At 38.2% G+C, this 60,187-nt stretch overlaps 1 protein-coding gene across 1 annotated transcript; it reads left to right on the top strand.

Moving 5' to 3' along the window:
* Positions 1–4,182: 4,182 nt before the first annotated feature.
* LOC308686386 (fibroblast growth factor receptor-like 1) lies at positions 4,183–47,150 on the top strand (the record flags this gene model as incomplete). Its single annotated transcript, XM_081394808.1, has 5 exons — positions 4,183–4,455; positions 32,343–32,420; positions 42,091–42,375; positions 43,088–43,441; positions 44,957–47,150. Coding segments are annotated over 5 exons (1,397 nt in total), but the record flags the coding sequence as incomplete, so codon positions are not given.
* Between the last annotated feature and the right edge of the window lie 13,037 nt (positions 47,151–60,187).

The raw sequence follows: 60,187 nt of genomic DNA, 5'->3' as shown, positions 1-60,187 counted from the left end.
AATGTAGATGGTGATGGTTTATGGTGCAGAGCTTCAAATAAGGGCATAAAATAGTGCACTTGTGCTCTATATTCCAAGCAGTACTGATAATCTTCACCACTGCCAGAGCTCTAAAATCTCAATATAGAATAAAGATAAAAAGGCATTGCTAAAAATAAAAAAGGTAATTCTTTTGTGGAATACAGAAACACACTTGAAGAACATTAAGTTCTTGCAATACTGAAATGTAATTATTTTGATTATTTCAATTTTAGTTGCTTAATATCTGGTCTCTCCTAGTTTTTGTAAATTTAAAAAAGCAATATACTATCAAATATTATTATTATTATTTTAATGCATTGCTAAATGCAGAAGAAGAAAAAAAATCCCTACTACCCTCCTTACTGTATGTCCTGAGCGGTTCTCAACCAGGAGGCCTCAAGATGTCTGAAAATGATTAAAAATAAGACAAAGAAGTTATAAACTAAGCTACAACAACTACAATTAAATTCTTTAAAAAAAGAAGGTATTTCAAATTTTTTTAATTCATCTCCTCAGAAACTTTTTTTAGTTTTTGAAAGATTATTTTTTTTGTAGAGATTTTTGTAATGAATATACTTTTTCTAGGTATGCTAAGGGCTGCTTATTTTATGGGCTAGTTTCTACATATTAAAAAACGTTGGAAATTACAGCAGATACACAAATTCCATTTATTAGCCTACATTTTACATAACTTTACATAAAAGTATTGCATCATTACAAAAACTTTTGTAAAATTTGGTATAAAAATAACTAATACAGTAATACTTTACAAATATGATCATCTCAGCCATGTTTGAGGCCGTTATAAAATAGCAGATATACACAGCTTTGTGTGACCACTTGAGTTATTAATACGGCAAGTTGCGACCTTAACCTTCAGTTACATCATGTTTACACCATACCCTCATATTAACCTGACATATGGCTTCAGATGACTTTATGATGGGTTTTACAGACTCATCCTCTGTCATTCAGATGATATCTTTCATCAGATTGCGGATTTAATTTGTCGAGACGGATTTGGAAATTATTATGTGTTGGATGAACGTCTGATAAAATACTCCTACCTCTTAATTTATCCAAGTGATGGCTACAATTACGGGCGTACAAAACGTTGTATCCTTTCGTGCGTATGACTGCATGTGGAAATCTGTTTCTCAATTTTTTTCACCACAAGATCTTCTTAAGCCCAGTTTTGTGGCAGCTAAATGGATCCAATCTGGCATTAGCCTTATGTAAACAGCTATTAGAGTGACTCACACAGCCTTGAGAGGAACGAGTGCGGACAGTATTTGCAGACTCTGACCTTTCTAACCCTTCTCGGAGCCACCAACTGAGGAGCGCACAAACAATGCAGGCCAGTAGCGGAGTACGCCAGCGAGACATGGCTGGCTGACACGGGGCTGCGGTTACAATTTCCCCACAGACATAAACAGTGACAATATCAATTTCCTGCATTCGGTTTTTTAACAGGAGCAAGCAACATGTGCGTGGGCAGGGGGAAGCCTCTGCTCTGCTCTGCTAGGCCAAGACTCTCTAAACCTCCAACTGATCTCTAAAGCTTTCACTTTACCTTAGTCCAACAGCCGGTATACAAGAATACTGAATAGTGAACTGCTAAGAAACCATTGAGGATTTTCAGGACAGACAATTCAGCATGATGAACAGAAATTGCGACCAACTTGTGTTCCCTATTTTGACGCATTTGTTTGAGTGCAACGGTTTCATGAATAAGAAACAAGTAAGATGGCACTTGGTTTGTTAATCGGGAGTTTATTCGATTGTAGAAAGCTGTTGTTTGCTAATTGCTTGATCGTTTCATGTGAGTGACAGTATGGGTAGGGATTGAAACTCGTCTGGCCATTGGACAATCTTATTGCGCTGGTCAAGTCAAGTCACCTTTATTTATATAGCGCTTTTTACAATACAGATTGTTTCAAAGCAGCTTTACAGTGATAACATGAAAATAATACAACAAAGTTTGTTTCTAGAAGAAAATAGCGTCATAGTCCAGCTTAAGTAAGTTCAGTGATGGTTCATTTTTGTTGTAAAAAGTTATTAATTTAGTTCATTATATATATATATATATATATATATATATATATATATAGGCGCTCTGGAGAAAACAGTGATGTCATTCATTTGTGTTCAGAAGAAGAAAGAAATGCATACAGGTTTGAAACAACTTGAGGGAGAGTAAATAATGACAGAATTTTCATTTTTGGGTCAACTGTCCCTTTAATGACAGATGCAGCTCAGCTTCAGGGGATGTCCCCGTCCCCACCAATTTCAAAATCAAACCTACGCCCTTGTGTCATTGTCCAGCTCAGTTCAGTTCTCTTATAATGGTGTCAATGCAGGCAGATCAATATTATTGTTGAATATTAAATTAAATGTCCCCAACTAAGCAAGCCAAAGGCAACAGTGGCTGGTGTACAGGTCATCAGAAAAGAGATGCCATGGTGAGCACTGCAGGCATGTGAATGTTTCTGATTAAAGATTATGAAGGGCACACAACAGGTTTTGATAAGCATTTGTTTAGAATTCGGGTGCGGAGGAACCACTCGATTCCCTTTAAAAAGTCTAAAGTTTTGGTTCATGTGAGCATAATCTAACAGTGAACTTTTTGAACAATGAACATTTGATTTTGTGAGGTAAATTCCGGTCTCTTTGACGTTCATAACAACACAAAGTGGGAACATGTAACGTGCAAAAAAGCTCATACATCACCACAGGTAATGTTTTGAGCCCAGTGGCTCTTCATCAGCCTGAAAATGTCACCTGGGGTCAGACTGATGAAGAGCCACTGGGCTCAAACATGAAATAAATGCGTTTCTATTTGTTGCTGGGGTGTGACAACTTTTCCTTCCTTTTTACTCTTAGTTTTGTACTCTTTCATGTCATTTCAAAATGTGGCCCAGTTTGATTTCAGGTAGATTGGGAATATTTTATGTATATTTTGTGTCAGTAAATACTTCTGGTGGTACTCATGTTGATGACGAAAGGATTGTTACGTGATAACTAAAGAAAACTAGGTGAGAACTCAACTGCAAAAGAATAGTGATTTATTTAATAAAAAAAACATGAAGTAAAACAAGGGGGAAAAATATAATATAAAACAAAACAACAACTTCAAAAACAAACATACCGGAGGGTCACGGGAAAACAGGAGACGTATACAAGACAACGATCTGACACATACTGCAAACACAAAGGAACTTATAAAAGGGACAAATCAGGCAGGTGATGAGGGAACAACAGGTGGGACAAATGAAACCAATGATGAGATAACAAGGAGGGTTGGGATCAAGACAGAGACAGGAACACAAAACACCACATGTGCTACACGAGACAGGACAGGCATGTGACAAGGATTTTGCAACTAACTTATCACATTATAGAACTCATAGTTTTTGTCGTTTGACAAAATGTCTTTTCATTGTAGTTAATATTTGTCATGTGTCATTTTTTTTTCTTTTCTTTTTTTTCTTTTTACTCTTATGGAATGGAATTTAAATTGTATGACAAAAATAATAGTCACAGACCAAACATTACATTAATAATTAATGCATTAATATTGTAATAAAGTATGAAATACTTGTTTTGAAGTCCATAAAAGTGCATCTATCCATCATAAAAGTGCTCCACACAGCTCCGGGGGGTTAATAAAGGCCTTCTGAAGCGAAGCCATGCGTTTGTGTAAGAAAAATATCCATATTTAAAACTTTTTACAAAGAAAAATAACTAGCTTCCGGGCAAATGAACATTTGATTCCATTTAAGTTTAAGCCATTCACTGCCATAATAAAGCTTGGAAGAGCCAGGACATTTTTTATATAACTCTGAATGTATTCTTCTGAAAGAAGAATGTCATGTACGCCTAGGATGACTTGAGGGTGAGTAAATCATGGGCTAATTTTCATTTTTGGGTGAACTATCCCTTTAATTAATTGATTTGTAATCAATGAATTAATTGTTGAGCTAATTAACCCGCTAGCAAAGCTCTTTGTTTTACCAGTGCAAAATACTTTTTCAACTTATCATTTTGTTTCTCCTGCTTTTTCATCAGTAAGTTAATAGGGAGAAGGGTTTGAATTTGTGGCATGTATATTAAGACATCGCTCTACAATGAGAGGAATTACCATCATCTTGTTCTCTGTAGGTCCTCCACGTGTAGCAGAGAAGATCGCCCACCGGCAGACCGTCAGAATCGGACGCACCATGAAACTTCAGTGTCCTGTGGAGGGCGATCCGCCACCCCTCATCATGTGGACTAAAGACGGGCGAAACATCCACAGCGGTTGGATGCGCTTCAGGGTCCTTCAGCAAGCCCTGCGCATCAAAGAGGTGGAGGCAGAGGATGCTGGGACCTTCATTTGTAAAGCCACCAATGGCTTTGGCAGCGTCAACATTAACTACACCCTCATCGTCATCGGTAAGCATGTTTAGCCTCTTTTTCACGAAACCTCCCAAAATAGCAGTTTATCTTGAGAACAATGGGTCTCATACAGTGATATTTGTGTGTATTATTTCATATTTGTACTCTCCGGAGAAATTCGGATGAAAAATTCCACCTTAATGTGTACACAATATGATTTTTTCTTAACCTTGTTCTTATGTTAAAGGAGAACTCCGGTCAATTTTAACATTGAGCTAATTTTTTTTGTAAATTTGGAGTGCTGTCAGTACAGAGAACAACGACAAAAATCGGTGTTGCCTACACCGTGTTATCCTCTTTTTCAAATTTGCACCCTGTTGACTTCAATGGGGCAAGTTTTAAACATGCATAGGTTATCACGCGCATGAACTCGACAACCGACTACTGTGGACTTCGACCGAAAACAGGAAGAAAATGCAGGTATGAGCGCTGGCTGAATTAACATCATTTTTATTCATATCTTTCGAATCTACTGCAGTCAGATTCACTCGTGTTAAAGGAATCACTCACATGGCTGTGCACTTGTAATGACACATCAAGGATGTTAAGAGGCTAAAAGCAGGTTTAAAACTTGCCCCATTGAAGCCAACAGGGTGCAAATTTTAAAAAGAGGATAACACGGTGTAGGCAACACCGATTTTTGTCGTTGTTCTCTGTACTGACAGCACTCCAAATTTACAAAAAAATGAGCTCAATTTTAAAATTGACCGGAGTTCTCCTTTAATGCATTTGGAGTATTTTAAAGGAGTGACTGTGTGCCCGAGGTTAGTTATTTGCATAAACGTAAATGTAATAAAACATCCCAAACAATCTCCATATAAGGGCTTTCTGCACAGCCTTTCCTTTATAGTCTTTCGTCACTCTCAGCAAACATGAGACTTTCTAAAGATGAGCTTTCACTTGAGGGCAGCAAGGTCCTCAAAATCAGTTCAAACACAGTTCAAAGCGTTTTTAGCCGTTTTTGCAGATCCGTGTGAACGGGGTTGTTTTGAAAATGTTGCGGGGAAAAAAAAGGAAAAACTTTTCCGTTTTTAGTACATCGTTGTAGTGTAAATGAACCCTTAGTTTGGTTTTGTTCTTTTCTTGTGTGCCTGTGTTCTCAATAATTTTTTGTTTCTGTAGTTTCTGATCATGGTCTATTTTTTTCCATAGTTACTGATTAGTTTAAACTGCATTTCATTTAGCTCCCTTTGTTTGCCCTGTGTATTTATACCCTTACATTTACTGTATATGATGAAATATATTTTAGGATGTACACATGAGGATGAAGTACTTCAAGGATGAAGTATCCATGTATACAATTTCATCTTAACATGATTATAAGGCCACCCAGAGTATGTGATTGTTCGTGATTTCAATTTTTTCAGTAAAGTTATTTGTAAATTTAGAATTCATTTATTAAAGTTATTAGTGAATCATGATTTGTTCGTGAAAACGTTTGAATGCAGATTTCCCAAAGACCCATTATCTCCTAATCTGAACTTTTTCAATATATTGTAGGCCTACCTGGCTGAGGCATTGACAGAGAAAACAACCAGAAATGGCCTAAAAATGCATAATGATGTTTAAATAGTTGATCCAGTTTTTTTATTATTCCTTCCCCACAAAATAAAATAGGATGTCTGTAGCCATGAACAGCAACTTTATTTCTTCAGTCAACCAGAAATGGGCATATAAAAATGAGCACAAGGAACCGTAAAATACTTAATCCTCAACTCTCTGATCATTCTGGGTTTTCGATGGCCTTTTCTCAGACCTGTCATCCAGTAGATGGACCTTTGTTCTGCTGTGTGTAAAGTTTAGAGGGCTGAATGAGCACGCTGGCCACTCGCCAAGTTAATCAGGGCTTAATTTGGCCGCGTTCCACATGGTGATCCGTCCACTTACGTGAGGAGGGGCTCTGGGTCGGTCTTGTGATCTCACCAACCCCTTACTGACTTTCTGAGGACATGAACCCTGCTCCAAGTACATTCATCAGAGATGGTACACTGTCGGAAAGGCAAATCACCAGGACCTTCTGCATGTAGTCACCTTTAACTTGAAGGATGATAATGTTAACCAGTGGGGTAATTTGGGACTGCAAAAGCATCCATCTAAAGCAATGCCAAGTCTAAATGGAGGCCCTGGTGGAGTGCCTCTTTCAGTTGGGAGTTTTATATTAGCTGGACAAAGTTAATGATCCTTTTATTTGCCTCTTAGATGAGCCCTATGTAATGCAAGACAATGGAGCTTGATTACAGGAATTGAGAACATCCCCAGCAGTGAATGGGCTGTTTGTTTTGTAGCATACAGTGGATCATTCGTAATCTTGACCCCTGCATGTACATCTTTTAGAGTAACGGCTTCATAAACCTGCTGTATCCCCTGGTCGCCTTACTGATAACTGGGCGTAGAAAATCATTTTCCTTTGCCCTGTTAATTATTGCATTTTCCTGTTAAAGGGCGTTGTATAATGTGTGTCAAAGTGTGCGTGCTAATTTATAATCTCCTGTGATTTAATATCTGACTGATATATAAAAAACAGACAAAGCGAAGCTGATTCTAAATCAAGTCAAGAGACATTTTCACAATGAGTGACACAACAAAATGACGACAAAAACAAACAAAATACAAATTGTTTGTAAGCCTTGTCAATGAAAGTAAAATTTACTTTGGGCATCCATATAATTATATCCATAAAATATATTGGATATATTGCTACTGTCCTGACAATTAAACAGTGGAAATTATAGTAGTGTGATAGGAATGCATCATAGAATAATTATAGTAATAATTTCTTGTTTTTAACTAAATTTAAATAATATTAAAGGTGCACTATGTAATTTTTCACCACTAGAGGTCATTTATTCAAAACAATGGCGTAGCTTGATGACGGCTTGATTTCGCGGAATCATGGGATCGTTGTCTTCACCTTTACAGCCGGTGGAGAATACGACGTGACTCGGGCAGAAACCATATTCATGGATGACCGGTAATGTATTAAAGATTTATTAATTTTACTAAAGCTGTTGGAGCGTAACAAGGCCACTGGAGCGATTGCTAATAAGAGACGAGCGCGAGTAGTGGAGCTTTTATTATACCGCAGAACGCTTCCGCTTCTTCCGGTATGCGTATGTGGGGAAACGCAGCGCTGTTTTATCATATTAGATACTTTTGAGTGTGTTGAAAGTTATTATAATGCTACTCTGTGCGTTCACTCGGCAGACACTTTTTGCACACTGCAGTGAGCTAGAACGATATTAGGCATGGTAAAACATGGTACTCGCGGTAAATCAAGAAAACGTGATTTAGACAAAAAGGCTAACTGTGTTGAGCTGTATAACAAAATGATTAGTTTTTTGTCGATGAAGGTATCCAAATAGTTGCTCACCTGTTTAATAGAGCAACTAATATATTAAAGACTCTTTGGTGTTTCCATGGTTTCTACAAAATAAAAAAATCCATGGTATCGCGGATATGATGTCATTGATAGGCGACCCATGGACCGTGTCCTGGTTAAAACTGCTTATTTCTCTGGATTTAAACATTCTTAGAAACATTTGGGATAATGTAAGTACACAAATCAACCAAATATATAACATTGTTCTAGTGGTTTTTGGATATTTTGATCCAAAAATCTTACATAGTGTGCCTTTAATTACATAGTGTGTTCTTCATATTAGAAGTAGCGCAAGGACTTGAAGTACGTCAGGTATAGAATGGGGCATCAGTTTACTGTCAAGGATTTGTCGTAGTTGTGTTGTGTTGTGTTACTCCGCATCCAGTGTAGACAGCATCACTGATTATAATGGGTTTTATTCGCTTTTGTTACATCACATCGTTCAGCTCGCATCTGGTGTAGACACGTGTTAGGGTCCAACTGGGGTCATTTCAACAGCTTTATATCTATCGAAATGCTGCAATCGTGTGAAATAAGATTCATTAATTAAAAATGTTTGTACTCTAATTAAAAAATTTTCATAAATACTTTAAAAAAGTAATTTATTATTGTTAATAATAAATTAACAATAATACAATAATAATAAATTACACTCAATTTCTTTGACAGATTTAACCATAAAAGTTTTTTTTGTGTTGTTGTTGTTTTAATTTAAGCATGTCTAAGATTTACACTCAGTCTCTCTGAGGGATTTCACTACAAGATGTCTATAATCATTAAAAAAAAACTGCAAAATGTCAAAAATTCACACTCTCTCACTGCAAGCTGACAAACCAATTAAATCTGCAAATGTAAAAGGTTGGCTGGTTATCAAAGCTATTTTAGAAAAAAACGAGTATGAAACGGCATGAAACATGCGAGGAGAATCGAAGCAGGCAATATGAGAATAAGAAAACAAGCGTGTATAAAAAAGTCTTCTCATAATTAAGCATGAATGAGAAGTTTCTTTGCAGCTGAAGGCAATAAGCGAACCCCTGAACTTGGGGTGGGTAGGGAGGGGGGAGGCAGGGGCAGCTGCCAAGATGACCTCAGTTGAGCAGCTGCACCCACTGTGCTGGGACGTCCAAGATGTGCCAGGACGGCTTTGATGCACCGCAACCGTCTCCGCCATGCTGTTTAGTCAGGGCCCTTGAACTTGGACTTGTTTGTTAATCCTTCTGCTGGCACATCCCACCCTCAACGTAACTCAAGTCGTGCCAGTGGAGGTTTTCGTGCAGTTTGATAGGTGTTACGTTGTTTACTAGTGCTTCGGAAAGCCAAGATTTTACAAATAAAGATATTAAATATTGAAAACATCTTTGTCATGATTCTATGAAATTCCAACACTATGTGAAGTTTTACCGACATCTCTGGGCTGGTATTATATTTAGAATAAAGCATTTTTATATTTGTAGATGTCAGATTGTTACATGATTTGCTTTGGCTTTTAGAGGAAATTCCCCTTGTGGAATAGTTTTATGAGATGTCATAACATCCATGTTATGCTCTTTATATGGTGTTCCATGTGGTAAAATAAAGCCACGTCCTTGTTTCCTTCAGTGGAGTGAGAACCATGAATGTGAGGATTTAAAGTAATCTATTCATTTCCCAAGATGTGGTTTCAATAATTAGTCCAGGCCATCTGAACTCTTGTTTATTATTCTATATGCACTTTTGAATTCAGTGAAGAATATTGACACCTTTTTCTTATTATGGCTGCTTCTTCACACCCCGCCAACTCTTCTATCGCTGACCATGTTTCATTTGTATAAATATTTTCACAGTTTTCCTTTCCATCTTTGTTATATTTCATGAAACTAAAACACATGTCTGCACAGAAGCCAGAACTGCATTATACCACGATCTGTAAGAAAAAAAGAAGACCTTCCTGATGTTTTTCTTGCGCTCTTAAAATGAATTTGTTTTTTTACATTTGCTTGGTTTGGTTTCCTCTGCCCCTTTTTCACTCCATTTGAAACCTCGATTTCAGGACAACAATTTCTGAAACCACTAATTAATCCTCCACTTCCAAATCCTGTTCTGTTAGTTAATGGATCTAATCCTTCAAATACCCATGTGGCATGTGTACGCAAAGCATGTCAGCATCAGATCATCCCATGTGTAAAATGCATTTCCACTTTGCATCAAAACCAATAGTTTTGGAGTTGGACCTGTGATGTATTGGTTACATGTTGAGTCATGGTGCTCATTTGGAATACTGAGGTTCAAATCCAGCTTGCAACATTTCAGATCCCATTTCCTTCATCTGCCCATCAATGTCCTACTGTATCTGTCCTGTGCCAAAAGAAGTAGAAAAATTATTCAATTATTTTGCAGTTGTTAAGGTTTAAAATGATTTTTAAAAAGCACATGATTTCAGAGAACCATTTTAGGTTCCCCAAAAAACCTTTCAGTGATCAGTTCTTGAAAGAACATTATAATAATTTATTACACGGCTATGTGGAATACTTGATTCTGATTGGTCAGTCGCACCATCCAGCAGTATGTTATCCCCTGATTATCCCCTAAATTTTGCATTTGGTGAGCTAATAAAATATTAACTCAAAATCAATATTTTTTTGTACAGTTATTTAATTATGTCATCCGGGTATTGCGGACTCACTCTCTTGTTTCAAACAAACAATATATGTTATACCCATAATTATTTATGTGGTGAAATACCACCACTTGCCAGCAACTGGTCTCTCCGCGGAAGCTTTGCGTTTAAAGAGCTAATAAAATATTTCGACTCAGATCAATATTTCATATCAAATTATTTACTTATCTGGCAAGTAGCTGTGTAATAAGCGGAATAATGTACATCCAGCCGGTTGTTATCGCAGAATAAACCCCTTCAGGCTGATGCAAGACCACCCTGTCGGGGTTTATTATGCGATAATAACCGGCTTGGATGTACATTATCCCTTATCTAACCTTTTCCACTATGAAGAACCTGTTGTCAGTGGAAAGGTTTCATGGATGCTAATGGGTCTTCATGATCTTTATATCTCGCAATTCTGACAAAAAAAAGTCAGAATTGCGAGGTAAAATAAAACATTTTAAAAGATAATTATGACACTTTATCTCACAATTGCGAGTTTACCTCGCAATTCTGACTTTTTTATTAAAAATGTGTGGAAAGCCCTTATATGGAGATGTTTTGGGGATGTTTTATGCAAATATCTAACCTAGTGCGCTCGGCCACTCATTTAGAATACTTCAAATTCACTAACATCAGAACGATGTCTTAACATTGTTAAGTTGTTCTTAAACAAATTCATGTGCCTATGTGAATTAGGCTGAGATTTTTCGTGAGTAGTTCTCCTGTGCGTACAAATACAAAATAATCCACACAATTATTAGTGAATGAGACCCATTGTGCTGCTATTCTAACATCTAACATCTTCATCTCAGCCCTTGTATCCTAACATCAGGTCGAGTCATTAGTTTATCTGGGAGCTTTTGCGTAGTAGAACAGCATGTGTAGTCTGATTCTGTCCTGTGTGGCTCAGTGATCAAATGTCTCTGTGAGGACAGAAGAGCTGTGTTGATAGGGCTCATTAGTGGCTTTGCCCTTCCTCAAACCAGATGGCAAAGACATTACTGTCCATCTATCATGGGCCGCTTTGGCTTTAAGCAGCTCTCTCTTCTTACCAACTCCAAGCATGTCCCCAGTCCGCTAGGCCTGCTATGTTTCTTTTTACTCCCTGTATGCCTACGCCTATTCATTCACTGCCATCTCCTCTCCTTATTTATTAGCTTTTTTGTTTACATTTGTATTGTTGCACCAGATGCATCCTTGGCAAATCCATCCTTGGATTATGATAAGACAGGTGGCTTTCAGAGCATCCAGCGGAAGCAAGGAGTGATGGAGGGGAAAAAGACAGATTGAAACAGCAGATTTCATATTTTGATTCAGTTCTCTGTTCCCGGTTGTTGTGTTTGTTGGCCCTCACCTGCATAAACTGACTATTGCTAGAAAAGCAAGATCAAGATTAGATTTACCGTCCCTTTGTGATGACAGTGCAGACATGATTGTGGAATTGAGATATGTAGGAAGCTGCTAGGAAGTGCCTGGTGATTTATAGTGATTTGTGGAGTTTGCTCGGGCCGTTGAAGCTGCTGTTCAGCCAACATCTGGTAATGATCGCGGTGCAGCAAAACTGGAGCTTGAGATATCTACTGATCTCTATGCAGGGTTTCCCTCTGGACTTCAAGAGGCCCTATCACAGTCAAACTAGGGTTCTTGAAGCTCTATTGATCTTTCTGAAACCGTACTTATTTCTTCTCATCACGAGTAACACTCACTTCTTTGTTCAGTTTTGTCTGAACTCTACTTTATACTTTAATACACTTTTGTGTATTAGATTAAATTGAGTTGTTTGTTAAAAATCTTGAGGATACATGCAAATGAGTTCTGATAGTTGCATGTTTTGTCTGTGGGTTTAGGCTTCGTTCCATTCAAGGTCAGATCTGGATATCTCAATCTTCCGACCATGAAATGCTCTGTTGTCTGAACCATGGCATTGTACAGAATATAAATGAAAGACATGAATAAACAAGACGATATTGCTGACATTTATTTTGCAGGTGTTTTTTTTAATCATTTTTCCATGACTCTGATGGCATTCGTGTGACATCATGTACCTGCATCTCAGCAAAGTTGAACATTTCTACTTGAGTTTCCAAGTTAGACAACCTAACTTCAGTGACATTTTATTGCAGTTTTCCTGTAAATTCCAGAAGTTGAAAATTGACTTTCCAAGTTGAATACTGAATGATTATTCATTTATTCCTGGTATTTTTGCTTCTTCTGTAGTAAAATATTATTAACAGAAAACTATTGGAAGTCTCTTTGAAGTATCTTGATGATTTTTGAGCATTTTTTCAAATTCATATTCCCTACATCCCCAGGATATCGATAATTTATGTTTTTCCACGCCTGTTCAACAACTGAATTTACTAAAACCAAAAGTTTAGAGTCAAGTAAATAACACTTTTATTCAGTAAGGATGCTTTAAATTGATCAAAAGTGACAGCAAATACATTTAATATCTCTATTTCAAATCATTTCTTTTATTCTATTCATCAAATAATCCTGAATAAATGTATCTCAGTTTATATACAAAATATTAAGCAGCACAACTGTTTTCAACATTGATAATAATAAGAAATGTTTCTTGAAAAGTAAATCGGCATATTAGAATGTTTTCTGACTGGATTAATGAATTAAGCTTTGCATCACAGGAATAAATAACATTTTAATACACATTAAAATAGGAAACTATTTTAATTGTAATAATATTTCACAATATTACTGTTTTTACTATACTTTTTATCCAGTAAAAAATGCAGCCTTGCTGAGTATAAGAGACTTAATTCAGAAACCCCACATTATTGAATGGTATTGTACTTTTAGGCGTTTTTGGCCGTCACAACCTGCACAGTCTTCTGAAAACAGAAAACTCGTAATGTGTTTCATCCACATGACAACGGCGCCCCGGCGGAGTCTAATAGTAGGCCTCAAAGTGCAAGTTTTTTAGTTTTTTTTTTTAGTTTTGAAAAAAAAAAAAAAACAGTACATCCCTGTGCAAACCTCAAAAACGTGGATCCTGGAAAACATTGACGGCACACATACCGTGTGCCCAGTCCACAGCCATGCTCGTTTGAACGTGTATGTGCGTGAGCGAGTGTCCTTCTCTAAAAAAGTGTCACTGGCAAAGCACAGCGCCCCCAGTCGCTTCCACAGATCTGACAACGCTTTCACCTTTACAGAGGAAAAAAAATAATTGTCGTGAAAAAATGTAACTTTTGTTGTGTCGATAAGGCCTTCGCAGGGGATAGTCTATTTGACACTTAACCATTTAGTGCTTTGTAAGAAAATCAGCAATATTTTAAAATGTATAAGATGTTTAATAGGGAGCCAATGCAGTGTTGACAGAACAGGGCTGATATGGTCATACTTCCTGGTTCTAGTGAGAACTCTAGCTTCTGCGTTTTGGACCAGCAGGAGTTTGTTTATTAAGCGTGCAGGGCAGCCAGCCAGTGGACTACATTGCATTCCTCTAAAGATCTGAAGAGAAAAATTACAGGTTTGACTGATATATGATTTTTTTATGGTACTGCTTTCTAATCACTGTGAAATAATAGCAAAGAATGAACGTCCATTTTATATAACAGTGGATGCTGGGCTTGAATTATGGGCGAGGGAATTGTTGAGAGACTGAGAAAGAATAGACAGATGATTTCAGGAACAGTTTTCCCCTTCATTTTCTCTTATGGAAATTCAAAATATTTTTCAAAATAAAGAGTTGTAAATCTTAAATCAAACCAAAAATCGACCAAATCTTATACATTACAACAAGTCAGTTGAAGCAAACTACTATCTGAATATAGAAAAAGGGGAATGAATGACCTTCTCATTCCATATAGCCTTACTGGATTTAATGGAATCAATCTGATGAAGTTTTTTTAATATGATTTCTTTTCAGAGGATGCCAGTATGTTTATTATGCTTAAAGTTCCTTTACCTGTAACTAATATTGGTTTGATAGCTAGCTTGGTGGTATAGTACTTCAAAGAAGGGGGAAGGGGGTTTAATCGGAATAAGGAGTGTAAGTGGAGAGACATACATGGAAAGATGGAGCACTCCTGCCTCATTTCATGTGGTTTTTAGACCAGAGATTTCCAAAAAGCTTAAAAGATTAGCCATAAAATATTTACTGAAAGTACCCCCTGATATTTTGTTAATATTTAAATAATTTAACGTCACATTTGCATGTTGGCAGTTCTCTAATATTGGTTAATAGTCATATCATGCAGGTAAACAAATAAAATATTTAATATTTTTTAGTATTATTCGTTTTATTCTAACTCTGTTGCTGGACTATAAAGTAGGCTCAAAACTCCTTTTAGCTGTGAGAGTGTGTGGTAGAGTCCACATTACATTCACACTGGTGTTTTGGAACTCAAATAAACAGAATAATAATAATAGTTGTAATAGAAATTATTATTATTATTTTAACTCTAATTATAAAAATTAGGACAGATATATATTACTCTTGCAATTTACAATTGTACTGTGACATAAAAAAAATATTATAAAACATTAGTATTTTACACTACATGTTACAATAATAATATGTATGCACATTAATCTCATAGCACATGCGGAGATGGAGTTTGCTGCATTTATTGTGAATTGAGCCGCTGAAAACACTGAACACACAGTCAGAGCTGCTGCCGTGTAAATGAACACAGTGCTGCGCATTGAACTATACAGACTATACAGTTATTTAATGGCAGCCTTTGATTTGATAATCGTATGCTCTATTGCGATTATCATTTATTTTCATTTTAGATTTGATATAATTCATTATTAAGTTTTCATATACTTACAAACCCCTTTTGGGAAACCCTGTTCAAGACTATATTAGAAACTTGGCAGATTTTTCTTGTACTCCGCTAAGCCTCAATAGTCATGTCACATGACTATGGCCTCTACACACCACGGCCCGTCCAAGTGACATGCATGGCAAAACAAGGTGGATCAGGCCCTTAGAAGAGCAACTGGTGTGGAGTTGGAGCCACACATGCCCTTATACGTCCTCCAGGTTTTGCCCAACGCTGTTTCTTCAAGATGAAAAACAGGCTTTGTTGTAATGGCAGTCATGGTTCAAAGGAGAGAGAGAATGAGAAATAGTGGCTTATGAAAGCATGGAGGAAAGAAAAATCTGGCTGACGTTCACATTTCAAGTCTATGAATTTACAACGATGATAGTGATTGAGTTATGATTGTTTTGATTGTTACAATGTGGTACAAAACATATTTTTCTTTGATCGTGGTTTATAGGATGTGTTTATCATAACCAAACATTAGTGACCTTTCAAACCATCCCAAAAAAAGCAGAGGAAGAGATTGTCTTTTATTTGCCCTCAAAAGAGCCTCATCCAAAACACTGCTACATTCTTATCCACAATAATTGGCCTTGCGTCAACATTTCATTCAAGGCGGGTTGAGATAAATTCGATGAACCCTCGAATCTCTTTATAGTCAAAGCAGCACCGGATCCTCCCCTTTCTCATTGTTTTTAAGCGACTCCTCCGGAAATAGGGCTCAGGAAATGAAGACGCCATTTTAAACACATGATTATGAAAACATGCCGCCTGTCCCGTTACAGGTGGGGGTGAGCTTGGGTTTCAAAGGCACTGGTGGAGGGAAACACTCCAAGAGCCGGAAAAGGAAAAACACAAACAAAACTTTGAAGCAGCCAGGCCGCTTGAATGCACTAGGCCTGGGATTACGTTTCACGCCCCCCTGTTTATGAAGGTCCCAAGAAGGCGGGTGCGTCTCCGTCCAGCCTGCACTGGCGTTCTGCATCGCTTCACCTTCTGTGGAAGACAGACACCAGAAAGAGAAGAAAGAGGAGGCGCATTCCAATCTGCAGGGTTGAGCATTCATGAGACGTGCCTCAGATAGGTGTGCCAGATACTATTCATGTAGGAGAGAGAGAGAGAGAGAGAGAGATGATGGACTCCAAGGATTCATAGATGAGGAATCTCTGATGAAGAGGAACCCTCGGGGAAGAATAAATCATGATGAGTAAAATTAGTTTGGCACATTTTGACAATTCAAAAACATGCTGAATGTATTGTTCTCAATCATTCAGTACTAAATAACAGTGCTTATACAGGCCAATTCACACTGCATCGACAGATGCAGACCAACGCCGACAGTCACCAGACTACTGCACGTCACTTCTCAGACAGTCTAAATCAGATTCAGCTTGTTCAGTCGATGAAAATGAGCTCTGACAGACGCTAACAGACTAATCCGACAAAACCCGACGAAAGGTCTGTTGCAGTCTGTCAGTGGGGCGTGAATAGGCTTTATTACACATCTGTCCAGTAATAAAAATTCAGTGCATCAATTACAGAACTTAAAGGCACAATATGTAATTTTCGTTAGAGGTCGCTTATTCAAAACAAAGGCGTGAGCTTGGGTTCATGGGAGTTGTTGTCTTCACCACCTCAGCCAATGGAAAGGAATCCAACAGACTCGGGCAAAAATCATGTTCATGGATGAGCTATTGTATTAAATTTGAACAAGGCCGACTGAAGCGACTGGTAATGATAGACACCTGCTAATAAAAGCCCAGGCTCATTCGAAAAACGTACTGTACCTGTGGCAACATTTTTGCAAAACGCAAATTATGACTTTTATTATGAATTGGAGTCGGCCGCTCCCGATTTTTTCGTTGTGTATGTGGGGTAACGCAGTGCTGTTTTACATGGTTAAAATAAAAATAATCATACTTAATTCATTTGAGTGTGTTGAAAGTTTCGCTCGTGGCTGGTATGTGAGAGTTGTTGCAGTAATCTAGATTGTATGATGGAGAAAGCTCTCTCTGATTATGCTATGTTAGCCACTTGACAAAATTGTCTCTGAAACATGGTAAAAACATGGTACTCGTGGTAAATCAACAAGTGATTCAAACAAACAACACAAACAAAGTGTTGAGCTTTTCATCAATGATTCGTTTTCTGTCAATAAAGGTATCCAAACAGTTGCTCACCTATCTAATAAAACACATAATATATTAAAGTGTCTTTGGTGTTTCCATGGTTTTCACGAAAGTAATACTGGAAATCAAGAGAAACGCAGATATGACGTCATTGACAGGTGATGCACGGACTCTTTTAACCGTGTCCTGGTTAAAATGGCTGACTTCTCTTAATTTAAACACTGTTGGAAACGTTTGGAATAATGTAAGTACAACAAAATATATAACATTGTTGTAGTGATTTTTGGATATTTTAATCAAAAAATCGTACATATTGTGCCTTTAATATTTGATTATGATGACTATAATAATACTCTGTGTGTAGGCCCTTGGAAAATTTGAATATTGCAAAATGTATACTGTTGGGTTCTGATTTCCTCATTATTGATTTGAGTAAAGCAGGGTAATTATAACAAAAAAGTTACAAAAAATTTGATTACATTAAATTTAAAATGAACACTTTTAATAAAATAAATATTAACAAATATGATATAAAAAAATTAAACTTATTTTATTTCAGCTTGTTGCCAAGGCAGTATTTCTCATTTTTGTTTAGTTTCACTAAAGACTAAAACTTAATCAAATCTATGTACATATTTAACTTCAACTAAAATTAAAATTAAAACATAAAATATAAAAATAAAAACAAAATATTAACAAAAACTAATAGCATATCAGTTTTACTAAAATAACTTGTACTTTATCACAGAATATTTAGAGAATATACCAAGCAACTCATGAAGATTATTTGTTCATTAATAACTTTATCTTTAAACTTGTATTTGTCCCCGTAGGGCAATTAGTTCTGCAGAAAGACATAGACACAGGACAGACACAAAGGCACAAATACAAGACCGAAATACATAAAATACTCAATGTTACAGGCTCTGGTTGTACAACAAAAGAATTGAGAAGATAAATAAATAAATAAATAGGCCTAAGTGCTACAGAATAAAGTGCTCCATTTCTGGAATAGATAAATAAATAAATAAATAGGCCTCCAATTCGACAGCCATATGTTAAAAAGAAACATCTGACAATGTTCATCATAAAAATAATATAGCAACACAGGGGAACATTTCCATAACAATCACCATTCCATCAACAACATCATCAGCATCAATCAATACTATACATGTTATAACAACCCCATCACTATATAATTGTTAGTTGTCTATCTACACCTCTGGGTTGAGTTTAGAAAAGAGATGGCAGTCGGAACGAATGAGTACCTGTATCTATTGCTCTTTAATGGAGGTAATCTAAACCGAGACCCAGAAGGTAAGATCTGAAACTCTAAATGAAGGGGGTGGGAACTATCAGAAATAACTGATTTGGCCTTCCTAATTACCTGTCTGTTATACAGGTCAGTGAGGCTACACTGCTGGACACCTAGAATTTTACTGCTGATCTTCACTATATTGGAAAGAGCAGTTTTGGTCTTGACAGTGAGATTACCATACCAGCAAATTACTGAGAATGTTAATACAGACTCAGTGTATGATTTATAAAAAAGGGCCATGAGGGTCTTATCGACACGAAACTTTGACAGTTTGCGAAGGCAAAACAGTCTTTGTTGGCCTTATTTGCAGAGCATCTCAGTGTTGGAATTAAAATGTAACTTATTGTCGATCAAATTGCCGAGATACTTGTACGTTTCTACGAATTCCACCATCTGCCTATTGATAGTAGTGTTCTGTGGAGTTGATGACTTACGCCTAAAATCAATCAGCGTATCCTTTGTCTTTTCTACATTTAATTTAAGGAATGCCCTATCACACCAGAGCACAAAATCTTCAACAACAGGACCATGATCACTTTCCTCAGAGGAGAGGAGACTGACAATAGCAGAATCCTCTGTAAATTTTAAAATGTGTCTATTTTCATACTGGCTGCGGCAATCATCAGTATAAAGAATATAAAGGAGTGGTGAGGGGACACACCCCTGAGGAGACCCCGTGGATGATGACATCTCCTCCGACAAGCAACCATTCACCCTTACTCTCTGAGTTCTATCAGTTAAAAAGTCAAGAATCCATCCCACAATGTTAAAATCCAGGTCAAAGTTCTTTAAGAGCTTATCAACTAAAATATGTGGCTGGATTGTATTAAAAGCAGATGAAAAATCAACAAATAAAATCCTTGCATGTGTTTTACTACCTTCGAGGTGTTTGAATAACAAATTTAACAGAGTAGTAGTGGCATCATCTACCCCTCGCTTAGCCCTATAAGCAAACTGTAGTGGATCAAGGAGATTCTCTGTTTTTGTGAGAACTTTTTTAACCAATTTTTGAAACACTTCATAACTAAGGAGGTCAGAGCAACCGGCCTAAAGTCATTTAATACCTTTGGATGATTATGTTTGGCCACTGGAAAATATAATGAAAAACTGGGCCTAATTGCTCTCCACAAGAGATGAGCAGGCGACTCCCTATGTTGTCAGGCCCAGGGCTTTTTCCCGTTCTGGAGTGTTTAAACATATTGACCACCGCTTTTTCATCGAAGAAGGGGACAAAACCATTTACAGATAGATGGGATTTCTGTTCTAGAATGACATTCCTAGAATTTGAGGTATCAAACCTCAAATAAAACTTTAGTTCTGTTGCAAGTAGATTGTTACTACTAAAGCCTTCCAACACAACCTTAACATTCTTTTCTCTCCTGGTGCCGATAACAGTTTTCATACCATCCCAGGCTGAACGTAGACTTCTTCCACCAAAGTCTTTCTCTATTTTTTCTTTGTAACCCAGCTTTACTCTCCTTATTTCACTTTTTATTTCCTTTTTCAACTTGTTAAATTCTAAAAAGTTACCTTCCCTAAATGCCTGCCTCTTTCTGTTTAATAGCAGCTTAAGTGATTTTCTTACCCATGGCTTATTATTTGGATATACCTGTGCAATTTTATCAGGAATTACATTATCAACACAGTAAGAAACATAACAGCTGACAACATCTGTAAGATCACTTATGTTGGTACAATATAAAGTTGATTTTGTGACTCGGCTCGATTTAAATATGGTAATTATCACCATATACTTGACATACATATACAATTATTTATATTACGCATATTCAAGTCTACTCAAGTTTGTATTATTGAATCAATGATCCAAAAATAAATTTTGAGACTGTGAATGTAAAGCCTGATTTATTTTTTGTCAATATTCAAAATGCAAATAGTCTCTCCACTTAAATTTATATCTTCAGTATATTTTTGGTAGTAATGTTGAATCTTTCCAGAGTAATTGTATCGGATCGGATTGAATCAATGCCTCATGATCATAAACTAAAGAATTTTGAAACTATTTCAAATGTCTGTTTTGTGTTTTGTGTTTCTTGTCGTGCTGCTTGGAATAAAGCGTCCTGATATTTGAAGGGCTTATTAATTTGTAGCATTTTGTAGATCCCTCATCACTGAAATGGCCAAGATTTTGTACCCCTGGAGATATCTGGAAACACCCCAAGGAGTTGAACTGTAATGTGAGGTTTGGGCCCCAGAACTCTTCATTTTGCCCGACTTCATAAGCCGATTATGTGTCATTTCGCTTTAATAGATTCCTCATAGACGTCTCGCGCTTCTTGTGCGGTGGAGGGAAAGAAGAAAGCCTGTGTGCTACATGCCTCATCGGCGGTCTGGTTGCTCGTCCTTTCACGGTGTGAATGGGGTTTTGGCTCTTTGTTGTTTTTTTTGGTCCGCTGCAGCCCGCGTAGGCATTTATGTGCTGTAACGGTCACGCTAGTATCCTAGAGCTACAACCAAAAAAACCTGCTTTTGGTTATTTTAGCTTTAAAGAGCAGCTCCTGCCCCTTGTTCCTGCTTCATTGTCCCAAATGCACGATTGCAAACTCCATCGTGTTTGCGCAACTGGAAAGACGAGTCAGGAATGGGGCCTCTTGAACATAGAGCTTCTATACGTTGAGCTAAAGCCGGACCATTCTCACGGATCTCAAAACCATCTCATCTTCAACCTAGGACACTTGAAAACGCAGGACAAGAGAGGATAGCGGCAGCAAAGGAATGAGGTCCGGGAGACCTGAAAAGGACTGGGGCATTTGTCCCTGATTAGCACCATAGTAAGGGAGGACATTTTTGCTGTGAAAAGAAAGCTTATAGCTCATTATGAGCTGGCAGGGATTAAGCTTGTACTTCCATTGTTATCAGAGAAGGAACCAAAGGTCTGTCACAGAGGGAGGTGCCTCACTCCTTTGAGCGTATGTCTGCACACCTATCCAGAGTTTCCACTCTTTTAAAGATCTAAAATAGCTTTTTCTTTCCTCTGTAGTTGGTAGCTAGTGTAGTGGAAGAATCCTCTCTCATTAGACATAGTCTTTATCCGCTTGCTTGCGGGCTTTTGTGAGTCCGGCCATTGAATGCCAGGCCTCGCCTCCATAGTCATGCAACCTGTAAGAAATGAAACAAGTAGAGTGAGGTCAGAGAGAATAGATTCACCAATTAGTTTAAAAGTGTTTGAGGAGAGGACACGGCGTCTGTAGTTTGTAGTCCCTTTGAAGTCTTCGCAATCTTTTGTTGAGTTTATTCCACTCTTCCATTGGAGTGCGCTGCTTTTTGGTTTTGTTTTGATCATTGTATGTTTTGCCTTTAGAAACGTCGTAATGATGCTTTCGCTTTGATCGTGAAGTAGAACTTGAGGACTTTTTGTAACGTTTGTAACGCATTGCTGTTCCTGTAAAGTACTTCTATAGTTCACCTGTATTATTTGTGTTTCTACATAACAGGTGGTGAAATGTAATTATCATAATAGCCAACCCCTAGTCGTGACAACTCTCATTGTCTACTGTCATACAATCCCAAACCCTTCCCTAGCAACTGTCCAGAGCTGAGACGAGCTGTTTTAAGTCTTTTAAACAAGGGGTGGGAAATGGACCGATGTAGTTCATGTATTATAATATTAGTTGTAATATTGGCCTGGTTTCACAGTCAGGGCTTACATTAAGCCAGGATTAGGCCTTAGTTCATTAGGACATTTATAGCTTTTATAAACATGCCTTAGAAAAACAAAACATTAGCCTATTGGTGTGCATCTTGAGTAAAAAAACAGTGGCACTGATCTGATACAATTTAAAATATGTCAGAGCATGTTGCTTTCATTTAAAACAGCTCAATAATGCATTTTAGTCTGGGACTAGGCTTAAGCGTTGTCTTTGAAACCGGGGGTTTGTCTTTTTTGTGTTTGATGTGGAAGTATATGCATTGTCATTATTGTACGTATAGTGAGACCAAAGATCCATATTCAGCTAAAGCTGCATAATAAAGTTTTAAGGTTTGCTAAGCAGCAAAACCCTGAGCTCTTGGCTTTAATATTCAAATGTCATTCAGTTGTTTCAGTCTCATTGCCAATGTTGATGTTGAAAATCTGTTTAAAAGTCATATTTAAATATTTAAATCAATCAAACCCGTCACTGACATTAGCAACCTGAGACGGACGCCTGCAGTAAGTTTGATGAATGACTGTAATTAAGTTTGGATCAAAAGCAGTTTTTCACACTCTTTTTTGTTTCGAGTCCATAAACAACACACTGACAGTTTACTCAAAGGATTCCTTAAATGTGTTAACAAAAAGAGACTTGTGTAGTTAAATTTACCGTTGGTGGAATGAAGCCAGTGCCGCCAACATTTCCCTTTTTTTAAGGTGTGCTTTGATGTGGTCTGAAACCCCTCACTGTATTATGTTCAATTTAAGTGTGATCGCACTGGAACTCACAGTACAAGTCTGTTCGAGAAAGAGAGAGAGAGGAGGGGTTGAAAAAACACTGGACATGTGTTGTTGATAGGGAGAAACTCCACAGATTTGGCACCATATCTTTATCTATCAACTCCTCTCGACAGCCTCAAAGATGACGAGGTGTTGCTGCAGCCTATCGCTGAAAGTATGTGTTGACTGACAGCATCAAGCACAACTATTTCTGCCATTTTTACATGCATGAAACAACATTTTCAAGTTTGCACCGTGGCTTCAATTTATGTATTGGAGGAAGAAATAGTGTTCACACAATTGATCTTGCTTTCCAAGAGCCTGCAAACACAAGCATTAGATTAAATGAAATAAGAGGATGGAGTGGCTTTCTAAATGCAATTCCAAAGCTTTATTTTACCTCAGGCATGTATAGCATAATATTAATATTACCGTTTTCCTGGAAACAGATGTAACAAACTTTTACTTTTAGATTTCCTTGCTTTATCATTGAAATGCAGTTTGTTTCCAAGCAACTTTTAGTTTCCTGTTTGTTTGATTTTAATTTAGCCAGTGAGTAACTGACACCCAACGTCTTGCTCCTTTAAGGGCCTTTTTTTATTTCAAAATAATTTGGGCGGAACAGAGGCCAGTTCAAAGTGCAGGGGAGGAGGTGTCTGTTTCAAAGAGAGTGCCGCGTGATCAATATGTGAGATATGTTAATTCGGTAAAGCTCCGTCCTGTCCTTGATGTTTGCTAGAGTTACAGGCAGGCAGCTGGAACGCCGAGGGTGGACAGTAGAAGCGGGGTCCTGTGCCAACCCCCTGGAAACATACCACGAATCCTCTTCAGCATCTTCCATACAAACTTGTTTTTGTCTTGACAGCTCAGCATGGAGAGAAGCCATTAAGCGGCTTTCAACCTGGCAGTGCGGAGAATGGAAGCCAGCTTGCTCCTGTCAATTCAAAGGGATGTTTTATGGATGTGTTTTAGAGCCATTCTAAAGTTTCTTAAGGACTTTTAGTTCCCCCGCTAAATTAGTGTACAAACACCAGAGCTTTGGACTCGAGATGGGACGTCTTTATCTCTCCCAGCATGCCACAGTGGAGGCTTTCTTGTTGCTAAAAGCTTGTTCTGTAAGGAGTAACACAATGGATGCTTCTTTGAATGGGCTGTGGTGTGGGTGTAAGCTTGTCCTTCTACAGCTCATACCGTGACCATCCCACATAGTTCAGCAGTCCATCCATACCGATGGAAAGCTGGAAATTATTCGGATTTCATTTTCCGTGGCATATAAATGAAGTGTGAACATGATATAAAGCAGACGCTGAATACCGGCATGAGGAGAATGTGCTGTCCAACTGGTGTGGCGTGCTGAGGCTGGCAAAGAGCGAATCAGTTACTACAGATGCACAGAAGCTAAAATTATATTAGAAATGTCTGTAATAATATTATTCAAGTTCATTTAGAAGAGGAACATTGCAGATATCCTGTAAACCACAATGCAGTGCACTTGACTTGATCTTCCATATCAACAGTGATGATTGAACATATAGATGAATAGATTGATGATTGGTGATGAGTGTGATTTTTATTTTGATCAAGTCTCCAGATGCTGTTATATAAAATTTTAACCACATTTTACAATAGCTATATGTGACCAATAAATTCAAACAATAGATTATTAGCTATTATTACCAGGACTATGCGATATGGGCAAAAAAAAAATACAATCACAATTTTTTGATTAATATTGCAATTTAGATTTTAATCACGATTTTGAAATAATATTTCCTTACCTACACACACTTGTCTGTATAATTTTTTGGAAGCCGGCTTTATTGATGACATTTGCGGGCACCATATCTTTGCATAAATAACACGTTGTATATATAATACAGTTATTTCTTTGTGCCTTTTTTTTACTTGCCCTCTTTTGCCGCAACGGTAGTTTGACTGGTCTTGCAAATGACCTGGGTCGATGATACATTATCTCTCCTGTATCAAAAATATTCCCAAACCACAAATGTTTTTTGGGTTATTTTCTCATCCTGCCCTGAATTCACCTTTCCTTCTGTGCATTCTTGCATGTCTATTTATGTAAATTTATGTAAATAGTTTATATTTGCAAACCTATTTACCTGCATGTTTCCAGGTGAAACAGGATTATTTGATTTGATTATCTGAATTGACACCCAAAAGTTTAAGTTCTAAAAATGTGCACAGTTTCGAGCAAGGGCTCAAGCACGTTTTCTAGCTCTGTTTGTTCTCCCACCCCACAGCACAGGCTGTAAAGCAGGTTTCTCTTTGTCCTATCACAGGTGGCCGCAATTACCTCTGAGCCCACAAATCGTATCCTATCAAACTTCTGTTGTTACAAGCCACTCTAGAGCTCTGCACACATTTAGAGTTTCAACAAAATGTCCATGTTGACACACATGCACGCACAGAAATTGAGGTTTCAGTTTGCTCTACATTGTGATGCAATCACATGTATTGGGTTGTATTTGTGGGCCAGGGCCCTTTAATGTGGAAAGTGTGGAAGATTTGTTAGTTCAAACCTTAGTTCCCAAACATTCTCTCATTTGCTCAAATGTTTTAGCTTGACAGATCTGATGTCTCATTTTGTGCAGAGAGAGCAAATAAACCACAATTGAACTGTTTGTGTTTCTTTTATAGTGTTCAGTTCCAGGGTTTGCGCAAATGTATTACTTTAAATGCAACGCATGATGAATAATGGCAAAAGTTCTACAGTTTTCTTGTTGTTTTAAATGGGTAAAAAGTACTTGAGTAATTGTACTTCAGTAATAAAGGCAGGGTAGGTAGGAATTGTATAAAAAACTTTTTTCAAAAGTTGTTTAAACTTTCTTTATGTCAATACATAATTAAAATGTAAGTACTCTGAAAAAGAGAGTATACAAATCGAGTGACTCTAGACCTTTTAATCTGCAATAAACACAGCTACTTATTTCCATTCGGGACGAATGAAATGATTGGTCGGGTCGACTGTCACTCTCCCTCGCTACCATGGCAACCACCCCTGCATGCGTGCGCACCCGTTTGACTTGAAGAGGGGAAGAGGCACGGATCGCAAGGAAGAATCACAATAATGGCAGAGAAAGAGCAGTCACAATTCCCAGTACCTGCATAAAAAGTCAGCGAAGGCAAACAAGGCAAAAAAAAAAGGAACTAGTAAGGTAGAAAGGTAGGCTACTACTTGTCACCGGAGTGTAACGTTAGTCCTCTTCAGAGCCAACAGTGCTTTCATCGTGGAAGTGCTTACATGCAAAACACCGTATATGTTATGAATCTTACATGAAATTCACCTTCATCACAGTGTAACTGATGGTAATGGTAAAATGTGTATCAATGCAACCTGTTTTTAGCTTTGCCTAAAAGCTCGTTCTAGCGTTCTAGTTCTAGCTCGTTACCGAATCAAACTCAATATATTTTAAACTTTACCCGTATCGATATGCTAGCTTGATAGTGAGTACTAACAGCCATGTTAGTTGTTTATATTCATAATGATAAAGTTAGGTATTTTATTACATGTGATTCTGACATGATGTCACTACATGCACTGCGCTCCTCTCCTCCGCTTGGCACTGGCAAACGCGTCCTCCAGCTGCAGACGTCGGCATCGCGCGTTCATGTGTTTTGGGGAGGGGGTGGGAGCGAATGGAATAAGTAGCTGTGTTTATTGCAGTCCTGAAAGGACTACAGGCACTCGATTTTTATACTCTCTTTTTCAGAGTACTTACATTTTAATTATGTATCGATATATAAAGAAAGTTTAAACAAATTTGGATTTTTTTTTTTTTTTGAAAATTCCTGCCTACCCTACCTTTAAGTATTATTTTGGTGAAATTTGTCCTTGAATACATTTGAAATGTAAGACTTGCACTCCTTGCAATTTCATTTAGTATAACAAATACATTTCAAACGCATTTCAAATGTAGATTTCTTTGGATTTAAGTGAAAGTTATGATTTAATTAGCCTGCTAGTTCAGTGTGTGTGTGTGTGTGTGTGTGTGTGTGTGTGTGTGTGTGTGTGTGTGTGTGTGTGTGTGTGTGTGTGTGTGAGTCTTACATTTCAAATGTAAACTTTCCTCAAAAAACAAAACACACACACACACATACACATGTGTGTGTGTTTTGTTTTTTGAGGAAAGTTTACATTTGAAATGTAAGACTTGCACTCCTTGCAATTTCATTTAGTATAACATATACATTTCAAATGTAAACTTTCCTCAAAAAAAAAACAAAAAAAACCCCACAATCTTACCTGAACTAGCAAGCTAATTAAATCATAACTTTCACTAAAATCCAAAGAAATCCATTTTAAGACAAAGGGTTCAATTTGTTGTATATTATAGAGATTTACAATGTCTGGACAAATAAAATGTATCCACCAATTACCTACAAATTTACTTAAGTAAAACTAAATGTGGAAAACCTTTTCAAGATTTTTTTTAGGGTATAATTGAGTGTAATTTTGACACCCGTTTTTATAGCACACTAGAAGTTTTTATGAATTCAGTCAGTGAAGAGATTGTTTTGTTATTTATATTTCTGTAATATATTTAATTCCACAAATTGCCAATGTACGACAACGCCCAGGTCTTACTTGACATTTTCCTTTTGTAATGTGAATTCAGCTGGTATTCATGAAAGACCTTAGGGTAGACACAGTCTCGTCAAGGCTCTTCGCTTTTCCCTCTGCTCTGCTCCGGTAATCCTTAAAAGAGAAACGGAAACCCTTAATGCGGGGTCAGTCCTCAGCTCCGGGAACGAAGGCCTCTCTAAATCTGCCTGGTGCTCCACAGCTGAAGAATGGATTCAGGCCTGGGATTGTTAGGGATTGTGCCAAAGCAGGAATGACTGTAGATGATCAGGCTGACTCAGAAGTTGACGTTATGGAACAGGTCAACATTGAAGCTGTTGGAACAAGTCTTTGTACCTTCTGGAAACTCTCCAGATGCTGTTATATAATTTTTTAACCACATTTTGCAATAGCTATATGTGACCAATAAATTAAACTATTAGTTTGAGAGAGTTGGGTTACTTTTAGTTGAATATCTAGTTAGTTTTTTGTCTATTGGAATAATGAATCATTTAAAATAAAACGTGTAATAAGAAAGTAAATGGGTTCAATAGTGATTTGGTGTTCATAGATGCTACGACCATAATACAGCAGCTTTAACATCAAGCTGTTTGTGATGTTCAAATGAAAAAGTGAATCTTAAGTAGGGCTGGGCGATATGGAGCAAAAAATATATCTCGATATATTTTGCTATATCTCGATATACGATATATATCTCGATATCTTTACAGGAAAAATAACCCCCCAAAAACTACTGCAAAAACAAATATGCCAAATACCACAGTCTTTTTTTATTGAAGTGCAAATAGGTAGGCTGTTCATGTAGGAACAAAGTGCTTCTGCAGCATAAAAAAAAAAAAAAAATCCCTGTATACAAAAATAATAATTTAACTGTAAAATAAAGGAAGAAATAATACATATTGTACTATTTTTAATAAACCTGTATAGAAATATCATTACTAATTTTGGCAAATAAATAAAAACAAATGCCATATATCCCCCAAAAACTGCACAACTGTAGAGTAAAACATTAATTAAAAAAAAAAGTGATAAAAATGCATCTAAAAATTGACATGATTGTTACAAAATAACACTGTCTGGGGCCTCTGGGGAACTCAGAACAACTGCTAGCATAAAGTTTAAGGTAAAAATAACTGCCATTAAATTATAGTATCTGACTACTATGCAATTAGATAAACTGTTCATTCATTACATCACTTTACCTCTGTCTTTATCCACCTTTATCATCTTCTCTTCTTTTCGGCACTGTATATAGCAGAATAGGTAACTTAGGCTAATGCTAATTTATAATGTGTCATGTAAATTCGGCCATCCGTCACAATCAGGAAACTTTCAACGTGTCTAGAGCTGGCGCGAGCTGCCAGGCCCGTTTCTAGGGGAGCATGTTAAGTGTGAGTGTTAAGCGCCCTCAAACAAAAGCAATGCGGCGAGAGGCGACGCTACACAAAAAAATACCAACAACAACTGATCGCGCGCACACTGTTTCTGACGCACTTCAAGCACTCGCTGGGCGGGGAAAGATTGATGTGCCTGACCGGACTCGGGGGACTTGAATGAGACAACACGCGAGGGCGGGGGCGAGCACAGCACAGAGAAGGCAAACAAGCAAATTGGCGAAATCAGAATTAAATATAAACAATATATCGATATATACGATATGTCAAAATCCATATCGAGTTTAAAAAATATCTCGATATATCGTAAATATCGAGATATCGCCCACCCCTAATCTTAAGCTAATGTAGGCAGAATTCAATAGGTTCACTGATATAAAAACAGCTTGATATAAAAACGTTTGAGCCTGGTCACAGTTTTTCGTATTGTGAAACATCCACAAGCGAAGTCAAATACGTAGTGGCCAAAAGATACATTGGTGAGATCGAACATAAATATGCTTGGCAGGCAGTTAATCTGTCAACTTCTTAGTGTTATTCATTCTCGGGTTAGTCTGTAGTCAGTAATGTAGTAACGTCTCTGCTGTGACCACGGCCCATAAATTTTCACAGTTTAGTGCTGGCTGTTAATATAGAGCTGTGTAGCAGTAGAGTTGGTAATGGTTTCCATAAGCCCGTGCTGGAATTCAGTAAATCAAAGCCAAGGTAAAGGCTAACAGCTAGCACCCATATTGTCTCCCCTGTCAAGATTTCAGTCATGAGGGTTGTCTCCAAACCCTCTCCGGTTTCATAGCTGACTTCACCAAAGACGTAGAGGATGACAGCATAATTAGCATGTTGTGTTCAGAAACACTGTTTTGCTTTGAGCGAAGGTGGCTGCTTTGCTTCCAGAAAAACGTGGTGACTGTTCAACTTCATCGATGCAACTATTCTGATTTTTTGACAGGACTGGAGGTCATAAACTGAACATGCAAGCGCAATAAATCTTGCACACCATGGGTTTTTGCTACGCCTGAAAGACGTGGTACAGCCAAGTTGGATGTTTCATGCTTAGCGAGGGACTAGCAGGTCTTGCCAAAGTCCACAGAAACTCTTGCCAGAGAGCAAAAGAGGGTACCTGGTTTGCAACCTCACCAATGAACATTACATCTAGAAGGCCACAAACCTGGTGAAGATCCAGTGGCGCAGAGCCTTACGCTCAGATTTCCTGCAGAAAAAGCCCGTTTTCTACTGCCGTCTCCACTGCAGACATGAAAGCAAACATACTGAAGGGTTATGCAAACATCTCAGTCATACTGAGCTTGTTCAAAATTATGAACACGCCTAGATGGTCAACGTGTGAAATGTGGCACGCTACAGTGTCACTTCGCCTTAATGAAAGGGAAACAGGAGTTTGTTTGGTTTAGAAACCTGACAACCCTCATACTTCCAAGTTTTGTTGACTTTCCATGAATCAAACTCGTTTTTTCCTCAGACACCTTTATAGGCATTGGGAAGTCTTGAAGTATGTGTGCATGGTTTATGAGCTCACAGAGCGCTATATATGTTATGGAAGTTCTGAAGCAGTTTTTTAACACGCAAACTACATTTATGAATTATATTAAAATGACAAACCTAAGGGTAATCCTGAAAGCGCTGTTAAGGTGCCAATGAAAATGTATGTGCAATGGTTGCAATGAGCGTGAGCCCGACATGAACAAAAGAGCTATGTGTAGAGTGACCATACTTGAGGGTAAGAGCTATAGTAATTAAGCTGTTTGCCCAGCAATGAGCTGTTTCCCTTTGCCCAGACTGGAACCTCTCCTTCAGCAGTGTTACACCCCCACCACCCCGACAGCTTCAAAGAGCTGACAGGCCTGAAAATACCAGTCATGTGGTGAACGGATGAGCTGGGGCTGTAACTAGAGCAGAAGGGCCACAGATTTCCAGCCATAGTTTTCACTGTTCACCGCACGTGACTTTACATGTTTGCCTTGAATTTTTAACATATCTTCTAAGGTGAGGAGATTCAGTAGAACTTAAAGGGACAGTTTACCCTAAAATGAAAATGAAGTCTTCATTTACTCACCCTGGTGTTGTTCTAATGCCATATGGCCTTCTCACACTCGTCCATATAATGGCATTGAATAGCGACCAGCTTCAAGATTTTTTTTTTTTTAAAGATGCACAATTATCACAAAATTATCCCATGCGACACATGCTGTATATTCCAAGTGTTCTGGGGGTATATGATAGGGTTTGATGGAAACAGATTGTATGTATTATGTAACAAAATTAAAAAAAAAATCCTTTTGTGGTCCATAAAAGAAAGAAGGGCCTACTACATTAGAACAATATGAAGAATGAAGTAAATTCATTTTAGGGTGAACTATCCCTTTAAGATTTTAGTAAATTGCTTTGAAAACAAGCAAAGCTTTGGCTTTGGCTTTCCTCAATCTTCAAAGTGCATGTTCATCAAATTTATCTTCAGCTTTTGTAATCAAAAAATATTATTATTATTATTATTATTATTAATTTATTTTTTAATGTCCATAAATTTGCACATTTGTAAATTTTGTGTGAATGCTGACAATATCTGAGTTACCTTTAGGCCCAAAACATACTTTACACATCTACATATACTGTATGTGTACATGAGTTGTGCATGTTGCTGTGCTCTGAAATGTCAGCAGTTTGAAAAGAATCTTGTCGGCTTGTTTATAGCTAGTTAACTTGAAGGAGAACACACCCAGATTAATGACAGAAACATCTGAAGGAAACTATATCACCCCCTTGAGTACTGATGTTTCTTACCACCCCAGGTTTCACAGCGTTTCACAAGAGCGTACATTAAGCATGTTCAGCAAGACTGCATGTCTGGAGTGCGATGGCCATGGCTACTTTTGCGTAGTTGCGTAAACTATGTTTCTGACCTTATTCTGACACTCTCAAGCCTTGAAATGCAATGTCGATATTTTAAGGCTCTCAGCTACAGTATCATTTTTGCTCTCCAGTCAGTATAGAGACAGTTATATTTTGGTTTAGGCGGTTGAAGGAATGCAGCGATTTGGCTGAAGAATTATAGTAATCTGATTGATACTTCAATGAATATGAGAATAAACTCTGAGATTGCTACACATATTTGTGTTCAGAGGAGCATACTATTTTGATATGTAAATACTCAATTCTCCCTCTATTTTTCTCTCTCTCTAGATGACTCCAGTGCTGGGAGGGAAGGTGCAAGACCAGCTGGTGAAACCGAGTACTCCACTGACCTGACAGGAAAACTGGGTAAGGTGCTACAGTCCTCTGATCCCTTTTGATCTCCTTCATTCCTGGTATTTATAATTGCTGCCCAGAAAGTAACTGAAAATATGCACTACAGCTGCCAAGATGTTTCATAAGCTGCTTTTCATGAATTGTAACTTTTTTAGTTTTACATTGTATTGCAAATTTAAAGAAGTCAAGTCAAGTCAAGTCAAGTCAAGTTTATTTATATAGCGCTTTTCACAACACAGGTTGTATCAAAGCAGCTTCACAGTAATAAATTAGAACAATACATCAATGTTTGTTTCTAGTGGAACGTCTACGTTTGGTAATGCTGATCAATAGTATCGTTGATTGATTAATTCAATTAAATATCCCCAAATATCCCCAACTGAGCAAGCCAAAGGCAACAGTGGCAAGGAACCGAAAAACTCCATCAGGTGACCTAATGGAGAAAAAAAAACCTTGGGAGAACCCGGGCTCAGTCGGGGGCCAGTTCTCCTCTGGCGTTTATGAACTAGAGGTCGGATTTAACTGTAGGATTAAAAGTATTATATGAATGCCTGGCTGAAGAGATGCGTCTTTAATCTAGTTTTAAACTGGGAGAGCGAGTCTGAGCAACGAACAGTATCCGGAAGACTATTCCAGAGTTTTGGTGCTAAATGTGAAAATGCTCTCCCTCCTTTGGTGGACCTAGATATCCTAGGTATGACCAAAAGCCTCGAATTTAGTGACCTTAAAGAGCGCGATGGATTATAGGGCGATAGAAGATCCATTAAATAGACTGGAGCTAAGCCGTTTAGGGCTTTATAAGTCAGTAGCAATACCTTGTAATTAATACGGGACTTTATAGGTAACCAATGTAGAGATGATAAAATCGGTGTTATATGATCATATTTTCTTGATCTAGTTAGAACTCTAGCGGCGGCATTTTGGACTAACTGTAGCTTGTTTATTGAGGATGCAGGACAACCGGCTAATAACGCATTACAGTAATCTAGTCTCGAGGTCATGAATGCATGAACTAACTTTTCTGCATCAGAAACAGATAGCATATTACGTAGCTTAGCAATGTTTCTAAGGTGGAAAAAGGCTGTTCTTGTAACATATGAAATATGATTTTCAAAAGACAGGTTGCAGTCTAATATAACACCCAGGTCTTTTACTGTAGAGGATGAAGTAACAGGACATCCTACTATGTTAAAGTTGTATTGTGAGAGGTTTTGTGGGTGGTTTTTTGAACCGATAAGTAGTACCTCTGTCTTGTCTGGATTTAATAAAAGAAAATTATGCGTCATCCAATCTTTTATATCTTTAACACACTCTGTCAATTTGGATAATTTAGCGTTTTCATCTGGCCGTGATGAAATATAGATTTGAGTGTCATCAGCATAACAATGGAAACTAATTCCATGTTTCCTTATAATATTTCCAAGTGGCAGCATATATATTGAGAATAATAGAGGGCCTAACACAGATCCCTGCGGCACTCCATAGTTTACTGGAGTTATGATAGATTTTTCTCCATTTAAATAAACAAAATGGTAGCGGTCAGATAAATACGATCTAAACCAGCTTAATGCTTGTCCTTGAACACCAGTATAATTTTGTAGTCGATCTAAGAGTATTGTATGATCTATAGTATCGAACGCAGCACTAAGATCAAGTAAAACTAATATTGAGATACAGCCTTGGTCAGAAGCTAAAAGTAAATCATTTGTGATTTTAACGAGCGCAGTTTCAGTGCTATGATGCGGCCTGAACCCAGACTGAAACTTTTCATAGGTGTCATTTTCTTGTAAGAAAGAGCCCAGTTGAGCGGACACAACTTTTTCTAGTATTTTAGACATAAAAGGTAGATTTGAAATGGGTCTATAATTTACTAGATTATTCGGATCTAATTGTGGTTTCTTAATGAGAGGTTTTATAACTGCCAGTTTAAATGTTTTTGGAACATAACCTAAAGATAAAGACGAGTTAATAATATTGAGGAGAGGCTCTTCCACTACAGGTAACACTTCTTTCAATAGTTTAGTTGGTATAGGATCTAGTAAACATGTTGTTGTTTTAGATGAAGTAAAAAGTTTATTTAACTCTTTTTGTTCTATAGTTGTAAAGCACTGTAATTGTTCTTGCGGGGTGATAATTGAGGCTGAATTATAAGGCGCGATTGAGGATTGAACGTTTACAATTGTGGTTCTGATGTTTTCTATTTTCTCAGTGAAGAACTTCATGAAATCATTACTACTAAACTGTAATGGAATATTTTGTTCAGGAGACATCTGTTTATTTGTTAGTCTCGCCACTGTGTTAAATAAGAACTTAGGATTGTTATGGTTGTTTTCTATTAGTTTGCGTAGATGCTCAGCCCTGGCCGCTTTTAGGGCTTTCCATGCGATTCTAAAGACCTCTAAGTTGGTTTGTTTCCATTTACGCTCTAAATTACGGGTTTCTCTCTTTAGAACACGCGTAGTATTGTTGTACCATGGTGCTTTACTTTTCTCTCTGACCTTTTTTAATCTAATGGGCGCAACAATATCCAATGATCCAGAGAGAATGGTGCTCATAGTGCTAGTTAATTCCTCAAGTTCATCTGTTTGTTTGGGTTCACTGAGCAGCTGAGACAGATCCGATAAGCTGTTTGAAAAATTATCTATGGTGGATGGAAGGATTGTTCTGCCTAATCGATAACGCGGCGCAGCATGATATATTACAGGAGTACGTAATATGCAAGTTACCATGTAATGGTCAGTGACATCGTCACTTTGTGGAATGATATCTATATCGGTTGGATCGGTTCCATGTGATATAATTAAATCGAGTGTATGATTAAATCGATGAGTCGGTCCGGTAATGTTTTGCTTGACCCCAAAGGAGTTTAATAAATCAGTAAACGCAGCCCCTAACGCATCATTTTGATTATCTACATGGATATTAAAGTCTCCAACAATTAATGCTTTATCGAAATTAACAATAGGTCTGAGAGAAAATCTGCAAACTCTTTTAGGAAATCAGCGTAAGGCCCAGGCGGTCTATATACGGTAGCCAAGGCTAGAGATAATAGGGATGTTTTTTGAACATCTAAGAGCGTAACATTTAGTACAAGTACTTCAAATGAAATAAACTTATAACCCGTTTTCTGAGTAACATTGAGAAAATCTCTATAGATTGTTGCAACACCGCCGCCACGACCATTCAGACGGGGCTCGTGCTTATAGGAGTATCCTGATGGAGTAGACTCATTTAAACCGAAATAATCATTTGGTTTAAGCCAGGTTTCAGTAAGGCAAAGTACATCGAAGCTATTATCTGTGACTATTTCATTTACAATAACTGCCTTAGGTGTGAGTGATCTAATGTTTAGAAGACCTAGCTTTAAAAATTGTTTTTGATTACCAATAGCAACATTTTCTGGTTTAATAACAATTAGATTTTTTCTAGATCCTGCAGTAGATTTATGATTTGATCTCACTAAACGAGGAATAGACACAGTTTCTATGCAATGTTCTAAACTATTTATATCAGTTAAATTGGTGCAGCAGAGACTATGATTTGGACTTTTGGTTACTAGTCAAAAGGTATTTAACATTTTGGAGATGTTATCTGACAGAAGATCCGATCCGAATCTGCTTGGGTGTAAGCCATCAGCACGGTAAAGCCTAGGACGCTCCCAAAACAGATTCCAATTATTTACAAAGAGAAGTTTCTGCTCATTGCACCATGACATTAACCATTCATTAAGCGCAAATAATCTACTAAACTTTTCATGACCTAGTCGGTACGTGGGAAGCGGTCCTGACACAATAATCGTTATATCAGGCGATGTGCTGCGTACCGTATCGATCAGATTCCTGAAGTCTTTCTTCAGAACTTCCGTCTGGCGCAGTCTGATGTCGGCCCCTCCCGCGTGCAGGACAACAGTTCCGACGCGCTCGTTCAAAATCTCGGGAACGTGAGCAGCGATTTCAGAAACACGAGCACCAGGAAAGCAGTGACTATGCACCTTACTTTTATTTAACGTAGCGTGTACGTGTCGAACGATGGAATCGCCGATGATCACAGCATCGCGTTCTGTTTCGCGAAGAGGGGAGAAGCGGTTTTGTGTGGATATCTCGAAAACCGGGAGGGTCGGAGAGAGTTTTCTTGGTCTAGACCTGGCTCGCGTCTTCCGCTGCGGAAAAATCCAGGCTTCGTGATGGCATGTTGGAGCCGGAGTGAACGAGACCATGGCTGATCGCGACCTCGACGTTCGGGACCGATGTTGAGGAACGCACGGAGTAGACGAGGTCGGAGTCATCGGGTTAGTAACGTTAGTCTCTGATTTGTGTGCCTCGGCACGTGATGTTTCAAGAGCTAACCGCCGGTCTATCAGCTCGGCTTTTCTTACTAAAAGGTCGTGGATCTGTTTCTCAACAGCTTCCAGCTCAGACTGCACCGCGTGCAGCTCAAATGTGTCCTCACCTGCACCAAAAGGTAGACTACTTACATTTGATATATTCGCCATTTTAACAGATGGACAGTAAGTTAAGTTAGCAACGACGCTACCAGTGGTGCTATCAATATTAATACTAATTTATGGCTTAAGTCTTGGATATAATCCGTCTTTTCAGTGGTACGGGTGTAGAGTAGACGCACGATAGGCGAAAAAATGTTTGTTTGTAAATGAGTGCGGAGAAGACGCGTTCAGCCGTGATCCACGGACGTAACCTATAAGAGTATCCAGCGTTGGATCACTAGGCTTGAGACGCGTCTGCTCAACAATCCGCGTTATAACTATGAGGTGAGGAAAAGTAGAAAATGTTCATTGTAAGTGAGTTTAAAGAGAAATCAAGAATTATAAATCAATCGATGGAGCTCCAAAGACAACAACGTGCTCAGACGCGACCATGAAAAGAAGAAGAACATGAAAAACTAGAACTTTGAAACATTTAGGTATTGTAAATGGGCTTAGCTCTTCTATTTCCGGCAGTCTTTGTCAAGTCAAGTCAAGTCAAGTCAAGTCATCTTCATTTATAAAGTGCTTTTAACAATGTAGATTGTTCCAAAGCAGCTTTACATTGATAATAGGAAATTAAAGTAAAGTGTTTTGGCTTTATAGCAGCTCTAGAATAAAGTTATTGTCCAGCTAAAGTTAGGTTGATTGATTCACTTCCGTCGCAACGATCATTAGTTATTAACTTAGGGGCCGACACGTTTAACAGAAAACTCTTAAGTTCTTTCTGCGCAAACTTCAAAAAAGCGAACCAGTGAGAATGCCGATGGCGTGCACATGCGTATTACGAGTTCAGTCTATAGGTATGTGCATTTGAATATATGTGCGCAGGCGTGTAGTCCTTCCCTACAAATCAACCCTCAACATACTTTTTGGTACTGTACGTATCCTAATGACAAAGATGAATTAATGATATTAAGAAGAGGGTCTATGACCTCTGGAAGCATCTCTTTCAGTAGCTTAGTTGGTATAGGGTATAACATACATGTTGTCAATTTAGATGATTTAACGAGTTTAACGAATTCTTCCTCTTCTATAGCAATGAATGAATCAAATTTTTCCTTAGGGAGACTGCAATGCACTGCCTGATGCGAGACTGTAGTATACGGTTGCTAGTTATAATTTTCTCCCTGATATTATCAATCTTGTAAGTGAAGAAGTTCATAAAGTCATTACTGCTGTGCTGCTTGGAAACGTCTGGGCTTGAAGCTTTATTTTTCGTAAATAAATAAATACCTAGGGTTTTGTTTATTTTCTTTTAATAGGGTTGAAAAATAAGCAGATCTAGCAGCTTTTAAGAGCGGTGTTTTGTCCCGCGACTACAGCGTCTCACCGTCACCCAATTGCCCTGCTGCATGGGCTCTACTTCAGCCGGAACCGAACAATGTAAACAGTGTACAGAGTTCACTAAGCTAGTTGCATCCAAAGCAGTATCTAAAGCCCTTGCACTCTTACAATTAACCTCGATTAAAGTTTGGATGCGTGTCTCTAGTTCTGAAATCTTCCCCGTCAGCTTTACTATCTCCCTGCATTTATCACATGTAAATCCTGTGCTGACAGAGAAGGATATGCTAAGCATGTTGCATGAAGTGCAAGTAACAATAAGAGGAGAAGATGACATGACTTACCGTTTTTGTTGACTGATCTTACTCACCTAAGTTGTTTGATGGACTCGTAAAAGGCACGAGCGCCCGCAAGAAAAATAAATAAATAAATAAAGAGCGCACAGATGGCACGCTAACAGGCTAGCGAATTACTAGCGTGTTGTGCTAGCAATAACGATTTAGATTGAAGCTAGCGATGTCAGGTTAATGTGTGATGTTGAGTAAGTTATATTTAGCAGTATAAACAACAAGGAATGATGGTAAATAATGATTCAAAACGAAGATATACGAAGCTTTCAGACGCACACCAACGCAAACAGCTGCAGCAGGAGCAACGAGGCAGACCTTTGAAAATGTCACTGGCGTTTTCTTGTTTTCTAGTAGCTGTGACATTTGTTTTGTAGTTTAGTGGCGGTGACATTTTCTTGTAGCATTGCAGCACAGCCGTTTTCTTGTAGTATAGTAGCGGTGAGATTTTCTAGTAGCATAGCAGCTGACATTTTCTTGTAGCATTGCAGCGCTGTTGTTTTCTTGTAGTTTATTAGCGGTGACGTTTTCTAATCGTATAGAGGAGGTGACATTTTCTTGTAGCATTTCAATGCTGCCATTTTGTTGTAGTATAATTGCTATGCCGCTTTCTTAAAGTAGCATTGATATTTTCTTGTAATATAGTAGCAGTGACATTTTCTTATAACATTGCAGCGTAGCCATTTTCTTGTAGTATAGCAGTGGTGATATTTCTAGTGCACTGTAGCAGCACTGCTGTTACTATAGAGTAAATATACAGTACTGTAGTACTCAAATGCATGAGAATAAATAAAACAGTCTCATAGTCTTACACAATATGACAGCATGCTGTGTGCTGGAAGAGCATCAGTAATCCAGGTTTGATGTGTGGCCTTATGGAAAAATGTGACCAACTGAATGGAAACTGAGCCTGTCACAGAGTGTTTGGACAGCATGTACAGTCTGTCACCCCTGTATTTCCCCTTCAAACCCCCGTCTCCAGGCCGGCACACATGTGGCTGAATCTTCCCAGATACTGACAGACAGGCTTCCCTGTGGTCTGAGATTGGACAGTCCGCACACTATTTCCCATGGCCCACTACTCCCAGGAGTCAAGTCAAGCCAAGCCAAGTCAAGTCACCTTTATTTGTATAAAACATTTTACGAAAACACTTTACAATATAGTTAACATTTATTTAACTACCTTAGTTAACATGAACTAAGAATGAACAATACTTCTTTAGCATTTATTAATCTTAGGTAATATTAATTTCAACATTTACTGATACATTATTAAAATCAAATGTTGTTAACATTAGTTAATGCACACTGAACTAGCATGAACAAACAATGAGCAGTTGTATTTGTATTAACTAACATTAACAAAGATTAATAAATACTGTAACAAACGTATTGCTCATTGTTAGTTCATGTTAGTAAGTACATTAACTAATGTTAACCAATGAACCTTATTGTAAAGTGTTACCATTTTTACAATACAGATTGTTTCAAAAGCAGCTTTACAGTGCTAACAAGAAAATAATGCAACAAATTTTATTTCAGCTGTACAGCAGATCTAGAAGAAAATAGTGTCATAGTCCAGTGATGGTTCATTTCTGTTGTAAAGAAGTTATTAATTTAGTTATAGCCGCTCTTGAGAAAACAGTGATGTCATTGTTCAGCTCAGTTAAGTTCTCATACAACGGTGTCAATGCAGGCAGATCAATAATATTGTTGAATATTAAGTGTCCCCAACTAACAGTGGCAGTGGAACTAACAACAGTGGCAAGGAACACAAACTCCATCAGGTGATAAAATGGAGAAAAAAACCTTGGGAGAAACCAGGCTCAGTCGGAAGGCCAGTTCTCCTCTGGCCAACGAATGAACAGTGTATGATTATGATTCAGGCTGCATTATAGGTCACAAGTCAGACACTCCTACCTCTGGAGCCCAGTGTTTGCTTTGGTAATTGCGTTTGACGAGCCAAAGAGCAGGCTATTTATGTGAAGTGTGAGGGGGGGAAGCATTCCATTCCCCTCTGACGACCGGCATCTGATTTGATATTGGAGCAGCGCTAAACTCGGCAGTGTTCAAAGAGGGCCTGACCTGCTTGTTTTTGTACTGCCGAGCGTAGCAGTTTTGATGGCTGCTAGCAGGAGATGCTTAGTTCACTATTGTATTTGCTTTTGTGGTGTTTGTTCAGAGTCTACTGTGAACAGTAACAGTCAGCAGGGAACTATAGAGTGAAACTACAGAGGAGCTGCTGTTTGCTTTGTCTGATTGCATTCATGGTGTGGTGCATTGCTCAGCAAATTTGCCCACATAAGAACTTCATGTCCGCTCTTTTCAGCTTTATTTTCTTTGTAATGTTAGCGGTGTTGTGTAAATTCTAATGATAAATCAGTATTCCACCTTTCTCCCTTTATTTATTTAAGCTCTTAAGTGTGGAAAAGCAGTATTCATAAATTATTATTTATTTATTTAGGTATCAGATTTCCAAAATCAAAATTGGAAAAATGTCATAAGAATGGGTAATATTTTTACCCCCCAAAAATCGAAAGAACATAAAGATAGATATTAAAGGTATAGCGGAGGATCTTTCCGAATTTTAGATAAGAACCGCCCTCTCCACTTTTTGAAAAAATGCACATGCGCAACACTCTACTTGCTCCCGAGAGGGAACGCCTATTAAACGTGTGCGAGGTTCTCCTCGTGCACGCTCTGTTTACAAGTTGCTGTCGGCATCACTCATACAAGATTACTTTCCAAAAGAAGATTTGCACTTTTTCACCAAATAGCATGCCAAACTTTACCTGTCGAGTAGAAACTTCGCGACTGAGGCATCAGTGGGAAGCCCAACCTGTGTTTTCAGCGCACGCCATCGTGTGAAACAATCTCCCAAAAACACTCTGATCTTGTTTCTCTCTTCTGAGGCCTTTCTCTTCTTCTCATACAGTTCGTACAAACTTTTTCTCTTGCGACCCTCAGACATTTTCAAAGGACCCGGTGAAACGGCGAGCTTCAATGAATTGCTTAAACCGTAACTCTAGCTCACCACCACACATAAACACCTGAAAGTGCGCATGCGCAGAAAGCGAAAACTAAGGGACGAGCACGTACGACGGCCTTACGTAAACATATCACCAGAATGATTGACACTTAGGTGGACCAATAGTTTACACTACCCACCCGGAAAAAGAAAATCCTCCGCTATACCTTTAAAGGAATAATTCACTTCAAAATTTAAATTGTCATCATTTACTCACACTCAAGTTGTTTCAAACATGTATGAATTGTAATGAACATACTGTAAAAATACCATTGTATATAGTCTATAGTCTTATATAAAAAATAAAAGATTTTCTTATAAATTCTTAAAATCTTAATCATTTCTTATTTTTTCATTTTTGTATTTAAAAATGACATGCTTTTGACAAGCTTTGAGAAATGAATAACTAAACTTCTTACTAAAGTTGGCTATAAACCTGACAAAACTGATAGAAACCTGTTTCATTCAAGTTTTAAGTACAGTAGATCTAGTCCAAAAACAAAAGGTGCTGTCTATCCTCATCTTTAATTTTTTTTCCTGTAGTGCGGCCCCGCTTCACGCAGCCGGCCAAAATGAGAAAGCGCGTGATTGCGCGTCCGGTTGGGAGCTCAGTAAGGCTGAAGTGCACCGCGAGCGGGAACCCCAGACCCGACATCATCTGGCTGAAGGACAGCAGGCCTCTGACGCCCGGAGAGGTGGGCGAGGGCCGCAAGAAGAAGTGGACTCTCAGCCTGAAGAACCTCACGCCTGAACACAGCGGCAAATACACCTGTCACGTGTCCAACCGCGCTGGGGAGATCAACGCCACCTATAAAGTGGAAGTCATCCGTGAGTCATTCACCTCGTCTCTGTGATGTTCTCCTGGAATTTGATGGAGCTTTTGATGACTCACTTACATAGTGTAGACTGAAAGAATGAACATGCAGCAACAGTTTAACATTACTTCTCTCGTATCTGGATGCTGTTCAGGGGGGTTTAACAGCTGTCTTGGCAAGAGTTTGGTGTTGGGTAGATTTGATCTAATCATTGCTAGTAAACAAGAGTAGCATTCTTTATTAGCAGCACCAGCCAAACTGTCTCAATAAATGAATGGCTTTATCATTAGTAATGCATGATATTTAAGCATTTTTTTTTCATTATTATTATTAAAATTTGAATTCTATATTAGATTATATCTATTATCACAAATACTAAAATAGATGCATCTTTAAATATATTCCTAAGTGGAATCTGAGTGAGTTTAAAATTGTGGTTAAAAGTGGTTAGTTTGGTTTGGTAAAGACTGAAAAGAAAGATTTTATCCAGTTCAATTGCTATTTGCTCCAGATTAATTTGTGGCTGTGTCTGCTGACTTTACAACCACATCCAAACAGTGGGAAGTTTATCAATCTTGCTCTCGGTAGAGTCATATGTGACATTTTTTTCCTTACTCGAAATAGCATCAAAATATTTTTAGAACAGAAAATAGGAAGACCAATCTGAACCTCACAATTGTGTTAAATACTAATTCAAAAATAAAATCTTCCTTATTTCATTATAGAGCGCACAAATTCCAAGCCCATCTTGACGGGCACTCATCCAGTAAATACTACAGTAGACTACGGTGGCACCACGTCCTTCCAATGCAAAGTACGCAGTGACGTGAAGCCGGTCATCCAATGGTTGAAGAGGGTCGAACCAGGCGGTGAGAGCAAGTACAACTCCACTATTGAGGTCGGAGACCATCGCTTCGTCGTGTTGCCCACGGGTGAAGTGTGGTCACGACCAGACGGATCCTATTTGAACAAGCTTCTTATCACTCGAGCCAAAGAGGAGGACGCTGGCATGTACATCTGCCTGGGGGCCAATACCATGGGCTACAGCTTCCGCAGTGCCTTCCTTACTGTGCTGCCTGGTCAGTTTCCTTCTCTCAGACACATCTCTCACTTCTGCAGCATTTGAATTGTTCACGGTAGTCCACTTATAATATTAGTCAAGCTAATTATTCATACTATTTTTAACTACTAAACCACAGTTTTACAGTTGCAAAACCAGCATGAAAAAAAAACATTCTGTAATTGTTTTTTTTTTTTTTTTAAGTCTCTTACACTCGCCAAGGCATCATTTATTTGATCATAAAGTAAAAACAGTAATATTGTAAAATATTACTATTTTAAATAACTGTTTTAATGTAGTTATTCCTGTGATCATTACTCCGGTCTTCAGTGTCACATGATCCTTCAGAAATCATTCTAATATGCTGATTTGCTGCTTATGGAACATTTTTATTATTGAAAACAGTTGTGCAGCTTCATATTTTGGAGAAAACAGTGATACGTTTTTTAGGATTCTTTGATTAATAGAGAACATCTAATTTAGAACAACATTTATTTTAATTAGATTAGATTAGATTAGAAATCTTTTGTAATTTTTTTAAAGGTCTATTATTATTAATAATAATATTTAAAATATTATTAAAAATATACTTTATTCTGATTAATCATTAATTTTTATTAAAAATGTTAATGTTTGGTTTGATTCATTGTGGTAAGTTACATAATCCTGTGCAATTACTTAGTTTAACCCTCTGATGATCTTCGCATGTCGTTCAAAAATGACCAATTTTTTATGATTATTATTATTTCAATGAAATGAATGTATTATATTTTAGTTCGATAATGTTTTTTATTTAATATTTTGTATTTTATGGTACTAAATTATATTTACACTGTATATCAAAGACGACACTTGGCAGATTATTGCTGAAGTGAACTTAAAAAAAGTTAGTTTATTGTTATAAAAAATGCACAAAAAGAATATTTTCAATTTTATATGAAATATATATGCGGCCAATTTTGACCGCGAAGAGCATAAGTGTGACTATTTTTTTTAAGGACCATTTGTCCTTTACGAATCATGTCCATGATTTTGTGTGTGTGTGTGTTCACATTGCAAGTGCCAAAACCTTTACCAAGTTTCGTACCATTCCGATGTAAAAAATTCTAACAAAAAATAATAATAAAAAATACTTTAGCACCAGAGGGTTAAATGTTTTACTTGATTTACATTCCTAATATACATTAGTAAATTATGTGTGTTATGATTGGTTAACCTTCGCATACTCTTTAGGCCATGGCAAAGTGCTAAATATTGATTCAGTGTTGATGTGCTCTTGCTCATGATGTCATACAGTACCATGGCAATTTCTGAATTGTTTTAAGTATGTTTCTAGCCTAAATGTCTCTTCTGATACTCGTCCTCATGTAAAGTCATTCAACCATGTCATCATGATCATGTGACACTGGCCCTGTGATCGGATCGATGAAAGTGCTTCTTAGGTGTAAACAGGGCCACTGATACTTGTGAATGTGGTCTATATTTCAATTCTACTGTCAGTTTTGTTGTTGTTTACGTCTCTGTCTTCATCCAGACCCAAAGCCACCATTCTCTCCAATCCCGTCGGTTCTGCCTCCCAGTCTTCCCTGGCCCGTCATCATCGGCATCCCTGCAGGAGTGGTGTTTATTCTGGGTACCGTCCTGCTCTGGTTCTGCCAGTCCAGAAAGCACTGTTCCTCAGGAGCCATAATCTCAGCCCAGTCCTTACCCAACGGCCCCCGGCCGGCCCCGAGAGACCGGGCGCTCGCAACCGCTGATAAAGACTGCATCGGCTCCGTCACCTACGAGGAGTATTTGGCCCAGCAACAGCAACAACAGCTTCTGCTGGCCCAAGCTGCTCCCAAAGTCTATCCAAAGATCTACTCAGACGTTCACACACACACCCACTCGCACGTGGACGGCAAAATTCACCAGCACCAACACATCCACTACCAATGTTAGCATGTACCGAGGCCTTCATGCTTGGTTTTTCTTCACATATTTCTTCAGTCTCCAACAGGACCCAACATACAGCAGCGTGTTCATCCACTGCCTCAAACAAACATTTCTGCTCAAATTCGAAAGAATAGAAAGACAATTGAGCCATGTTGTTGCAGTCTAACCAGTCCCTTTATGAACAGTGGGCAAGGCTAACGAAAAAAATGATGATATTTGAGTCTGTTTTGAAATGGAGAAACGTTTCAGAAAAAAACACTGCTGGCAGAGCAAACTCTTTTGCAGATTTGTATGGGAACAAACACACTCAAATGTATTGTGTCTTCAATACGTATCTGCTTTCAAACTGTGAAACGCTACAATATTTTAGTACGATTTTTTCATACGTCCATTGACTAATCTTGTGGATGGGGCCAAAAGGATTATTATTTTTTTTTTCTGGATTAGCACCAAATCTCAGTGAAACGTTCGTATGCATGCATAAGAAGATTGTTTGCAGATCCAGTTACAGTGTATTTAGTTACATCCGATTGAATGCATGAGAGCGTACAGTATGTTGTTGTTTTTGCAGGTATGGTCTACCTTGTTTCGACTTTAAGAAATAGTGTAGGTTCAGTCAATCTAGTTTTGTATCTTTAATGGAAAAAGAGAATATTAATGAGCTATGGTTATTATACCGTATAACTAAAGATACAAAGAGATTTTGCCAATGTACGTTCTGGCAAGGGGGTTCCTTGTGTTTTTCATTAACTTTATACTTTTCTTTTCAGGGCCTGCTCTGAATAACCTGAGGTACTACAATCCCATAGTTGCTCTATGGCCTTGTTTTTCGTGTGTGTGTGTGTGGGAGGGAAGTTGTATTATCATAAGCTTGACCACTATAATGAATACTGTGTAAAATGCCTTTGACTGCTCATGTAATGTCTGCCCTTTTAATATTTACAGAAGTGAGTCAGAGTTTTAAAAACAAACCATAGACTAAAGCTCAGACGTATTTTGCATTGACCGTGCATGTGTTTACCGTGATGTTCATGGTAATGGGAAAATGTTGAAAGGACTACGGGAATACAGGAATGCACTTAGCCCAGACATCTGACAGAAAAAACTTTGAAATTCATTGCCCCTGTTATTTTAACAAAGTCAGCCAAAAGAGGAAAGTGATTCTAAAATAGTTAATTTATTTGTTAGCAATGACTTGATGCTTTGAATTGGGCGTAATCTAGATGTTTTAAACCAAAAACGAGTAAACATAGCATTGTGTTCCCTTAGCTGCAGTGTAGCATATATCAAGTGTTGAATATTTATATGAGCTGTTGAAAAAAATAACACAACGGTCGTAATTAGTTATCTCTGTATGGACAATCTTGTACATTCTGGCCTGTTTTTAAGTTAAAAAAATATATGTTTGTCACATTGAAACATTAAAAATAATTTTATCATTATCATAAAATGATAAAGCTCTTGTTCACCAGGTATGAAAATGTGTTGAGTGTGTCATTTTCTGTCAATGAAAGCCTTTAACAATCTTTTATTTGGAATTCCATACAATTTGTCTAAATGTATACCCACTGTTTGAAGTGGCAAAATATTATTATAACCTTATAAATAACTATTTTCCAATTTTCTTATGAACTATATTAATTTATATTACAATTAGTACAAAATGTATGAAATTATTTTTTAAACTGCTTATACAAGATGATATTTCTTCGAGATATTTCTTCAAACTGTATTTATAATTCAAAGTGTAATATGAAAGTCATGTGAAATAAATCATATAAATACTGTAGCAGATACTCTTTAATCGTGTAAACTACTTACACTACCATTCAAAACTTTGGGTCAGTAATATGTTTACATGTTTTTTAATAGAAATGTCACCAAATTTATTTAATCAAAAATACAATAAGAACAGCAATATTGTAAAATATTTTAATTCAAAGTAACTTTTCTATTATATTTTAAAATGTAGTTTATTCCTGTGATCAAAGCTTAATTTTCAGCATCATTACTCCATTAAAGATTTATTCAAAACAGTCTTCAGTCACACGATACTTCAGAAATCATTCTAATATGCTGAATTTCTGATTATCAATGTTGAAATTAGTTAATATAGGTTCATATTTTTGTGGAAACCATGATATGTTTCTCCCCAGATTCTTTGATGAATAGAAAGTTTAAAAAACAGATTTGATTTAAAATTGAGATATTTTGTAACTTAAATTAAGGGCCAAGCATCGAAGGTCCGTAGACTCCTATTGTGAGTAGTTCTTCTTCTTCTTCTTCTTCTTCTTCTTCTTCTTCTTCTTCTTCTTCTTCTTCTTCTTCTTCTTCTTCTTCTTCTTCTTCTTCTTCTTCTTCTTCTTCTTCTTCTTCTTCTTCTTCTTCTTCTTCTTCTTCTTCTTCTTCTTCTTCTTCTTCCTCTTCCTCTTCCTCTTCCTCTTCCTCCTCCACCATGGAAGTCTATGGAAGCCAATAGAACCGCTTGCAGGAAAGTCTGAACTGTTACGATAACAGTTTTGGAGTCTCTAACTCAATCCCTCTAGCACCACCAACTGTACAAATTTGTACTCATGTTTATGCAAATAACTTTTGAACCGTTGGGCTAGAAACAAACTTTTCCTTTGATTCCTTGGCTCAAAACGATTCGATTGCACTCTATGACGTTTTTTCCATAGAGTTCCATATTTATATAGATATACATTTTTTCCGCCATTAGAATTTTCCAAAAAATAACTTTTTCTAACTCCTAGACCATTGCTCCGATTTTTACCATAATTGATCCTTTTCACATTTTCAGGTTTCTCAGAAGCGGAAGTCATCATAGTTGGGTAAAATTCTATGGCAGTGAATGAGAGAATACATGAAATAGGGGGAGACCGAAGAGTGTTGTAACACTGTCAGTTTGACAAGTCAGAAAAGAGCTGTGGTGATGTCATCAATATCATACACTCGCATCACCTTTTTGAGCTCACAGGAGAAGTGGCATGTGACTGTGAGCAACAATGTGGATTGAATGACCAAAAAACTGATTTTCAGGAAAGAAAGGAAAAAAAAATTATTAAGACCATTTTTGCCTAGCAATCATTAGATACAGTTCTTTGACTTGCATAATCTAAAGGAGCTATTTCTCTAGTTTAATTTGATGCTTTGCATTCATGCTAACTTCAAACATGCTAAAACAGTTAGCTAAGTTATGGCTGTTTGGGGTGGGGATAGTTCTAACAGTTCAATAAAAATGAACCCCTTATGTAGTCTGGCTAACGTCAGACCTCGTCTCATTGAGACGTGGTCTGGGAACCACATGTTCATTTTCTCGTATTTGAGGCGTGGTTTACGAATGCCCAGAGCCGTTTATTGGGCGCTACGAATGTCTATCAAATGCGCCCGTACGTAGCTCATAGCCAATCGTTTCAATTATACCAGATGACGTATGTAGAGCGACAGAAATTCGACGAGGAAGAAGATGATGAAAACTTACGTTCTAAACTACTTAGAACACTATCTAAGGCTGCATCGAAAGGTTTACTTCGCGTCTGATGCCATGTTGGATCCATAGATATAAACAAACTGCTTCGGTGTGTCGCATAGACGTCGTCATCGTCTTGCTGCTCCCTCCCCGTTCTGTGATTGGTTCCCTTTTTGAGGGGAAAATCTGGTCCATGGTGTCCAGGCTGCAGGGGCGTAATTTGTGGGGGGGTTAGGGGGGAGATAACCCCCCCAATATTTAAATCTATGCATTACAACCCCCTCAATATGTATACCATGATCACATGAAAAAAATGCAGAACCCAAACTTCAACCCCCCCAATGTTCAAACCAAATCTACGCCCTTGCCAGGCTGCCTAGCAGCGTGAATAAAATCGCGCTGTGCGCAAGGCAGCATGGGGAAACCCAGGCTACCCCTTATGATGATTCCAGTCATAAATCACATCCCCTGTTAAGACAAAATCAGTTTTTTGTTGCGCATTGAGTGATTTGTGTGGTAAATATGTTTCCATCATAGTTTATGTGTATATCTTCTTATCAGATAAGCACATTATCAATTGAGCACGATTTTTTTTTGTGCACATTTTTTGAATTTATGCACATCTCATTGTTTCCATCCAGCGTTTTTTATGTGATATCCTAAAATGCACATAAAATAGGTAACATAACTAGTGACTGAAATGTTATGTGTCAGGAATACAAACACACATGGCAATTGTTTTTGTGCTAAATAAAATGTGATTTTGTTACTTTAAATTGTTCAGTTTAGTCAAAACTGATTATTCTTTGTTCTTCAATAGCATTCTTGCATAAATTTAGATTGTGTGGATCCTATTTCAGCAGATTTCCTCTCACTGTTACGTCTGTCCCCAGCTAGTGTAGTGGAAGTAGGCTGTAGCAACATAACTCTTTGTGTTTGACATTATCTGACATTATCTCACATAATCTGTGATTGTGCTGTGCATGCCAAAGTGAGTTATATTTGTAGCAGACAAATGTGGCTACCATGTATCAAATTTTGAGAGATATAGCACAAACAACCAATGAGTTACCGTTGCTCAAACAAAAGGTGTTAATTTTAATAAACTTAACTTTCAAATGAGAGAGAGAGAGATTGATAACTGCAGTCAGAAGAGAGAAAGATGTCAATTTTACTCGCCCTCCCACAGCCGCTGTAGTAGAAACACACTCACTAACTAGTTAACTATTTTATTTTTGTTTTGTTTTATTTTTTTTATGGTAAGGTAATATAATACAAAGTATAGTGTAATAAATGTACTTATTTTTAAAATGAAAATATAAAAAACTTCACGATACTGATGACTGTTAAAACGCGTCTTCACAGTCCGTGTAAAGGGTCCTTGGTTCAGGACATCTTCAGACTATGCAGGCGAAAAGTTAATCAAGTTAATTAGTCAAATCTTTTTTGAATAACACACAAATGAATTCGACTAAGAGCCGACTGTAGGCAATCAGTACAGTGATTGACATGACCAATGAAATCTTTAGAATCAGCTGCAGGGTGGGATTTCTTAACTGGTTTGGGGGGGGGACATCACGCCTCCAGAACGCTTTAGCATATTTAGACCAAACTTATGCCTTGTCAAGTGTAAAGACGGCAAGTGTGGGTATTTGGACGACTTGTCTACTTGCATGACGTATTTCCTCTATTTGACCCAAGTGTTCAAGTAGGCTTAAAGACTGCAAGTGTGTGTAAAACTTTTGATTACTCGATGGGATACACTTATAGTCTTGCAAAACATGCAAGTGTTTACAGAGATTTTATTTTCAATACTTCGCATTTTAAAAATAAATTTTACATGTCTATTTAGTAGTCGCTATGTAATTAATAGAAGTGGTGCTTCTAATTAAGTGATTAAAACAGTTACATGAGGCCATACTCATCTTTGCACCAATAAAATGTGCAACACTTTATGTTTTTACTGCCAAATTATATGCATCTAATTAATTTGAATTACAGTGAAATGTTTTCCTCAACATCTCGTGATTTTGAGGCACATGAGTTCCCGAACATAATGCATGCGGGTAATAATAGTCTTATTTGGTAGATTAAGCAATTAAATAATATTAGAGATTGTATTTGATTTTTCAGCCATTTGAGTAAAATAATCTAAAAATGTCTTTAACTGCAACAATGAGTATTTAGTCTAATGCTCACAGTCATGCTTGCAGGACTCATCATGCCTTTTTTGTGCTTGGCCCCTTAATTGCTGCTTGGAGCTATATTTATAATTTACTGTCACGTTTGATCAATTTAGTGCATTCTTTCTGTTTAATAGTAATTTCTTTTAAGGGGGGGGGGGGTATTGTGAATTCATTTGCATTTTATGCACTAATATTGTTTTGTGTTGTTTTTTTTTTTCATAAAAAAATATATTATCAGCATAATTGTATACATAAGTTCATGGAGTAATCAGGAAGCTACAGTACCAAACAGCTTTCTAAGCACTGCCGGTCCTCTCAACCACTTCATTCTGCTCTATTTCTTCATGTAGCGACGAGTGAGCGTCTTCAGTTAGACACAGAAAGCGTGAGTGTCTATAAATCCAACACCTGGGAATACCTGGCTGCTCCTTTCAAAGAATGAACCCTCTGTTTGCTTTCCTTCTTTTTTCAAACAGTCATAATGGCCCGATAGACAACAAAGACGCCAATTGAAAGAGCGAAAATAAAAAAAGCACCCCCCTCTGAAAACTGGTTGCCAGTGGCTTTCCTGAAATGTTTACCTTGCGTACAAAAAGAAAAAGATGCAGAGAGCGAGAGGAAGGAATAAAAATAAAAAGAAGTGTCTGCAAGATGGGACCAGAGCCAAAGCCTTTAAAGTCCGCAACAGAACCATGACAAAAGCAGCTTAATCTCGGTGTTGTCTTTCGGCCTTTCTTTACACATCCTGCCAAGCTGCCTTAGAGGAACGGATTCTTTCTACAGTCCCGCTGACATCATGAAAGCCCGGGAAGAAATCAGGGTCATCAAAGCTATTCACATGTGGGACATCTGTGCAAGTGTGTTAAAACACACAAGCGCTGTGTTTTTACAACCCTTACCTGTTCATGTTTTTCTGAAGCCACAGCAGACATCCAAAATACCTCAAACTATAACACAGATGCTTATCATTCAAGGTGAGCCATTCGGGAGAGGCATGCCGACAATTCAACAGGAAGTTCCTTATAGCCATTCACACGGATAAAAGCCTCTTTAGCACCTTGAAAGAAACCAGAGGATTCAGATAAGCGCGGAGGAAGTGCCGTCATTGTGTTCCGCAGGTGTTGTGACACATTGTTTGGATTAAATTCGACCATCCAAGGGCATCCTCATCATTTAACTTATTTCCTGTAATTACTCACAGAACTGCGGGTCGCGACCGCTCGCGTTGTCCGCACTTGTAAAATTACATTATCATTAATCACAGCTGTGGTAAGAATGAGTAGTTGATGATGTGGGACCGATTCATGACTGTGTTGATAATAAGGTTGATTTTACCTCAGAACTATTTCATTCAAATAGGCCTATTTTTTGTTCAAACTTTAATAGTGATATATACAGTGAACATGAGCTATGCTAGTGATGTCCAACTAACATTTGCAAATCGTATTTTACATGACCAACCCAGACAAAACATAATTTCAAAATACTAATAATGGCAATAAAACAGCCACTTTGTTACATAAATTCTCCATAAAATGACTTATTGAACAGCTGTATTTTGTGCTGCTTACAATTATGGCCGCCAAAAGTTGTCAAAGCAGAGCACAAGAAAAAACACCTTCTATGGACAATTTCTAAACTAATAGACAGTTATAAAACTGTTAACACACATACAGTGTGTTCATTCAGTGTGCACAGAATCAAAGTTTAATCTAAACATTTTGACATCTTTTTATAGATTAGTTTCTTTACAAACTTTCATTTAGAAATAGCAAATGCTTCAAAGGAAAATTGCTTCTGTGTTTACTGTGTAAAACAAATGAAACATAACTTCATTTCAAATGCAAAAGAGCAATAAAAATCAATAAATTATACCTGCTTCGGGTAAAGCGTTTCAAGATGTTGGGGTCAGAAGTGTCAAGCATAAATCAATTCATTCCAGCTGAAAGCACAAAGACTCTCTCTGTTTTAAAGTTGGACAATCACTTATGCCAACTCTCGAACTGTTTTCTTTATCTCACTGAAGCAGCACAACTCATTTGTACACCCTGGGGCTGTACAAAGGAAGTCTGATTTATATTTTTCTCAGGCTGCATGACACAATGACAGCCTACCCGAGGGCTGAATTTCACTCTCGCTGGACCCGGGACAGGAAATTACCCGAAATCCCTCTGAAGCCCCAGAGTTCAGGCACATTTCACATGTACAATACTGTCTGTTCACACCTCGCCCCTCTTAGAGAGCTGGATGTCTTGACAAAACATACGTAATATTGGACACGCTCACACTCAAGATACACACGAGACGGTGAATTACCAGTCGGGGCAGATCACGACAGGCCGAGTGATGATAATCGCTCCCCATTCACATACATCTGTCACCTGTCATGTTCTGATGGAGGATGAAAACCCTAACAGAGATAAATGAATACCTAGTAGTACTAATAAGATAGAGAACTGTATCACTGTATTACTAATAATTATTAAGTTATTGATCATTTCTTGTGTGTTATTATTATTAATATTATTATTATCTTGCACCTTGCATCTTGCATTTATTAATCTTAGTTAATATTAATTAAAAAATTTACTAATACATTATTAAAATCAAAGGTTGTATTTGTTAACATTACTTAATGCGCACTGAACTAACATGAAAAATGAACAGCTGTATTTTTATTAACAAAGATGAATAAATACTCTAACAAATGTATTGCTCATTGTTAGTTCATGTTAGTTAATACAATAACTAATGTTAACCAATGAACCTTATTGTAAAGTGTTATCTTATTTGTATTTTTCAGTTATTTGTGTTGTTATTGTTAATAAACTGACTGTAATAAGAACTGATTGATGACATCATTTCCTGCTTTATAGATTAAATTTAATTTAATATTTGTTAATCTAAATCAACACTGAACTGACTTCAGCCAATATGCATCTTTTTCCTGCATCACTTAAAGCTGCTTTGAAACAATATGTATTGTATGAAAGCGCTATAAATAAAGGTGACTTGACTATCTTGGTGCATATGCAAATTTAGCTTGGAATACCATGGTATGTTTTTGTTAGTGATGTTTATTGATGTGTAAAGAGGATATTCATTGACAAATAGTCTTTTCGTGGAATGATTTTCTACCTGTCATCCAAGTGGAGTATTTGATTTATAGTATGCGGTATGAAATATGAGGCTCATCGTGTGGTTTCATGTGTTTGTGTCAAGCTTTGGGGGATTAAATGATTTAGGCGTCTGACACATAGTTTCCTAATGTTCCTGTTGGTAATGTATTTGTCTCTTGACAGGCATTACATCTAAATATTCCCCTCCATTTACCCTGGCTCAGTGCAAATAACTCAACGTCACTTTTATTTCCAACTTTGAAAATATGGACTTTATGCATAACATTTCAGAGTGTTTCAGATAGAATAACACTGTAATTAGGGCCTGATGTCGCTGCTTTTATTCTGGCTGGTGCTACCATGTTGTGTGTCAGTCTGGTGATTCGCTGCATGTGTCGGTGTGTTTGATGTGGTGCTTGTTTCGTGTTTGCTAACATACTGCCCTGATGATGTTATTTCTTTTGTGGTTGCTGAATGACAGTTTCATTTCTTTTTTTTTTCAATCTGCGCTTTTGTGCGTGGCATGTTTTTGAAAATGTCTCTCTTTCTTCACTATATTAACACATTTCCTTACACCTCTATTGCTTTCATCACAAACCTCAAGACTGCTTAACATGTATAATGAACATGTTTTCAAGCTTACAACTAGCAAAAATGTACAACAAAAAATACTATGTACATACTAATACTACTACGATGTTTTTCTGTATCATTAAATTCTTTTAAATACTTCATCAGTTATTTGACTGTTTAGAATTTGGTTTGTGATATATGTTTATGTGAAATTTTGTGTGAAATTTTAGTACAGGCATCTTGGCCAGGACTCTTTGAATCTCAATGGGAAAAATAAAGGATAAATAAATAAAAAACACAACATATAATCTAATTACCATGACTATGTTTCTTAACTCTTTCCCCTACAAAAATCCTAAGAAAACGCTTCCCCCGGAATGTTCCGGCTTTCCGTGTTTTCACTGTTATACGGTAGGGGGCGCTATGACACATCTTCTGAAAGAGTACTGAATCTCCAGATCAAAATATAGGTTAAAAAAAATGCAGGAACAGGCAATCTCATATGTGATCACATGCATAAGTAAAATAACGCGATCATCAACATTAAACAGCATATAAATCAAAACGGCCTAATGTTAGTGTCGAATGTCGACCCAGAACGAGCAATAGGACTGTAGTACTCGCTCCGTTCCCACGGCTCTCAACCCCGCACTGCTTGCCACAGTAACAAATGAACAAGAGTACTTATTTTTCTCAAGGGACTATGTAAACTGCCTACTATAACAATAACTATAGTATGCAACACATTGTTCTACAAAAAACATTGAAAATATTAGTATTACATATTAAGTTCTGTATTTAATTCCACAAGCCACATTCAGTCTGAAATATAACATTATTTTGCATTTTTACCTCACTTTTGTGTAATAAACATATCTTTTGGTAGAACCATCAAATAATAAGTAAAAAAAAGATTACTTCTGGTTTAATTGTCACATTAGAAAAGGAATGTCGAGTGCATTGTATTGTGGGATACAGTATGCCACACAATACACATAGGCTGTGTCCAACATTGCATACTCTCTTATAAGTACTTATTTTAAAAACAACAACAACAACAAAAACTGTAAAAAAAAGCACATTTTGTATGAATGTACTACACTAAAAAAAACAATTATGTCTCAACAAGATTCGTGTATTTGATTTACATATAAAATTTCAATCTATTTGGATTACATAGTTTTAACATTAACAAATTAATAAACTGAATGTGATTCACATTTTTCAGTCATACACAAATAAAACAGGTAAGATTTATGTCACAGTGTTAAAAAACTAAATGTGATTTCTATATGTCAGTCATTCGTAAATGAAACGGGTAAGATTTATGTAATAGTACACAGCAAAATGCCCATGATAAATTAACACTAACTATGTAGTGTGTGCACACACATGAACACTAGGCAAAGTACCATTGAAGCAGTGTTGAAGGTAATGAGATAATTAAGTGATGATTGAGCATTAATGATGAACACCTGCTGTTAACAAGCAGAATCACTGAAGAAAAGAGGAAGAAGAACAATAAAAAGAGAAACTTCCAGTCATAGCCTTAGATTAATTCTACTGAAGATAAATTAAGACATTAAATCTCTGAAGATCTCAGCAGAGGAGTATTAAACAAATCCACAAACAGCATTACCAGCTTCACGTTTTACTAACCAGATTGACTTTATTCCTGTAATTTCTGTTTTAATGAAAATAATAGTTCTCTTACGAGAGGTCTCTCGTACTGCGTAATATCTTACGCTAGGGGAAAATCTCTTTTCCGCGAGTTATTGAAGCCAAAAAATTATCCTTAATTTTGTAATAATGCAAAACGCGTTGCGGCAGCATGCAGACATAGGCGAGACAGCTCGCGCGTCCATTGGCTGCAGCAGCCTATCGAGAGAGGCCCCTCATGACGTCAGGTCCAATACGTCACGTCCCGCCGAAACGGGTGTGGCTTAGGCTTATAAATATAGCTCGATAGGCTGATCGAATCTGATTTTTCATCTCTTCAGCGCAGCTCACGCATCGCTGGATCCCGAGAGGAAGAAGCCGCGCCGTCTGAGAAAGCCTCCTGCGGGACGAGCCTTCGCATCTGAAGCCGCTGGCCGACAACTCGCCGCCTTCACGCCGTTCCTGCTACGCTATCCGGCGTGTATATCCTTTTTCTCTGCTAAGTGTGTGTTCGCCGCTGCGACTCACACTGATTGACCTAAAAGAGCCGAGCGTCTTTTTAAAGATGTCTCGCACCTTCTGTGGCTCGTGTCAAGCCCCACTCAGCGACAGGGACCGCCATGTCATCTGTGCTTCCTGCCTGGGTGAGGATCATGCAGCTCTCGCGCTCGCCGACGGCGGCTGCCCTCACTGCGAGCTGATGCCCATGGTGACTCTGAGGACTCGCCTGGCATCTTTCGCCGAGACTGCATCTCCGCCCGCAGCGGTGCCGCACCGTAAAAGCGCAGTGCTCAGCGGGTCCCGGAACCTCCTCCAACCAGCAAAAGCTCGCCGGTTCGCCCACCAGCTTCGCCTGCTTCGCCCGAGTCTCTCACTGTCGGACAGCGGTCGCAGTCTGCCGCCGCTTCCGTCATGGATGACAATGAAGAAGCCGCGTCTATGTGGATGGATGTTTCCTGCTACAGGGCTAGCTTTCTTTACGTTACAAGAAAGCTACCCCGCCCCGATATTCAATATTGCAGTAAACGAGCCTGTTGTAATACATGCACGCCTGCAAACGAACGCCGTCACAAGACATGATGACACTCTCTGGATGGATGTTTCCTTCAAAGGGGCTAGCTTTCTTTACGTTACAAGAAAGCTACCCCGCCCCTCGTGTGTGTCACTTACCGGCGGAAGGAGGAAAGAGAGTGTTTTAGTCCCGCCGAGGCCGGACCAACCTCCATTTCTCACACATTTCTCAGTCAAGTCAAGTCATCTTCATTTATATAGCGCTTTTAACAATGTAGATTGTCTCAAAGCAGCTTTACAGAGACAAGCGTATAATTGTTTCGGCTTTACAGCAGAGTTAAGTTATTTCCATCTAAAGTTAGTTTTAATTGATTTGCTTCCGTCGCAATGATCATTTGTTATTAAATTAGGGGCCGCTAAGACGACACCATTCCCTCTACACAGACTTTAAACGCGAACCTGTGAGAAACGCTGATGGCGTTCACATGCGCATTTAGAATGGGTTCTATAGTTATGTGCGTTTGAATATACGCAGGTTTGGAATTCCCTACAAGCCAAGCCTAAACAAAATACTTGTCTTTCCTTATAAATTTTGATAAGGAATTTTTTTTTTTTTTTTTTTTTGCTTTGGGGTTGGACCGCGAGACGAATTTTCCCGACAACGCCTTATCTGTAGAGTGGTAGTGGGATCCTCCATAGGGAGAGACTAGTTGGCACTTTAGCACTGCGTTGTCATCGGTCCAGGCGAAGGTCCTTCGTCAGATCTGGATACGGCCTGGATCCGGCAGGCTGCAGGAAAACCTCGGGATAAACACAGACACTAAAATTAGCGTAGATGCCATTCTTCTCATGATGTAACGAGTACATCAGGATTTATGGGAAATGTTCCCGGTTCCGGCTGACCTAATCTATGCAGCCTAACATTAAATTATAGAAGTCTATAATGTATTATGTGAAAGCTAGGTCAAAGAGATGTGTCTTTAATCTGGCTTTGAACTGACAGAGTGTGTCTGCTTCCCGGACAATGGTAGGAAGACTGTTCCAGAGTTTTGGTGCTAAATAGGAGAAGGATCTACCGCCAGCAGTCGATTTTGATATTCTAGGTATTATCAACTGGCCGGAATTTTGCGATCGTAATAGACGTGACGGACTATAATGCGTTAAGAGCTCGCTCAAGTACTGCGGAGCTAAACCATTCAGTGCTTTGTAAGTAATCAGCAATATTTTAAAATTGATGCGATGTTTAATAGGGAGCCAATGCAGTTTTGACAGAACTGGGCTAATATGGTCATACTTCCTGGTTCTGGTAAGAACTCGAGCTGCTGCGTTTTGAACCAGCTGTAGTTTGTTTATTAAGCGTGCAGGGCAACCACCCAGTAGAGCATTACAATAATCTAGCCTTGAGGTCATGAACGCATTAACTAATTGTTCCGCATTTGTCAATGAGAGCATATGGCGTAATTTAGATATATTTTTAAGATGGAAAAATGCAGTTTTACAGATACTAGATACAGATACCCTCCTAAGTTCAGGCGACTGGAAATATCAATATTGCAGTAAACGAGCCTGCAATCAAACGCTGTCACAAGACAAGATGACGCTATCTGGCTATCCGCTAACATTCTCTATGGCGCTCTCGCTCTGCTGGCCGCCACTCCCCTCTGCGTGAGCCCCGGCCTTAGATTGAGATAAAGCCCGAGGCCTCAAAGTCTTCCTAGCCCGCCTAGGAAAACGACGGTGTTCAAGTCCCACTGCGGCCAGACTTCCACCAAAACTTCTCGCTCGTTCAGTTCCAGAAAATGCGACTGTTCCAATGTATTTTGCAGAAAACAAGCCGGTACCACAGCCCGTTTGCCTGCACACAAACGCCGTTTTTACGTCGGCCCAGATAAATCTCATAAAGAGTGTATTTTCTGGTATTCCGGCCACGGCCGATGGTGTTATGAGTGTAGTAAAATGCCCACGCCCAGTGCTCATTCCTACACACAAGCACAGCCCGCCACATTCCAGGGCTCGCACACATAAAATCGACTAATGTCGATTGTGCATTAAATGTAGTGAATGTGCCCACGACCCAGTGCCCACAAACACTGCACACTGCATGTCTCACGGTTTCTGTAAAAACGAAACCAACGCACATACAGTCAGCTCAAGCCGACGGCGTTCTCAGTGTAGTAAATGTGCCCGCTGTCCCGCGCCCACATTCACTCACAGACATGACAAGCCCCACGGGTTTCTCCCCCGGCCACGGCCGATGGTGCTATGAGTGTAGTAAAAATGACCACAGTCCAGTGCTCATCCCTACACACAAGCTCAGCTCGCCACACTCCAGGGCTCGCACACATAAAATCGGCTCATGTCGATTGTGCGTTAAATGTAGTGAATGTGCCCATGACCCAGTGCCCACAAACACTACATACTACATGTCTTGCGATTTTTGTTCGCCCCGCTCGCTCTCCCTCAGCAAGCCGCCATAGGAGAGTTGAGCGCGGGCAGGCTGCCCGCTGTGATCAGCGCGCTGCCCGCTGTGATCAGCGCGCCCCCCGCCTCGAGTGCCGCAAGCGCGGCATATCTGTTACAGCATACCGAAGCTCTCCGGGCGCCACCATGTCGCGACCAGAGCCCAGATCTCATTCAACCCCTAGCTATTCATGCAAATGCGTGGGCAAAGCTCCCCGGGGTAAGAATGGGTGCTGAACGTTATAAAAGAGGCTATTCGCTACAGTTCGCTCGACGTCCCCGCCTTTACGCGCCGCGAATCGAAACTACGGTGAAAATGGAAGTAGCACATCTACTTCGAGCCGAAATAGCGA

This window comes from Scardinius erythrophthalmus (assembly GCF_964197995.2).
Source record: "Scardinius erythrophthalmus genome assembly, contig: HAP1_SCAFFOLD_228, whole genome shotgun sequence".
NCBI classification, from domain to species: Eukaryota; Metazoa; Chordata; class Actinopteri; order Cypriniformes; family Leuciscidae; genus Scardinius; species Scardinius erythrophthalmus.
Note: the sequence above shows the minus strand (reverse complement) of the source record. Positions and strands in the feature narration are given on the sequence as shown.